Genomic DNA, 72,089 nt, shown 5'->3' on the forward strand with positions numbered 1-72,089 from the left:
GTCCTCGATGAGTGTTGATGGTGAGGAGATTTTTCGACTCGTCGGTGACTTCCAGCTGCAAATAGGCATCCGATAGATCTATGACACTGAAGACTTGACTGCCGGCCAGCTGCGCAAAAATTTCTTCTGGTACTGGCAATGGATAATGGTTGGCTTCTAATGCGTCGTTGAGTCCCGTCGAATAGTCAGCACAGATTCGTACTCTGCCGTCCGGTTTCTTCACTACTACAATCGGCGCTGCCCACTCCGAGAATTCTATGGGTGAGATGATTCCCAGATTCTGGAGACGGGTTAGTTCGGTGTCGACTAGTGGAATTGAATTGAATGGAACTGGACGTCGAGGACAGAATACCGGTTTGGGGTTTGGTTTCAGGTAAAGATGAACTTTAGAGCGATTGAAATGACCAAGGGTGCCGCTGAACAGTTGCTTGTGCTGGACCATCATCTGTTTGATTTCCTTGTCGATTCTTTCCGGTGAAAATATTGCGATTTGATTGCAGATCGATTTAAACGGAATAGACCATAGATCGAAAAGGTCTAGCCATTCAATGCCGATCAGGTTCAAACCGGAAACCGATGTCACGAAACACCTTGCTTGCTGGGTTTGGCCGTTGATTGTTACCTCGCAGTTGAATTCGCCAAGGAGGGTTAGCGGTTGACGAGATGCATTTGTGGCTTGACTCGAAGAAGGCTTCATGGTAGGCTTGCCGATTTGTTCCCACACTTTTGAGGAAATGATGGAAATATCACTGGCAGAATCAATCTGGAGTGACACTGGCTGTCCGTTGACAAGAACTGAAGCAAATTTCCTGCGGCTTGCACGATGTTCAACTTGGTTGATGATGAACACCCCTCTGGTTTCGGCGCTGGAACGCTTCTTCCTTCTGGAACGCTTCTTGCCATCGTTGTGTTGGACTGTGCTTGTGATGTTGGCGGTGCTTTTGTGATTACAAGAACGGTAACCTTCCTTGTGGCCGGTGCGGTTACAATTCTGGCAAAGATGGTTGTTGAATGGGCACACTTTCACAAAGTGCATTTGACCGCACTGCCAGCACGGTGACTTGGGAAGCTTCAGAGAATTTTGCTGCGATGCACTCGTTGCACTTTTCGTGTTTCTGACGGCGTGAACGGATGATTTGAAGCTTGATTGATGTTCAATCATCGACGTATCTTCCTTCAGATTGGCGAGGCGTTGAAACTCGTCAATAAGCGACTGAAGAGTGGCTGGGGCTTCGTTTGTTTCATTCTCCATTTTGGTCAGCAACCTGGCTCGTATATCAGCGTGTTTCGCCGATTTCAGACCGCTGACGAATACCAAACACTTGAAGTGGTCCAGAGTGAGGTTCTGGAACTCGAAATCCTCGCATGCACGGTTCACCTTTCCGCCGTAATCGATGATGTCATCCATATCGTTTTTGACAATCTGGAGACACTGGAAACGCTTTCGGAACTTGGAAACCTGACTGCCGAAAATTTTCTTCAAGGTTGATACCGTTTCTCGGAAATCGATGTCCTTGGGAAGTGCAGGCAGAATATAGTTGAGATAGCGGCTGTGGGATAGAGTATCCAACTTGCGGAGCAGCAATCGGACCTTCGCTGCATCGTCCAACTGCCGTGCGTCGTTCTCGAACAGATCTTGATACCGGGAAAACCACCGCTGGAACGTCAATCCGTTTTCCTGATCGTAAACGAATTCGGAAATGTTTGACGAAAGGGATTCCAGGATTTGTTCCGGATTCTGTTGCTGAGGCTGCTGCTGGTTTGTCAGACGTTCGAGCAACCGTAGGATTGCCAGCTGGATGTCGGCTTGGCCTTGGCTGGAACTGGCTGCTTGGCGTTAACTGGAACCGGTTTGACCATGGTTGGAATCTCCTCCCATTTCGAAAGACTATCTATAGATTCGTTCGAATCCTCGTCGCCAAAAATGTTACGTCTTAGAGAATACTTTTTGTTGATCTGATTTATTTAAAAACTAACATTGAACTGAATAAATTTTCACTCCATGTGCTTGAAGTTCAAATCATGGATTGCCTCGATACATTTGAGGTTTTTCGTGATTGCTTCGATGTATCACAAGTGAATTTAAATAAGAACGTTGTTTAAAAAAGTTTTGTATAGCTTTAATATGAAATTCTGCTAGATAATTATTTCACTCACGCAGGAAGGAGTTTTTATATTTAATCCATATTTTTCAAAATACGGGGTTTTTCTAGACGAATTGAATGTTATTGTCTAAAAGCCACTACAGAACAGGTTTAGTGCAAGGTGCAGATGCCAAGTCCGTCCAAAAGAGAGGGGAATACTGATGCTTTTTATAGAGGCGCAGAAAACTTTTTTTTTCTAAGCATTCATCTTTGTAAACTTGAGCATTTATTGGACCTTTTGTGGAGGAAATATTTGACCGCAGACAAATTGCTGGCCATACTAAACCTTCTGCCCAAAATTTTCCATCGCAATTGGGCAGTCGGCATCATCCACCTCCTCGTCCGTTGATTTTTTGTAGAATTGTGCCCCGAGAAGCGTTCGTGATTCCTGTTTAACGCAGGTTTCGTCGTCCATTAAGGTGCACCTGTTGCTGTTGTCCAGAATTTCCGTGTTATTATTTTTGATCGAGATCGTTGCTCTACTGATTTCTTAGGTACCTTCCGCTTCTTGAATGTCTTCAAGAAGTTCCTGGCTTTGATTCTCTGAATCATCCTAATGCTGGTATTGAACTTTCAGGTGATAGGTTATTACTTTGATTTTTATTTAACTTCTTCTTGACTTCGATCTCAGTAAAGAGACTCAGGATCTCAGGAACAAGAGACCCCTCGAGCTGGGTCTGAGGGTTTGCCTGCTACTGTGTAACTGTGAGGACGTCACGGACTTTCGAATGTTCACCTTACTAAGTTGGGCTATTGTCATTAATTGAAAACTATTTATTGAGGAAAATTATGATTTTATTAAAGAAAATGAAAAAAAGACCAAAACTATTTCAATTCATGTGCACTGACGGAAATCAATGCACCGGAACGATGTGTGAGAATGACCAGTCCGGTAGTAACGGTCAGACCTGGTCGCGTGGAGTTCTGCTTTGCTAGGCGCTTCTCTCATAAACGCAATCGACTGACCCGGGCTGGCCCGATTGGTCAAGCCGAGAGAGGCCCTCCTTGGGAATTAGGACCCTTTTCAGGTCCGAGGGAATCCTCCTTGATAATTAAGGCCCGCAGACCAGAGGATGTCGACTCTGGTCGGATACTCCGACAATTTTCCTAAGTCCCACATGTGTTTTGTGTACAGTGTATTAACAATTTTACAGTGTGTTGACGATTAACTAAAATTACAATTCCCAAACTAAATTAATAACAATTTTGACAATCTAACTAACAAATTTTAGCAATGTGAACGTTCACTCAATTATTTAAACGGCACCAACAAAAAAAACAAAGATTTCATAACGAACGGTTACAAGGTGGTAGGTCACTATCACACTATCGACCGTACCGTTTCGCAACAAAACTTTTCACTTCGACTTCACTGTCACTTCGACTTTGAACTTCCATAACTTTTTACTCTAATGATATTTTTTGATCAAATTTTCTGCGTTCAATAGATCAACAATCACACTATTATACCACACAATTTGAGCTTTCTGGAGTTTGTGTGGTCTGAGATACCGTAATTCTACGAAAATTTGACTTTTTGGACTTTTACTATTCAAACTGCAATATCTCAGAAACTATGCTACATTTTTTATTGAAATTTTGCAGAGGGATTGTTGAAATATGGAGCTAGCATGTCTGAAGTTTTTGAAAAGTTCTATTGATGGGAGCAAATGTTACGCGAGGTACAATTTTTCAGGCATGAACCTAAAAATACGATTTCTATAGAATTTTGGACGATTCATGAGAACAATATCGATTTATCCACAAATCAATCAAAAAATGTCTGGCAAAAGTAATGAAGGAAAGGAAAAATGGAATAAATGATCTATTTGTGTTTTGCAATCAGAATCTCGAGATATTGTTTTGATTTTTTGGGTTGGGTTGAAATACTGGTTGTGAAACATGAAATAGGATTTTCCTATGGAAACATTCGTCCAAAATTCTATAGAAATCGCATTTTCAGGTTCATGCCTGAAAAATTGTACCCCGCGTAACTTTTGATCCCATCAATAGAACTTTTCAAAAACTTCAGACATGCTACCTCCATATTTCAACAAACACTTCGCAAAATTTCAAAAACAAATGTAGCGTAATTTCTGAGATATTGCAGTTTGAATAGTAGAAGTCCAAAAAGTCCAATTTTCGTAGAATTACTGTATCTCAGATCACAAAAACTTCAGAAAGCTCTAATTTTGTGGTATAATAGTGTGATTGTTGATCTATTGAACGCAGAAAATTTGATCAAAAAATATCATTAAAGTAAAAAGTTATGGAAGTTCAAAGTCGAAGTGACAGTGCGCGTGCTTTCAATTTCTATACAATTATGAACGGTACTGTAGATGCTTTTCTGAGTTAAAGGGAGCTTATCTGAGCGATCACATATCTGCCGTGATATGACGAAGTGACGCATATCCATTTTTTCGATTTTGACTTTTTGACGCTATTTTGTGCGTTTTCCTATAAGCTTTCAAATACTTTCAACAAATCTAGAAAATACCAAACAGTTTTTGAGAAAATCAAGAAAAACGAATCGCCAAAACTGCGATTTATACGCCGAAGTGACGCATATCCATGTATTTTAGAAAGTGATACAGAACAATTTCAATAACCCGTATAATTTTCAAGCAACATTCCTCAGATTTGGAAGAAAATCATATTTTAACATGACAATATGTTAGAAATAAAATAGAGAAGACCCCTTTCCCCCCTTCCTCTGAAAAAAGGGGTCTGAAACAAAGAAGTTGTCGAGCTGTTTGGTAAATAAATTTTGAATGCAAATGTCAACATTTACATTAATTTAAAACTTGAGAAATTATTTAACATTTGTACAATAAACTTATTTTTCATAAATTTTACGTTGTTTTAATTACAAATAAATTTGTTAGTGTGATGAAATCAATAGTATTATTTATTTTTAAAGCTGTACATTCGAATTTTTAACGACCGGAAATTGTTTTTAATGAACGAGGAAATACATAAATTTAGAAGTTTCTCAGATCGCGTCACTAAAATTTCCATCCTTACTCGAATCCAGCGTACTGGCCTTTTTAACTAAAGAACGAAATTTGTTCCAATTGCACGACAAGACTAAGAATAAATGTCACTCCGACGGAGAATCGTCAACTCAAAACAAACGTTTATACTCCGAACTGACGCATATCCATTTGAAGTAATTGTACGAATTTTACGCAAAATTAAGATTTGTGTTCCAAAAGACTGCATTTGTCAACTATCTTTGCATAAATTCTACAGATCACATTTAATGAAAAGTCCCAGATAAACGAATAAAGAGGAAAAAGAGATAATCGCTTTTATTCGCTAAAACCAAAAATGGTTTATGCGTCACTTCGGCGTAACACGGCAGATATAATCATTTTGATGGGAATTCTCCTCCGGGGTCTTTAGTAGAAACAAACCGCCAATCTTGTCTGCTACAGCTGCTACACGGCCACCGCTTCGGATAACGCAGCCTCGTTGCTTCGTGAAAATGACTTCCGCCCCTTTCGTGATGAGTTTTCCGACTAAAATTAGGTTTGATTCCAAATCTTCGACGTAAAACACATCGGACAGGACCATTTCTTGAATCGCTCCAGCTTCGTCGTATGCTAGCAGATGACCGGTTCCGATACCCTTCACGGACGTCTCGCTACCATACCGGCCAATGTGATCGTCAAACTTGTACAGCTTTGCAATTCGGTGAAAAACTTTCGATTCGAGCACATGTGAGATGTGGCACCCGAATCTACTATCCAGGAACGCTTCTGTTCGGTTGCGTTGCGTGCAGTAGGTAAATGCGAATGGATTTGCTTTACTCACGTTGGCCGTCTTCCCTTTCGGCTTCGATTGCATTTTCGTCCCTCTTCTAGGGCGCTCTCTCAGGGCAGGTGATTCGGGGCAATTCCGCTTGAAATGACCTGGCTTCCCACAGGAGTTACAGCCCGCCTTTCTTCCGGTTTCGTTCCGGCCCGTTCTGAGAAGTGCTTCACTGGGACGTACCTTCTCTAACCGCTTCTGTGCCTCGTCGAGTAATTTTCGTTCGACCAAATACATCGTCAGCTCGTCGTCAGATCTGCTTTCAAGTGCGGTAATGAGCGCGTCGTAGGAGTCGGGCATGTTTTGCATCACCATGGAAACCTTAATTTTCTCGTCCATGGCTTGCCCGGCGTTTTCCAAACATAGGAACAACTCGTCCATGTGGAAAAGATTTTCCATGCTGTCATTTTCCTTGAACTCCAAACGGCAGATCTTCTTCAGGATTGAAACTTTCGAGGACATCATCTGCTTCTGCCTCGCAGGTCGCCTGTGAAGTTGTACAGTTCCGGATGAGGGGGTGTTGGCTATCGTCCACCAAAAAGGCTAAGGTGGCCCGTGCCCTCGCATCGCCTTTGTTCCAGACTTACGTAGCAGGTTCCGGTGCAACGCCGCTCACGAACTTCCAAAGGTTCTCTCGAATCAGGAGCATCTCGGTCTTGAACCTCCAGGACTTATATCCTCCGCTCCACAGCTTTTCAATGCTGAACCGACTTTCGTCCATCCTCAACCATCTTCTAGAAACTACTTGGAGGGAACTTGAAAAGTCGTAGGCCCATAACCTATTGGACTAGGCAGTAGATCGAGAAAAACCACTTGTTTCGATGATGGACAAAGTAAGACTAATGTTATTTTCTCTTCAACTTATTGACTAACTATTCCAAGGCTTGCTTGATCATCAGTCGCTTCGTTCTTCAAATTTTACGGTAGTTTTATACATTTAGGTATTTACTTCAAAAATCAACAGAAAAGTTAATCGATGGAGCCTTGAGTGTAAAATTGGACGCATTTTCGCTTGATGCCCTCCATCAAAGTCTTTACAGTGTCATCCGGAACCAGTTTCTCAGTTTTTTATTTCCATTTTCCTCACATGTCTTTTCGTCTTTGACTGTCTTATTGCTTTTCCGAAGTTCCCGCTTCATTATTGCCCAGTACTGCTCCACCGGGCGCAGCTCCGGACAGTTTGGCGAGTTCATGTCCTTTGAAAAAAAAAATGGACAGAAATGGCCTCACTCCACTCCACTGGCACCACTCCAGGACACTTTTAGATTAATGGCATGATGCCAAATATGGCCAAAATACCGGAGCTTCTTCGTGCTGCTGCAAGAACGGCAAAAGGTGCTTCTCGAGGCACACAGATTTTTACATCTCGCCATTTACTGTGTCCTTTGTCACGAAAGGCTCACTCCTCAGTCCCCGAGAGCAGATGGTCTGCCAAACGAGATATTTGGAAGCGAACATCGGCATTTTCTTCTTCATAAATATGTTGTCCACATCGAAAATGCTCTTGCCGGTGAAACACTCCAACCCCGGAATTTGCTTAAAATCGGCTTTTATATACGTTTCGTCGTCCATCACACAGCAGCTATATTTTATCAGCATCTTCTCGTAGAGCTTCCGTGTCCGAGTTTTAGCCGTCGCTTGTCGCCGCTCATCGCGGTTTGGGGAGTTCTGTAGTTGTATTTATGAGGTCTCTTCTTTGCATTCTGGAAGTAGCTCTGCGACATGCCCATCTTCTTAGCCATACTCTGGAGACGGTTGAATGGTGAATATTCAACATTTTTCCCAACTAACGGTGCCACAGATCAGGAAATTCCAGATTTTTTTTTAAAAAAAAGTTCGCTCGACTTGCGTTGGTTAACCTCCATTTTCGTTGAATCGAAAAACACGACTTCAAGTTTGACAGCATGTAAACAGTATACATCAATGAGAAAGTGTGCAAAATTTGGTTGATTTTTACCCAATGGTTAAAAAGTTATGCCATGTTGAATGTGTCGCAATAATTTCGTGTTCGCCCTTTAGGTAGAAACTGCGGTGAATCTGTGCACCCATGGTGGATAACCGACATACATACAACTATTACATAAAACGTAACCTGCTACACTTTTTAAAAAAATGTCATGGTCATAGAAATTCAAGTCCGAATATTAAACTTCGAATTACATATTAAACCCATTTCGGAGGTTCTGATACCATAATTCCAAAATTGTATTTAAATTTGTTTTTGAATTTCATATCAAATTTGAATCATGTTTTTCGAGATCATATGCATTTTCTAAATTTTTTTTTATAATAGTTTTCCGAATATGAAAAAAAAAGAAAAAAATTGTTTTATATTCAAATTCGAAGTTATTGGACTCAATTCTTACATAAAATTCAAAAATTTAAATCTTTGTAAGTTTATATTAAAATTCCGATTCACCATACAGATAAAAAAAAATAATTTAAGTAGTGAATTTAGATTAAACCTGAAATACAGAAATTTAAATATTAGATTAATGAATGAGAGCTCTATAATTTGGCTCATAAAATTTTGATCTGGAATAAGATTTGCAAATCATATTTTTTGTACATTTCAGAAATTGTATGGAAATTCAGATATAAATTTGAAGCGCAATTTTTGAATTTCGCTTACGAACAGTGTGCTACACTTCGAAGTATAACTCAAATGGACTGAATTTATCTGTTAAAGTTTAATAGACCAAATTGAACACAACATTTGCCTCTACTAAAAAAATGCTAAATTTGTTAAATTTTGTCCAGGGGTTTCTGAGATATAGAATGCGAATTTCGGTGTTTTTCGTCAGATATTCCTTCGCTGTCCTTAATGTGTTAAGATTGCTTGTCAATTCAATTTCCAGATTTCAATTTTATAAAAAATTGTTTTTAAATACAATTCACCTGAAAATAACAAATAAAAGGTAGAATTTAGATTTTTTTTTTGTTTTATCCACAAAAAAAATAATCCACAGGATTTTCATTTTGGAATAGATTCTTTATGAAAAAACAATTACTTTTCAAGAAACATCTTCACCTAGAAAATCTGCACAAAATTCTACATTTTAACAGTTTATTGTTTATTGTCATTAATAACACTTAACAAACAAACACAAAAAATTTGTCATTTTATGATTCAGAAACCAATAGCTAAAATTCTGCTAATTCAATATAGATATTTAAGTAACGGGAAGTTTTGTGTTACATTTAGTAAAATGAGGTTTGAATGAGGTGAAATTTGCATTATGAATTTTAATGGAGCATATTTGCGGCTAGTGAAAAAACAAAATATTGCGTATTTGTTTTGCAGTGTGTTATTATTGCAGTTATTTTAAATCCAAAGTTTATACTATCATCATTAATTTGGTTCAAATTTGCACCCAGAAATTTTGATCCGAAAATATGATAAATTTTATATCTTACTTCTTTTTAAAAAATTGTTTTATTTTCATCAAAGGTTAAAATCTTTGAATTTGAAAAATAGTTTGGAAGATTGGGCTTGTTTGATTTGAGTATAGAATAAGTTTTGTTTTAAGAAATGGAATACTCTCCTAAAATAGCTTATTCTATGCCCACAGCAACTAAGTTTGACCTACCAGACTCTTAAAAAAAATCAAAGATTTTAACCATCGATGAATACAAATTTAACTCGCATTTGAAGTTTAGGATCAATTTTCTAAAGTTACGATTTAATACGTAAACTTTTAATGTCAAAGTACTTAAAAATGAATAATCATATAGTAACAAAAATAATTTATTTTAATTTGTTGGGGTAAAAATCAGTCACCAAAACCTCCCCCCCATGAGTCGGTTCTTTCTACGGCCCTGTCTTAAAGCATGTCAAAAATCAGCGGATTGAATCTGGTATTTCAACTAAAATGTTTCTGGATGACAACAATGCAAACTCTGATTGCGGAATCAGTGATCTCTTTGCTTCTCTGATCTCTTTGCTTCTCTGATCTCTTTGCTTCCCTTGACAGAGCCACCTTCCCTTCACTTTGGAAGCTTACATGTTTCCGGTTCATGAAAAGGGAGATAGGACAGATGTCAACAACTATCAAAGAATATCCGCTTTATGTGCGATTTCCAAGCTATTCGAGTAAGTCATCATGGATCCGATTTGCTCTTACATTAAGCATAATTTTCTATCGATCAGCATCTAACTAACCTTTTGACCTTCTCTTGTGATCTGCACAAAAGTTTTGCTGCCAAGCCTCAAACTGACGTCAATAATACTGCTTTGTGAGTAGCTTTTGACAAGGTGAACCACGATATTGCCGTTGGAAAGCTTGGACGCTTAGGATTCTGCGGACCTTTGCTTGGCTGGTTCCACAGATACTTAACTGGGCGTAAATTGACAGTTCCCATGGAAGACTCTCTCCAGTCAGTTCTCTGCATCCTCCGGTGTGCCTCAAGGTAGTCACCTAGAACCGATTATCTTCTTAATCTATTTAAACGATGATTTAAAACAAGTGAGCGAAGAGATTGAACTGGTTTTGCAGGAAAGCTCAGTTTAAGATCATCAACATAACACAGTTTTGGGCCGAAGAAGAGTGAGAACTCTTCTTCGGCCCAAAACTGTGTTATGTTGATGATCTTAAACTGAGCTTTCCTACAAAACCAGTTCAATCTCTTCGCTCACTTGTGTGGCATCAACTGCCTGCCCTTGAATTGCAGTAAATATGCAGTCATCTATTTTTGTCAAAGACGATAGCCTTTTTCCACGGAGTAGTTCCTAGGAGATGAATCGATCACATCAATCATCTGGGCTAATGCCCGACCGTAATCTGGAGTTCAAAACATATACGAACCACGTCGTCGATAAAGGCCAAGGGCTTCAAAGACGCGTATTGCTAGGCATTTTTCCTTTTGGAATGTGAAATTTTGAGTCCTACAGAAATTTAGTCCTTGAGCTTTTCGAATACGCTTCTGGACTGTTTTTTCATCGTTGGTTTACTTTCCTCTAAACGGGACTCACAACCGCAATGAATAAAAACTTTTCGGTCGGTAAAAAAGGAAAGAAAATTTCGGTTTCAGGCTGCCAACGAAAAAAAAAAACGAACCAAAAGCACTTGCAATTTTATTCACCACAATCTGCTTCCACCACCACGGAAAAGGAAAATCCGGGAAAGGCAAGCAGTAGCAAAAACCACAGAGGGGAAAAAGCGGCGCTAAATTATGGAAAATCGGTTGAGCAAACGAGTGGGAGTGTTGTTTGTTGTTGATTCGGGGCCAAACCGAGAGACGGACGATGGACGGAGGAAAAACTAAATAACTTTGCTCCTGCTCCTGATGGCGAGGTAATGCTTTCCATTTTATTTCGAATTAAAGGCTGTTTAGGGGGTTTAACTTTTCGCTGCTGCTGCTGATATCGTTTCTTTTCTTTTTTGGTCGGTGTTAGAGCAGTAACTTTGCACAATTAGGAACGGAGCAGAATTTCCATTTGGGTTCTGGTCGCTGATCGGGTTGGAGGTTCCGCGCGAATTCGGATAACTGACAAACGAATTAGAAGCTGTGTTAGTGTGTGATCAAAACCTTTTTGGGAATATGTTATTAAATTGTTGTTAAAAAGTAAAATTCAAACAAGTGGAAAAGAGAATAAGAAGTGTGATAAATGAAAAAAATGTAAAAATTGAAGAAGTGAAAATATCCATCAACAATAAAAAGTGCAATATTTATGAGTTCACCAGCAAGTGCAAGCCAGGTCAAAATGGAATCTAGCAAATCGTTTTTCATACGGGATTTATTAGGAGATCTGATATCTGGACGGCATTCTAGTGGTAAGTATTTTTATTGTATGAATTGTAAGATTAATTTCCAATGTTGAATACAAAATTATTATTAGGCTCGATAAGATTTTTTCAAATAGACTAGACAAATGAACCACAGGACAGAGTTTCCCTTGAATTTTCTGAATTCTTAATTTTTTGAGTCATAACAATAAACTTATATCTAGTTTTTCACGATGCGTTCCACGGTTCCACAAGACGAAGATTTCGAAGAAATCCTCGATTTATAACAGCTGAGTGATCATGATCGTTGGTCAAAGACCTAGGGTCAACAAAAAAGAAAAACCGAACTGTTGGAAAGAAATTAGCGTCGGGAGATCATCATACTGAATACCGACCAATGTTTGTTATAATAACGTGTAATATTAGCTTGAGATCATCAAAATGTTGATGATACTAAAGCTTAGTTCTTTTAGAAATGGGACAGTTACGAATGCGTGTACCTCAAAAACCTTTCGTTTGATCTAAATACTTTCTATGAAGAAAATGAAGGTAATCTTATGATAATTCATGAAAAAATTTGAAAAAAAATATTTATCGTTTTTTTTGTAAGAATAAATTCTACTTTATTCTTGCTACCTCCCTTCGGCCAGCGCACACTTTTTTCGGTCATGATAATGATCAGTTTTTCAATCTAATACTTCGTCTAATCTGTATTTTAGGTGGCTACATCCCCCTCCTTCAATTTCTGATACTTTTCGGACCAAAACTTCTCTTTTAAAAGAAACTGAGGCCACTTTAGTGGATACAGCTGTTTCAAAATTAACAAATTTGATTATTTTTGAGCCACTTTTTGTGCGTTTTTAATGGAATTTCTGCTGGCAAAATCTGGCAATAACGAAGTAAAACCATGAGGAGATTAAACTTAAAGTATAATCGGTTAGTATAGATCGTAGGTTGCGAAGGTACATAAAAGATTACTTTTTTTAGGCTTTTGAAAAGAGTGAAAATCATAGTTTTCGTTTTGAAAATTGTTGTTTTTTTCCACAGGAGCAGAATTCTGGCAAATCATTATATTTTATACAAAATAACCAGCAAATACATACTTTAATATACTCGGGACCTTGCCACGAGAAGACGTGGTATAGGATTCTAACGCTGGAATTTGTTTAAAATAGGGTATTTCATAAGTTTTGTCGTTCATCAGAAATCGTCTGTCCCATAGCCTCGGAACCAGATATACAGCTTAAGAGCTGTGGATCTAGCGAAAAATTTTGTTTGAGGTTAGGTTTGAATGACTCATTAAGAGGCAACACTTTCAGCCTATCGGAGAAATTTTTTTTTTGGAAATTTCAGCGATCTACCCTTAGTTTTTCGCTTATTGAAAATTAAAAATGCTGGTATGAGACTTGACTTCCCTGATGACCCTTAGCCGAAGTTGCCGATCATATGCTTCACTCGAATGGTTGATTTGAACTTTGTGGACATTTTTGACAGTATTTCCATACTTTTCCACCACTCACACACAGTAGTTCTTCGAATAATCAACGGTTTTGTCGGCTATCAATTTGATAATGATGGATTTTGAATGAAATTGTGCAAAATTATTTTTTTCTTTTTCTCTTGCATCGTAAATATCTCAAAAAAGCGTAAATTTTAAATTTTGAAAAAAATAGGTCGGATAGTACTTTTTACAGGCAACAAAATGCTGTCAAAATTTTGAATGTCCGATTACTAGTAAACGAGTTATTAGCAAAAGAAAGTGTCCCATTTCTAAAAGAACTAAGCTTTAGATAAAAAATTTCAAAAAAAAATAGGATAGCAGATACTGAGGCCATCCCGGAATGAACTGAAATTTGGTGTCCGAAGGTTTTTCGGGTCAGAGATAGTTTGTATTAAACATTTTTTTTATTTCGTCTGTCGGCTTCGCTCTCTGCCCGAAGCACCACCCACCGTACCTACTCGCAGAGCAAACAAACGCGTTTTGCTGGACGCGCTGCTTGTAGTTCTATAAATTCAGGAATGATTTTACGTTTATAATTTTCATATTTTTGAGAAATCTCACAGCGTAAATTGTTGCACCTCACTAGAATGTAGATTAAATTCCCTTTTCAATGGATATAGTTTTGATTGCTTCAAACGGCGAGAAAGCACTGAAAATCCGGGAACAACCTGACGGAGGACCACAAAAACAGATGAAATTTCAATTGGTGAAAAAATCGCGCAAAGTAGCCAACTTTTAAAAATTCCAGTAAATTCAATTTTTGTTGCATCGAAAATCTAAAGACAGCAAAATGTTAGAATTTCAATAAAGTTTGTAGTCTTATTTTTTAAAACACTCCATCGCTCAAACAGTATTTACTAGCAATCGAATGAAAAGTAGGTTTTTTAGACCACTTTTTTGAACTTTTTGTGACCATTTCATTAAAAAAAATTTAAAAAAATATTTATTGTCTTCATGATGTAGGCTTTAACTTCAGCTTTCATATGCATAAGACAAATATTTTTTTTGGGCGTGTAATATATGAACTACAGCAGTTTTCGTGAGGCATGTTTTTCGGATTTTTTTTCTTTCATGCTGAATAACGAGAAAACTTGTAACTTTAGCTGTATATAATGTTTCAAACATATTTTACTGACATTACAAGGTTTCTTTTGATGTAAGTTTTGTTTAAATCGGTTCAACACGCCAAAAGTTATAACGATTTGAGCTTGTGGTGTCAAATTGACACCGCTAGTGCTGATTAGGGTAATGAAATCTAATGCGGATGAGGGTTAAATGAGGAAAAAGAAAATATAAAAATATGTATACATTGCAAAAAATGAACAATAATAATTGAAACAAAAATGATAATTAAAATAAACTAAAAATGACCTTAATGACAAAGTTGACTTAACACCCGAAAATTACAAAAATCGAAAAATTATATGAAAAATTGTTAAAAATATTTAAAAAATATAAATAATAAATATAAAAATTTAAAAAAAAAACAAAACGTAATTTTTGTAGCTTTTGAATGTTTTCTTTTTAATCATTTTTAACATAAATCTTATTTTTGTAATCATTATAATTTTTGTACATTTTTACATTTTCGTCTATGTCTTTATTGTTTTGTTTGTTATTTTAGTCATTTGAGTTGTATTTATTGAAGCACCCCAGTGGAAAACTAAGCATAAGATGCCGCATATAAATACAAATGGTTCAAATGTGGTTGAGAGCATGTTATGAATAATTTTTCTGTATAATTCCACCGGAATTCCGAAAAACAACTGAAACCTTAAAAGGTCACCATTTTTTTTTTTTAGAAAAAACTGGGTTTCAAGATCTTAACGTCTCATGCATACTTAAAATATTTGGCATCAAAGTTAAAATTTAGATTTTACCGATTTCCTTTGGTTCCCCCTATGATGACTTCTGAGTTTAACACTAGAAAGACCGCACCAGTCAAAATGACTGGTTTGACACTTTGTTTGTTGAATATCTTTTAAACACTCGTTTAAAAAATTATCAAAGAATTCGACTTCTCATGAATTTTGAATCTTTACAAAACTGTGTATTTTTTTTACTTCACTAGCTCTTTTAATAAGCGAGAAAAATTTCGCCATTTGGCACTTAGACCGTGACCAGTCAAAATGACTGGTAAATTTCACAACCCTATAACTCAAACAAGACAAATTTTTTGTCGCTTGCTTTTCATTTCATTTGCAATTTACATTCAAGACAGTGAGCCCTAGTTCATTTATGGTGGGCAGAAGTGTGTCATTCATTATAAAATTATTGATTTTCAATGCGAAGTCATGAAGATTTGTAGAAAAAGTTGTAGAAAAAGTGTAGAAAACAGCGGATTGACCGCTGTTTGGCGCTTCAAGCAATTGACTTCCAATTTTTTTGGACTGTTTTGTTGCTTAACTATAATAGAACTTTCTATCAGAATTGGGCGAAATTTCATCAAGATTTGTAAAAGTTATGTTAGATTTAATGCAGTCATTTTAGGTGATAGTATGAGTAAAATAATTATGAATTTTGTACTCATTTATTCAAATTTGAAGACATAAGCTATGAAACTGACAATTTAAATGATATTTCAAAATGGGTGTTATCCACCATGGGTGCACGGATTCACCGCAGTTTCTGCCTAAGTATGTGTTCACATGCATTCTTAGATCATTAGGTTCGACAAATCTCCAATGCAAGTTTACTTACAGGTATTCCGGCACTCGTGTATATACCTGGCTAGCTGGCAACTGATTGAACATTCTCATTATATGGTCAGTTATAAGAGGAAACACATCTTACCTGTCGGCAACTTATGGGGTTCGAACCCAAAAGTTTTCTTGCCGATACCGGGAATTGAACCCAGTACGCCTGGCATACCAAGACTAGACCACGTCGGCGTTAAGATATTTCAACATGGGTGCACGGAATGGCTGCAAAATCACCGTTGTAAATTATATGGAGTGAAACATTTTTCAACTTGCTTCAGAACATAGAAAAAACTATGCTTTAAAGCCTACAATATCAGGTATTATTTATAAGCAACATGTTGAAAAATTTCAGAGGGATGGGTGCTAGAAAATATCTACTGCGACAAAATTGAAGTGAAACCGTGCATCCATATTCAAAACTCATAACCATTTAACATGATTTTCTAATTAGATTGACATTTTGTTTTAATTTTTTGATAACTATTTGGAATATTCGTTTTGTGACATACACGCATCCGTCATCTATACCCAAATCAGGTGATTCCGTGCACCCATGGTGAAAAAATATTTCCATTTTATAACAAAAATATTATAGAACAAGTAACAAAATAAAAAGTTCAAAATAATATGTAATAAAAAAATTTCCCCTTTACCAGTCATTTTGACTGGACACGGTCCAAAAAGGTATATTCAATTTGCCGGTCCTTCTACACCCAAAATAATTTTAATTTTTTTTTTCTACTGGATTTTTCACGTAAATTTAGATTTTGTTGCATCCTATCGATTCTACGTTTTGTGTAACCACAGAGTAGCAAGGATGCCCTGGTAAAAGCTATTTTACTTTCACTAACTTACACATGAATTTCACGTAAATTCCAAGTGGATGATAGTGGTAATAAATTCTTATTCGAAAAGGGACTTCTTGTCAGTCAGCTTACTTGTTTTTTTTTTTTGCTGTCGTCGGAAGTCGACCAGTAGACCACACTTGTCATCTTGCGGGGCCCTAGCACAAGCAATGCTAATCCGAGCGTCGGCAGCGTGGAGGTAAGTGTATATTGATTTCCCCGTTGGAAATTAATTCATTCTGAGCTGAGATTTGTGTTTGTTTCCAGCTTAGGAGAAAGCTTCTGGAAGCTCCGCCGGGTAGAAAAGGAAGGATCGTGAAAAGGAGCCGTTGACATCGAGGCGACGATTCCAGTCAAGAAGATTTCGTAGGTGTTGGAGGTATATTTCAAGTGGCAATGGAATGGCGCACAAGGTACATTATTCATCAATTAGGTAGTTTCATTTTTATTTAAAAAAAAAATCCGTTTTCACAGGATTCCACATAGCAAGAGGTCCCGGAATAAAGTGACAGTGTACTTGAATGAACAGTGGCGGTAGTTTAAATAAATTATATTTGCGATAAAATTAAATTTATTTGTATTTTTTATTACCGAAAGTAGAGACGAAAAAATATTAATAGAAAAGATTCAAACATCATTTCAATACTAAACGCATTTCACGTAGCTTCCATCATCACATCGCGTTGAACTCACTTGAAATTCACGTAAGTTGTACGCGATATTCACCAAGCAAAAATTACAATTAGGGGAGCGTTTACTTTTTTTTCGTACAATTTACGTGAAAATCAATTGGATAAAAATTATGTAGTTTTTCACGTAGCCACGACGTGCGGATTATTTTGGGTGTAGTGTTAAAAACGTAACTTTGAATGCTCTTTGCACAGATAAAATTTTGGTTCAAGCAACAAGATGTGCACACATCAGCAATCCAGATTGCTGGAGACCAGCTTTTTAATTCAAAACAACCATCTGTATTTAGTATCAAATTTATATTTCAGTTCCAAATTGAATTTTGAATACTTCCATTTTTCAATTATGTATGTATTTATTTCCAAGAATTATTTTTTTAATTTTCCAACACCGGCTCTAGAGTGGCAGCATTGTGCCAAAGTGTTGATCAGCCGCCATCTGAGAAAAGAGTTCTGATTAGTATCTTTCATGAAATATTTACCTGTCCAACAAAAGCTCACCCTTGACGTGCTGTCTTGTTTCTAAAGTCTGCTTCATTTAATATTGGAACAAATTCTTTTGCTCATTGTGGCGCTCCTAGTGGACGGATATATATGTCATAACCAGGCTTGAAATTTTTCATTCATGTCTTATGAATGAGAAATTTTTAACGTAGTCACCATCATATTTTCCATAAATATGTCTTCGAGCATGTCATGACTGATATATCGAATGGTCATGACAGACGAAAGATAACTAAATCACGCGAGAAGAATAACTTTCGCATGTGAGAAAAACAGGCAGTGAATGAGTGATAGGCCATAGCTATTTAATTTAAAGACATTTTCGTATCTTTATTCTTCGAGTAGTTTTTTTTAGTATCTTGCATTTTTATTTATTTATTTATTCACAATTTACATGGCCGTCAATACACAAAGGCTATTCAGGCCAAAGGTTTTCGAAAGGTTTTTTATAAACTAGATTTGTTTAAACTGTTTTCTTTGTTTAAAAGAACGATCACAGACACTTTGTTTCCCTTTATCGGACTAATAAATCCAGTGAATTAGCAAAATGAATAAGTTTTTCTTCACAATTTCAAAGATAATGGATATGACTTACTTTGAATGAATGCAACACTACTTAACCTGATCTATAGTTGATAATTGGTGGGCTTACATTCTTCTTACAATAAACGTTAAAAATTAAGCAATTCTGATAATTTATTCAAATTTTTATTTTTCAAGATTGATGTGAAACACAATAAAGGGTTGAAGGGCTCGTGCTATTTATTCTGCTTTATATTGTGATACCTACATCTTGATCATTTTTCTGCCTGGCGCGTGAGGTAAAACAAGTCAAGTGACTAAAGTCCGTTGATAACAGTATATGTTCTATAGTCATACTAACGTTAACGTTGACTCAATTAAGATTTTCTTTTAAATATCACCTTAATCGAAAGGTTCGTGGCTTCTGAATTCTTGATGATTGATGTCCCAGCCATAAAGATCACCACAACACTAGATTGTTATAGTTATTAGGATTGGCGGCATGCAGATTAGTAGTTCCGTGGTTCTTTGAGATTAGGGTCAGATTTTTTTTTTAACGTAACACCAAGTGCGCTAAAATGTAGAACTTTTCTTAAATATAAAATTCAACAACAAAGTACCTGTAGGTTAAAAAAATACTCTCCTCCCTAACGGGTTTCGTTCTCCGATTGGACATCTGGAATTGCAACGAAATATTTGCAACTTTCTGAAATTTTGAATTAGTTCACCGTTGTGCTGCGTCACTAACGATTTCCCCTTCCTGAATAATAATCACAATAAACGGAACTCTCCGGCGATGATTCCCTACTCGAATGAACCGACTGCGACACCATCCGGGGCCCCACAATCCTCCAGGCGTATTTGCATATAAGGGTTCTGGAGGCTATGCTTCAACTAATTTTTCCAACTTCTTCAAGTGGAGATCGAAAACGAATGACCGATTGTGTGGAAAATAAACGATTGTAGAATTGCCTTGGTGATGGTTCTCATGACACGTCTACCAAAACCAGTCATGACTGATTTTTTTGTATTGGTCGCGAAAGCAGGCTTAGATGACTGATCACCATGTGGTGATATGTTCAACAGTCTACATGATTGAAAGGTGTATACGTGAATGATATCTGTATTTCGAATTTCCTTCAGAAACCAAGCAATCATTTCGTGTCTGTTTTCATCGCGATAGGTTTTTAAATTGGTGACAGACGAAAAATAAATCGACTCCTTGGTCGCAAAATTTAGTTCATGACTCTGACATAATCCCATCCCTGGTCATAACACCAAACGATAGCATTTTGTAAACAACCGCCATGGAAGCCGAACGGAGAGATCAAATTGTGCACAGTTTTCTTGAAAATCCATTGTTGTCGGCATCGAAGCTAGCTAAACAGCTTAAAATGCCCAGAAATACCGTATGGCGTGTTATCAAGCAGTACAAGGAAACATTGACGACGGCTCGGAAGCCGCATTCGAAGTGTCGGAGTGGAACTGTCGACCGGAAACTGCGTGGGAAAGTCATCAAGGCCGTCAAGAGAAATCCCAATCTTCCAGACCGCGATTTGGCCAATAAGTTCCAGGCCGCTCACAGTACGGTGCGACGAATTCGTCTCCGGGAAGGAATAAGGTCATATCGAGCCAGCAAACAGCCAAATCGGACGCTGAAGCAGAACAATGTGGCCAGAATCCGTGCTCGATAGCTGTACGACCAAGTGCTGACCAAGTTCGACGGATGTATTCTGATGGACGATGAAACCTACGTGAAGGCGGACTTTGGGCAAATCCCAGGTCAAAAATTTTATTTGGCGACGGCTCGGGGGGATGTACCTGCAAAATTTAAGTTCGTGTTTGCGGATAAATTCGCCCGCAAGTACATGATTTGGCAGGGGATATGCAGTTGTGGACAGAAAACCAAAGTCTTTCTCACTGACAAGACAATGACATCAGAAGTCTACAAAAAAGAGTGCCTACAGAAACGGATTCTGCCGTTTATTCGTGCCCACGACCGTTCAGTAATGTTTTGGCCGGACCTCGCAAGCTGCCATTACAGCAAAACGGTTATGGAATGGTACGCAACGAACGGGGTCAGCGTAATACCGAAGGACCTCAACCCCCCAAACTGCCCCCAGTTCCGGCCGATAGAGAAATACTGGGCAATCACGAAGCGGAAGGCTTAAGGCAAAGGGAAAACTTGTTAGGAACATGACTCAAATGAAGAACTGGTGGAATCAAATCGCCAAAACGGTGGACGAAAAGGGTGTGCGCCGCCTAATGTGCCGTATTACGGGAAAAGTACGAGAATTTCTTCGAAACAGCAATGAATAATTTTTTTAATTTTTTTTTATGAAAGAGTAAAGAAAATGCTACATTTATATGAAAAACAAATTATGAATTCGTTAATAAATGACTGAACTACACGCAATTGTTTGTGTTCCAATATTAAATGAAGCAGCTTTAGACTCCAAATTGACAACTTGATTGCTAATTTTCCAGCAAACTAGACCAATTGCTGAAAAGTTCAGCAATTTGAAAACCGATTACTTTTAGCTGACTTTTGAAAATGGAATGATTGATGAATGATGGAAATTGAAGATTGCTAAAGTCTCCTTAAACAAGAAGCGAATACCTAATTGTTTTGTGTACATTTAAAAAAAAAGAAAACATGATGTTCATATTCAATCATCTTTTATTCATTTGAAATCAAAATACAAATTGTTGGTTCACTTATAGCCTAACACTTATACATAATTAAAATAAAATCTAATTGAGATCGATGTCCAAAATGAAAAATTCATTTCGTACACCCTGAATCGGTACGCACTGTACCGCATCATCCAAAAATTGGAAATCCTCCCCAAACATGTGATTGACCTTCTGATACAAATTGTCCGCCTCGAGGAGAGCCCGAACACGTTTCGCAGCCAGCTTTTGACGATTCTCCGAACAGCTCAGCACCATTTCGTGATTATCATGAGGATCGACGATCTCCAACCGGAAGTACTGCATGTCCAGCCGATGTTCTTTGTTCTGCATGTAAAGGGCCAATGAGAGATTACCTTGAGCCACATCCGATCGGTTGTACGATTCGCCGAATTTGTGCCGGTAGATCGCCTGGGCATCGTTGTAAGACTTTGTGTATTGACTATTCAAGGACAGCATGCAGAATGAATAATCTTCGAGAATCTCTGCGTAGTATACACTTCCTTTTCCGAATCGCTTCTTACCCCAGGCGAGGGCCTGAGTAATTAGTAGCCGGGCTTGATGTGAACGCTTCCTGGCTATGCAACACTTGGCCATTTGACGGTATGTGTTGACGATCGTCGATGTTAGGCATTCTTGCTCGTTGATCAATTGCAATGCCATCAGCCCATGATCGTAACTCTGATCGAATTTACAGCATTCGAAATAGGCCACTGAAATCGCATGATGAAGTGCGGCTAGCATATTGATCGGAATACGGACGAACTGGATGAGGCGCATGACCTGCCGAATGCTCTCCAAAGCTGCTAGATGTCGACTGGAGAGGCTTTCCGATAGGATAAGGATACGCAGCGCTGGCAGCAAGATCGAAAGCTCATTCTGGCAGAGATCCCTCGCCAAACTAACCAGAATAATCGATTCTGCGTACCATCCACTTTCCATCAACATGGTCGCTAATCGCAGATTGGGACGGAGACTGTTGGCTCGAATCTCCACACGGTCTGCAATGGCTAACATGAAAGAATACCGGATTCGTTGCACCAAATTCCATACGAAGTTATGCTGATTTCTTTCCATCCACTGGAAATACCGCACCATCTTAACTCTTGCGTTGGGATATCGCTTCAATATCTTATCCACATTAGTAGGATTGCTGAGCACTTGACCCATTTTTTGCACCAAATTGATCCGATCAGTCATGTAGTCCAGGATGTTGACCATTTCCTTGAGAGGTAAAGCTCCGACGGCTTGTGGATCGTAGTGCGTTTCGACGAGTACTCTGCGCATTCTAGGCGTAATTTCACCAAATGTCAGCTCCTCTGAACTGATTGAACCGGAGCTAGTCGAGCGTTGGGACCAGGAAGAGCAACTCCAATACCCGGAACTACGACTGGAGCGAGATGAACGACCTGAATCCATTTTCCTCCGATGGTATTTCATAGGATCTTTACGTAGGACCTATATTAGACACTTGCACACTTGCTTGCTTGAGATGTTTTCGAATGATATCCCAACGCCTGGCTTCTCATGTTTTATTTCAAGCTCAGGTGCCAGATACGAACCAGGTGCCCTTAATACGTAGTTGCTTAATGCAAGTTGATATGTTACCTGGATTCAATTTCGACAGACTAGAAAAATCACCACAGGTACAACTTAACACTGAAACCCTATCGTCAATTTATGGGCCGCAGGTACTTCAATTTTGCAAACGTACCTCTCGTCTTCAAAAGAGTAAAATAAAGTTTTTTTGAACGGTTTATTGAGATTTTGTTAATTTTGTACTATTGTGAAATAGTAAGCATGTTTCTAGTGAAAAATCAATAGAGATTTTTAAAAACCTATGCTCTGCAATATCCATATTTTCAATGAATGTTTTAAGATTTATAAGTGGTATAAAGATTCAGAAGTAGTGGAACATTTTTTTAATGAACAAATATCTTCTCCAAATACCTCGGCCCGTGACTACATACATACCTTATGCGACAAAATAAAATACGCATTTGCTTTAAATTTTCAAATTCCTGTATTTTTTTCCACATGAGGAATATCAATTCAAAATATTCCTATGAATTGTAGTTATTTTTGATACACTAACGACTGGTGAAAAATTTTTGTCAAAGAATGTAATGTGTTTTTCACACTTGAACTTAATTGTAGTCAAAGTCAGTTTTCGCTTGGACAATATAAAGTACGCACTCTTAACCTTCTTTTGCGGGTAGGGTCTGTATGACCCGAACTGTACTTTCTCGAAGCGACATCTCAGGAACGGTTAAAGCTAGATACATGAAATTTTATGACTTTTCCTAGAACAAAGAGCTCTACAATTTTTCATTTTTAGATTTTCGAATATGGTTACCAGAGTTACTCAGCAAAAAAAAGGACAATTAGCCGGATAGGGTCAGATAGACCGGATTATTGTTTTGGTTATAAAATCAATTCTACTAAACTGATTTTTATAAACTGTAGGGGAGAATGAGGATACTTGATCCCTAGGGATACTTGATCCCTGGGGATACTTGATCCCTTAGCTATATCTCCAAACTGGAATGTCGTACAAAGATCAAATATTCTAGGAAAATGTGCCAAATGAAACAAAACAGCAATGGTTGAAGCTCAAAAAATTTTAACAAAATAAGTTTTCGGGTTATTGAACTTTGTTTGAAAAATTTAACAAAATGTGACTTGAATATCTTTTTTCATCATTTTAAAATGTTCCTAATATGGAAATATTATAACAAAAACATTTATTCCAATACATCAATCTTTCGAGTGTAAAATTAACTTCAAAATACAATATTTTCAAAGCGATTGAAAACTCCCAACTTTTTTCAGAAATAGTTTTCTAAAATGTTGATTTTGGGTTCAATTGATCCCTAATATATGGGTACAAATGATCCCGGTATATTCTTCTTCTCATTTGATCGTGGTCATTGCTGATTACGAGATTACTAAAATTTATCCAATAGCTAATATTCATCCATCAATTATCTGAAGAAAAGAGCTAAAATAATTGATTTTCTCTTGTTTATAAAAAATGCGCTCGTAAGTATGCAATGTCATAAGGGTTGAAAATAACCTATAGATTTTTTTCTGACAATTATAGATTGTGAAATGAGAACAAACATGACCAAAATAGTCAATTAACATTCTATCTTGGGGTTTTGTTCGATTTTTTCCATGGATTAGGGCTTCCTAAATAAAGGGTCAAGTCTCCCCTAACTTCAAAAATATCACAATTTTTTTACTCCCACGAAATTGCTTCTAGTTCATCTACGGGTTCAAGTATCGGTCTAATTTTGGGAGCATAGAAACTTGAAGTTACACGCTGTCAGAAAATGTAAAAGAGTGCGAGTCGCTAAATTTTTCCAAAAAGATATGGTGAAAATAAGAAAAGGGGATCAAGTATCCCCACTCTCCCCTACCGTTTTAAAGTCGTCTAAGTGTCTGCTAGATGCTCTTTGAAAATTTATGTTATTATTTTTGTGGTCTTCAGAAAACAACCTTGTAGCCAAAAAGTGTATAAAAAATGGGTGCTTTGTATCAAAGATATTAATGCATTATCTTAGAAGTCGTATTGAAAAACTTTTGATTGATATGAATTCAGATAGATTGAGAGCTCATATTGAAATAATAAAAGTGTTTGGTTTTACAGACCATAGCTGGTTATTTGATGAGTTCATTAAAAAAAAGTCACTGATTGTATAACAACTTATATTTTCATGAGAACCCGATCAGAAGAGAATAACAAAATTATATCAAGATGAGATATTTTGATAGTCAGTTTTTTCCTATCTAAATGAGATATAATTTAGTACTCGTAGGATGTTAAAATATCTCAAATTATATCAATAAGTCTATGCGATCATAGCTAAATTATATCAATTTTAAATATGCTCCTTTCAAGATTATATCTCGTTCAGATAGCATAGTTTGATATTGGGCAGAACAAAACCTATCAAAATTATAACTTATCAAGATATGAGTGCTTCGGGAAAATTTCTAGTGGAATGTCAATAAACCACATTATTTGCTAAACACCATGTTCAATTTATGGTTTCCCAAAAGCTGGATTCAATTTCGTGAATCTGTTGAGCGAAACTCATTAATGTACGGTTTGGGCCGTTGACTTCGATGTCCGTGTTTCATAAAAAGTTGCACGTATATCAAAATATGATATAATCATTGTATTTTAGGATAATCCAAAAAAAAATTTTGATCATAGAAATTGAGCTCAACCCCATTCAAGTCTGTCAGTCAGAATAAGATATAATTAAGATTGGAGAAACATAAAATCGAAAATTTGGAGTACTTAATTATAACTGAATGAGATGTAAATATCTTGGTGAGAAACGTTTGAGTTATTATTTTGATATGCTCTCCTGATCGGGAATCAAGGAATTTAGATAAAAAAGAAACTTGCGTTCTGTTCAATTACATTCAACTCCAACCGATATGAAATAATAATGAAGAGATTGATAGGGTGATCAATTATCATAGAATTTGAGGATAAATCTGAAGTATAACATTTAACATTAACATTTTTTAAGCTGATTTACCATGAAGCTTCTTTTCTTTATTTATGGTAACACCTAGAGAACGACTTATTTTAAACTAAATTAGTCTAAAACAGTGGTTTTCAAAGTGGTCCCTACCGCCCCAGAGGGACGTTGAGAACCAGCAAAGGGGCGGTAAAAGGGCTTAGAGTTGCCAATTTTTGTTGTATTTCGGATCAAATTTGTTCCAAATTACGCTTAAGGGGGGGGGGGGGGGGGGGGGGTGGTGAGCTCTAAAATACCGGAACAAGAATGCGGTTAGCTAAATAGTTTTGAAAACCACCGGTTTAAAACAACCATAAATTGATTTACTTGTTTTTTTTTTTAACGTTAGGAATGTATTGAGTTAGTTTGAGAATTGAATGATGTCAACTTTGTGAAACCATGAGAATTTAATGAATGTAAAAGACCAATTTGAAAATTAGGAAATGTTAGATAATTTCCTCTTCTTCCTTGAATGTTAAGATGCTTAAAAACTTAACGAAATTTAGTATAAGGTTAACTTTGTAGAAATGAAACTCATAAATTGATCCAACACTGAGTATCAGAAGTTAGAAACAGATATTTGATATTGTTATTGTTGTTTTTGTTTTCATAACATCTTCGAATACAAGAAGCTTGGAAAACCAAAATTTTAGTCTCGAGAAAAATATGATCCAAGATCCAGCATAAAGGGAATGGAAAATAATTAAGATATGAAATTTTTTGATTTTTTTTTCTGATTTTGAATTCAAGATCACATCAAAAAAATTCCATAACGCTTTGATTTGAAGTTGATCGGAGTTAAAATTCGATGAATATATTTAATGTTCTAATTTTCTTTGTTCAGTGCATTAAGCATTCTTGATAAATATGATAAAGAATAAATTGCAATAAAAAAGATGATCATAAAATCAGAGTAGATCACCTAATTCAGAGTTCATATCAATTGCATAATAGATAACAAAAAACAGAATGGGATAATTTGCTCAAAAAATTAAAAAATATAAATTTACAGCACACAAAAATCTCGAAATTTAATACCATGAATGGGAAGTGTCGTTTGCAAACACTGCAAATAGTGATGTGCGATTTCTGCAAATTTGGTCTACGCTGAAGAATACTTCTAACATGATTTTGGCGAAAAAATAAATCCAATTGAACAAAACTGCTTAAAATGACGACACATTTCAACAAAACATTCTTTGGGCCCTTTTCTTGGGTTTAATTGAAAATGAACATACCGGTGTCTAAGATCCTCTGTAAATAAAGAAAATAATGTAAAACGGAAGAAAAATTACTTTTAATTATTCCCAGAAGATGTTTGCTTTCAACTTTCGCTGGAAATCATTCTTCATCGATAATTTTTGCCCCTGGAGGTAGGCACTACCATTAACATTTCTTTGGATATTTAATTGGGTGACGAAAAAAGGCTAATATGAGGGAGCCTAACCCTGAGAAATTCGAAAGTGATTCCAACTCGGCTCAGTCTAATGTACAGGGTCCGGCAATTGAACTGCTACATTACTTCAACAGTAATTATTCCCTTGCCCACGAAACGTCGCTTTGTTTACAGTAGGTCTTAGCTATCATTGGATGTAAGTGTTACTTTTGTAATCAGGTGCCATCCGGAAAAATAGATCTCGAACAGAAACGTAGCGCTGTGGTTTTCTTGTTCCTAGCTGGCAAACGGCAGAAGGACATATGTAGTTCGTTAGCTGTCCGATATAAGTGTGTGCAGAAGTTTTGTATACCGTACAGTTAAAAGATCCCTGGAGACCCGAAGTGCCAAAAACGGTATGGTGGAGGACGCCAACCTGTGGGGCTGGGTCATTCGGCCGAAAGTCATGAGGCCGAAAGCCATTCGGCCGAAGGTCATTCAGCTGATGGACATTAGGCCGAATGGGCTATCTGGCCGAACAGGCCACTAGGCCGAATGGGTTATTCGGCCGACGGTTATCCAGCCGAATGCTGTTAGGCCGAAAGGACGCAAGTCCGAAAGGATATTCGGCCGAATGATCACTAGGCCGAAAGGTCATGAGGCCGAATGGTAATTAGGCCGAATGGTCATTTGATGGTCGTAAGGCCGAATGGTCTTAAGGCCGAATGGTCGTAAGGCCGAATGGTCGTAAGGCCGAATGGTCGCAAGGCCGAATGGTCGTAAGGCCGAAAGGTCGTAAGGCCGAATGGATGCTAGGCCGAATGGTCGCAAGGACAAATGGATGCTAGGCCGAAAGGTCGTAAGGCCGAATGGTCGTTGGCCGAATGGTCGTAAGGCTGAATGATCGTCATGGATGGTTGCTAGGTCAATAAGAAATCTTTCACACTTGTCTGCACGCTAGGCCGAAAGGTCGTTTGGCTGAATGGCTGTTAGGCCGAATAGTCGTTTGGCCGAATTGCTGTTAGGCCGAATGTTCATGAGGCCGAATGTTCATTAGGTCGAATGGTTAGAAGGCCGAATGGTTAGAAGGCCGAATGGTTTTTAGACAGAATGGTCGTAACGTTGAATGAACGACAGGCCGAATGGTCGCAAAGCCTAACGGACAAATCCGGCTTTTCATCCATTAGGCCTGATGACCATTCGGCTTGATGACGATTTGGCTTAACGACCATTCGTCCTAACTACTGATAAGCCTAACATGCAAGAAAGAGATAATATGTCTTATAGGCCTAGCATAAATTCGGCCCAACGACCATTCAGCCTAACCACCAACCGCCTAGTTGCTATTCGGCCTTACGACCTTATAGCATCCATTCGGCCTAACGACCATTCGGCCCAACGACCTTTCGGCCTAGCATCCATTCACCCTTACAACCGTTTGGCCCGACGACCATTCCACCTAATGATCATTCGGCCTAACGATCTTTCGGCCTTACGATCTTTCGGCCTTATGATCTTTCCGCTTTACGACCTTTCGACCTTGCGACCATTCGGCCTTACGACCATTCGTCTTTACGACCATTCGGCCTTACGACCATTCGGCCTTACGACCATTCGGCCTTACGACCATTCGGCCTTGCGACCATTCGGCCTTACGACCATTCGGCCTTACGACCATTCGGCAAAATGACCTTTCGGCCTAACGACCATTCGGCCTAGTGACCATTCGGCCTAATGACCATTCGGCCCAACATCCATTCGGCCGAATAATATTCGGCCAAATAACCTTCGGCCTAATGTCGCATTCGGCCTATTGTCCTATTCGGCCGAACATCCGTCGGCTTTTTAACCCATTCAGCCTAGCGACCTTCGACCTAACATCTTTCGGCCTATCGGCCTTCGGCCGAATGTCCGGCCCCCCTACTGTGGTGACACCTGCCATTGCGAAGATCGTCAAGAAGCGCCTTAAGAGAAATCTTCGTCGTAGTGCCACTAAATTGGCAGAGGATCTCAACATATCGGATTGAAGTCTCCGTCGGATCCTGAAAGATAAACTTCAGACCAAGCCCTACAAGATCCAAAAGGTTCAAGACCTTACGGTGTAGCAGAAACAAGAACGGCTAAAAAGAGCGAAGGTGCTGCTGAAGAGGGCCGCGGAAGGAAGGTTGAAGAATATCGTTTTTACCGAAGAGAAACTCTTCACCATACAGCAGTTCGTGAATAAGCAGAACGACAGAGTTTGGTTGCCAGACAGATCACAAAGCCATGCCGACTTGCTGACGGCCACCTGGCGATTGAAACCAGCATCGGTGATGGTTTGGGTCGGAATCATCCGTGATGGCCGGACTCCGCTGGTTTTTGTCCCCGAAGGAGTGAAAATCAACCAAAATACATATCGGGAACTAGTTCTACAGAATGTCGTCGAACCGTGGGGACGTCGAAATTTTGGTTCCAGGGATTGGGTTTTCCAACAGGACTCGGCGCCGACTCACAAAGCGAAAGATCGGTGGCCTTAAAGTTTTTTAACAACACGTGTTGTAGTTTCGCATGCTGTGATGCAAAAAAAAGGAATATTTCTATGACATACGGCTGAAATAGAAACAGTGCTGTAAAACAAATTAAAGTCAATAAATAGTAAATGTTACTTAACTAATTGTTTATTATATTGGTATCATCTGACAAAGGTGGGTGTCTGAATGAATAAAACTTAAATCTAGGTTTACATAAATCGTTTTCTAGTTTCTTAGTCGTTCACTCATGCTATGCTCAATCCGTTGTTTGAAAGTTGCAATGGACACATTAAAATCGAATAGGGTATAATTACGGAGGAAGCATATTTTTGCGGCACGAAGGGGGTCGTTACTGCCATAGCGCGTACTTCGTGGTTCCAATGAGAGCCAGTCTCGATTACGAAGGGTTCGTTCTGGAGCATAAATGTTACAACGGGAAAGCAGCCAACAGCAGTCAATTTCATTTCTCAAGATCTTTGCCACGAACAGTGATCGACCAATGGAATGACGATCCGCCAGCGTATGGAGTCCAAGCAGAGCACATCGTTGTGGATAAGGCGGTAGATTTAACGGGTTTTCCCAAGGTAGTTCACGGAGAGCATACCGCACAAATCGCCGTTGAATTGCTTCGAAACGCGCAACCCACAAAGCCTCAAACGGCCACCATACCAGATTCGCAGATTCCAATATTGATCGAACCAGGCAGCAATATAAAGCTCGTAGGCAGACGGGATCGGTGAATTCTGTACTCAGGCGTATAATGAATCCCAGCATCCTGTTGGCCTTCTCGAGTACCACAGAGTAATGGGGCTTAAAAGTCATATGACGGTCCAATAAAACTCCAAGATCCTTTATCTGATCCACACGTTGCAGTGACTCACCCAGTATGCTGTATTCATATATGAATTGATGTTTCCTCCGACCGAATGTAATAACACAACACTTAGCAACGCTTAAAACCAGTAAATTATCAGCACACCAGTTCACAACCATGTCCAGGAAGCCTTGTAACTCGTAACAATCAGCTAAACTGTTTATGACCAAAAATATTTTTAGGTCATCCGCATACAGGAGAACTCCACAGCCAATCAGAAGCAAATTAATGTCATTACAGAACATTGTAAACAACAGAGGGCCCAAGTTGCTACCTTGTGGAACCCCAGACTTTGGAATAAAATCAGGAGATTCTGCAGAACCAATTCTGACAGCTAAACGGCGATTCGTAAGATAACTTTTTATCCAAGCACATAGTCGTTCAGAACATCCCAAACGTTGCAATTTTTTCAGGAGAATATCGTGATTCACTGAATCGAATGCAGCCGAAATATCAGTATAAATTGCATCCATTTGCTTTCCGCCATCCATTTGTGATATGCAATATGATGTAAAAACTGTCAAATTCGTGGTTACCGATCGTTTAGGGAAAAATCCGTGTTGATTTTCAGAGATCCAGTTCCGACAAGCTGAGAAAATTACATCGTTTACGATCCTCTCTAATACCTTCGAGCAGGCAGCTAGTGATGTGACACCACGGTAGTTGAGAATATTTTGCTTATCACCTTTTTTATAGACTGGGCTCATAAACGATCTTTTCCAGAGGTCGGGGAATTTTTGCTGTTCTAGGGACCGGTTAAAGATGTGAGTAAGTGGTTTCACTAAAAGAGTACGACACTTCTTAAGAACGCACGCCGGAATTCCATCCTGTCCGGCTGATGTAGTATACTTCAGTTTACCAATGGCTTCAAGAACCATTTCCTCGCTTATAGAAAAAACATCCAGATTCAACACATCTATGGGTAACCGGGTGACGGCTGCGAAAATTTGATCAGCAGTTGGCGATAGATCAGAGAAAACACTGGAGAAGTGCATCGCGAAGAGGTTACATTTTTCGGCAGAAGACGTTGCAATTCTATCATTTAGTTGGAGTACCGCAGGCAGACCGGATTCCTTCCGTTTTGAGTTGACAAATTTCCAGAACTTTTTCGGATTGCGGCGAAGCTCCCTTTGCGTACGAGCAACATAGCGTCGATAGCAAAAAACGGTTGAAACTGCGATGTTTTCGTGTAGCAATGTTCAATTTCATTTTAGTGAAAGGGCACCTGGAGCTAGTGAACTTTCTAAGTAATTTAGAACGTAACTGTTTTAACCGCTTCAGGCGTCCATTACTCCAGGGAGGTCGAAGCGGAGGTCGCACCAAGGGTACTGAGTTGTTAAAAACATCATCCAAAATTGAGCTAAATACTCTCACGGCAATATCAACGTCCGTACAATTGAGGAAATCCGTCCAATTGATTTCAGAAAGGACTCGATTCATCGTGTCAAAATCTGCGCGATTGAAGTTGCGAGCTGAAGTATCGAACGCCTCATCAAAAACGATAGGGTTTGGAAAAGAGATATCAAAATTGAACGGAGGATGGTACGTGTCAATCGGAACAACGGCATCGATGGCCTCAGTGACCGAACTTATTGAGATAGAATCGTCCGTAAAAACCAAGTCCAGCGTTCGGTTTTGAGAATTGCGTAGAGAGTTTCTTTGATCCATTCTGTAGTATCGTACCACTGACGACAACCCTGTAGATATCACCCCCATGAATACGACCCTGTGAATAATAATATCCATGCCTCTGTGTGTGCAGCGAGTAGTGAGTAACTGCAGCCGAGGCACCGGGGAGACAGTCTTATTCTGTACGAGCAACGAGTAGGGTGCGGCCTTTTCTGGATACTACATTGACGACGAGGATGAAAATGGCGACTTATTTGGGGTGAGTTGAATAGCAAACATTGTTGAAGGAAATAGAGAGAAAAATTGTGTTTTGAAATGGATCAGTCGCTTAAATGCGGGAAATGTGAAGTCTGATTCCATTCTGCGTGAAAGCAGGGAAGTATTTAGTAATAGAACAGTCGCTTAAATGCGGACGAAAAGTTGGGTCTGTTCTATTCTGCTGCAGAGCAGGAAAAATGGCTTGCTTAAATGCGGAAAGAAATGACATCGCTTAAATGCGGAAAGAAATGTCATCGCTTAAATGCGGATTGGAAACAAAATTGAAGCCTTTGAAGGAGAAGTTGAGAAACGCGAATCGCTTAAATGCGGATGGCCTATAGGCTTGCTCGATTGTTGAGCGAGAGAAAGACAAGACTCTTCGTAAGGCAGAGTGGCCTGTGTGGAGTGTGTGCTGTTAGAAGAAACAGGAAGGTAGCGATGGGCAGTATGTCCCTCAGTAGAGTATGCTGGCTCAAGGCTGTCTGTTGAATGAGAATGAGAGAAAAGATATATATATGCAATGATTGCTAGATGATGTTGACTGAAGGAAAAAAAAAACCTCCAAGAGACGGAGAATTGCCAATGTGGGTGTGAATATGGAAACATGTTGTTCTGAGATTTGGATGGGTTGCTTAGATGGAAATTATGATTTGCCATGCGGTCAATGCTGATGACGTTGATATCGAGCGGCACTAGGCGAGAGGTGACCGATGCGTCTGCATAACGGCGGTGTTTACAGCGGAACATGAAAAAAAGGTTTTGTTGTTGTATTGCCGTACACTTTGAAAACGATGCGTTTGTTTGGTCTGGCTAAACCATGTTAGTACTAGAAGGAGTAGACAAAGTGTTGTTCAACTGTTGTCATGTTGGTCGATACTTTTGCAAGAAGAGCCAGATGATGCTTAGTGAATTGAATTAAACTAAGGATTTAATTTTAATAGATGATGGTAGATTGTTTTGATTTGCAGTGTGGCACGTTGGCAATGTCTTGATTCATTTTGGTCTGTTGTGTAACGTTGAACAAGATGTTCACGTAGTAGTTATAGAGTAGTCTATAGGTGTGAACATTTCGGAAAAAGTGTCGCAGGGAAGCAGCCAATAGAGCGTGGCGCATAATCGACGGCAAATAATTCACACTCATAAACACTGTATTTGTTGACATAACTCTTGAAGCTCGAACAAAATACTTGGTGATTAATTACGGCAAAGGTAGAATACATTCTAAGAATGGAGGTGCAATTATTTCAGCGATGGTGGATTATGGTTCAAAACATAATTGCTTAGAGAGACTAGAAATATGTAGAATCCCCTAAGGATGTTGTTTATTAATAGAGAATGTTTCACGGATGTGAGCAAAACAACTAAGCTAAGGTAATGCTGTAAATGGGAGCGAATCTGGAATATTTATATTGGAATTGGCAATTTTGAAGATCAAATGCCTTACATGGTCCACAATGGAAGCACGATACGTTTGTACGGTTCAGGGAGTTTTTTTTCCAAAAAAAAAAAAAAATTGAAAAGGACCTGTATAAACAAAAGACAGTCCAATTAATGATGCTGCATATATGGACGTTGGTAGATCGAGAGGTTCTTGTTCAATATGAGAGACTGTTGAAGAGAATATGGATTACTTACTGGCGACTTACCGTGAACTCGGTGATGTGAACTTTTTAATGGAATTTGACCGAATACAAATAATTTATAGACGATTCGTAATTCACAGAGCCTACTTCCAAAGAGAGGTTTGTTCCTCCTATATGTAGAATAAGTATTGTACAAATTGTGAGAATCCGTACTGTATGAAACCATGGAAACCGACAGCGATCGATAGTCTGAAGGGTTGAATGATAATAAAGCTTGTGCCATCGACTATTTTGATATTTGATTGAGAAGGTTTGATGCAAATCACTGCTCGAGGTGATAGTTTGGTAGAAAATAAAAATTGATACGCTAATACACAAAAGGGGTATGACTAAGAAGTGACTGTGGAGCTCTTCCATTTTTTTTTTTGGTGTGGGTGCTAATTTGAATTGATCACTGTTTGAGGTGTCATCCGGATGAAGTAGAAAAATGCATGGCTCGGGGAATAAAGATGCAGTTTCTGATCGAAGCTGAGTTGTGATCCACTTGCACTATCAAATCTTGTTCTTAAGATCTCAAAAAGGCATATGTCTAAGGACTCAAGAATAACGGTCATGAAGCAGGTCTCATGTGCGCCCTAAAATAGGACACCTGTCGACAAACATGTCGAGGATGCCTGTAGAAGCAGTCGGAACTGATGAGCTTAGAAGTGTCTAGTTTGCAATAGCAGAAAAAGTGGAGAGTTAAATTACGCTTGACGGTTCAGACCTCTGCATCTGATGAATAAATAAGTGTTTGAAATAGAACTATTCGGTGAGAATTGTTCGGTGAGAAGCCGGACACGACGCGTTGTATTTACTTTATCGACGGTCTTTGACCCTACAACCTTTTCAATTCACGCTTTGCTGGAAGTCCTACTTAAAAGTAAAAGTAAAAGTTAATGCAAAGTAGAAAGTGGTTGAAAGTAGCACAAAGTACTGGAGTAGAAAACCGCAAGAAGAAAAAGCTTCAAATAGGAAATTCTAAGCTAGAGTTTATATATAATCAGAAGGAAATTTAGAATTCTAAAATTTTGACGAAGATATAGAGATAATGTGTGTGTGCAGTTTCGTCATGAAAAGTTGGAAGTGAGAAGATTGCAAGTTGCAGATAAAGAATATGGATAGTTTGAGGTTGTAATTCGGAAATTGATTTTAAAACTCAGAAGAAAAATGAGGTGGGATATTGGAAAAAAAAAATATGTTGATGTTGTTAATGTGAGTTGAAAGCAGAAAAAAAATAAAAAGGTAAAATATAAAAAAAAACATTTGAGTAGAAGTTAAAAAAAAGGGAGTATCCAGTTAAAAGTTCAACGATCTGAGCTTCTGTTCGAGATGTCATCAGTAAACAATCGCCAGTTGCAACAAGAATTTATCACTGGGAAACTAAGAATTTGATAGAGCGCCATCAAGTCAACTACGATCATAAAGTGAATCATTGTTCTGAAAACAATTTAAAAAGGGAAAGTAGATGTAGTATCGTACCACTGACGACAACCCTGTAGATATCACCCCCATGAATACGACCCTGTGAATAATAATATCCATGCCTCTGTGTGTGCAGCGAGTAGTGAGTAACTGCAGCCGAGGCACCGGGGAGACAGTCTTATTCTGTACGAGCAACGAGTAGGGTGCGGCCTTTTCTGGATACTACACATTCCATTCAGTTGCATTCCATCTAAAAGTGATGCACTAGCCGATGTTAATACTGAAGTAGAGTCTATCACCAAACTGTTACTGTCACCACGAATCCACGTCAATTGCGGTTGGTTGAAGTCACCAAGAAGAATAACGCTGCACGAAGGATGTTGCAATCTAACTTCAGATAAGCCATCAACATGCTGATCGATAATTGATCCATCTTGACTTTTTTCCGGTGGAATATATGCTGTACCAATTAAAAACGGAATGGAATCACTAACCCCATGATATGGGAATAAACGGTCGAATTAAATAACACGCGAAATGTAAATAAAAACAAAACAGTAAAAATCCACAAGACTTGGCATTTCTGGATCGATAGGTCTACAGCCAAAAGAAAGAGAGAGAAAAAAAAAGTGCTGTAAAAAAATACAACGCCCAAAGATCTTGAAAACATTTTTGCATGGTAAAATTTTCAAAATGTCAAAATTCCATTTCACAACACCAGTGAACTTGCTCTAAGGGTATATACACCCAAAATTCAGCCTCTGTGCCAATGGCGTGTAGTCAATTACATAGCATCATTGGTACAAAAAGATAACGCGATCGGTGCTGATTCGATTTGCTCCCACCGGCATTAATCTCCCAAGTTAACCGAATTGCGTATGTCTGAAAGAAACAAAATAAAAACGCTTTCAAGTCCCTCCCTATCGAATCACAAGACGAAGAAGGATGGAAATAAATACCGGCCAACACCAGGCAGCCAGCGAACCGAGCACTGTGCGTGTGAATGTAGCAAAAGCAACAACAAAAACATCCTTCTAATTCAATCCCTTCAATCCACCGGCAAACAACCACGGACGAGCTGTGCGTGTGTATGCAGTAAAAGCAACAAAAAAAAACATTCCTTCAATTCAATTCGCCGGCAAACAACCACGGCTAAGCTGTGCGTGTGTATGTAGCAAAAGCAACAAGAATATATTCCTTCAATTCACCGGCAAACAAGCACCGGCCAAGCTGCCCGGCTTTAGCAGCTGTGTATATGTAGCGTGTGTATGTAATAGCAGGCAGTAAGCAAAGCACAGTTCTCATTCAATGGGTTTCCCGTTTCCTTCACTCCCGTTCCCTTTCCCGTTTCCATCGCAAGACAAATGAATACCTTGAAAGGAGGCCAAATGCCGGGAAGCCACTGTCGTGCGTTTCTTTTGTGATTGATCGGTGACAGAATGCCTATGACAAATATCCCTCTTCCTGCATGAAGCTCAAATAGTACACTGGTTAAGATGTCGGTCTGACAAGATCATAAGGTTGGTGATTTGAGTTCGATTCTCCCTACAGGCGCTGAGGGTTTATATTTTTATTTTCTTGTTTCTGGGATGAATTATCCAATAGGAACGAAATCCCATAAAATGTTTTTCTTGTTTCGCTTGAATGTAGTGGTCATGCATCATTTTAGTTGGGAGCCGAGTCCTTATGCCAGTTACGGTTTTTCAAACATATCATCTTCGGCACAGTGCACATTTCAGCGCATTATCGGCACAGAGATGTGCTAAATAGGCATTGGATTTTTGCAACCTCTTCTATGGGTGTACGGACGATAGTATTGGCGAAAAATTGGCTTTAGCCATAACCTCAAATTTTGATTTGCTGGCGGTCTTACTAGTGATGCTAGGTGCGTTACTAAAATCAGTATTCGCTTGTTTTAAACTATTATAATATTCCTGAATTGATTTTTTTTAAACTATCAACAGCTAAACGTTTGAATTCATTACGGGCACGGGGCGTCCCTAAATAGATGGAGATAAGCCATCTTTTGCTAATGAATTTTCAAGGTGAATTCAAAACATCTGAAATATATTTTTATATACTGCATGGTAGATCAAAAAAGAGTTGTTTCTAACTACTAAACGAATGAAAAATCATTCACTGTTACAAACAAGTAAATTAATGAAGCCCGTCTATGTTGACTTTGAAAATAATAGCCTACTTGCTCTGATTATTTTAAACTTATCCGCATAATTTGGTAGGCATAATTTGCTACATCATTTAAGTGTGCGATACAGTAAGTTGTTGTTTCGTTCAAATAAATGATGCATTTAATTTCACCTTCGAATAGAAATCTCATGTTCATGAAAAGGTTTTTCAATAACAATGCAATAAAAATATCTAATCATTTTCCAAATATCAATGCACTTGGCACCCCAGAACAAATCGCGTTTATCGTGCGCTCTTCTCAAAAATCGATTCTGTTCTCCCATGGTTTGAAGTTAGAGCAGAGGCCTCCTGCTAAGGTGGTGTTCGTGTAGAACTCTTAATATATCCTAATATGCGGAACTAGAAAAGGCAGTTAAACGAGCTTGTAGACGAGACAAGAGAGTCTGGACTAACTCCCTTGTCAAAGATGGAAAAAAGCCGCCACCATAAGTCGCATTAATGGCGTCAACTTGGCCAGCGAGCTCACTGGCTGAAATAGAGGCGGCAATAAAAACATGAAACCCAATACAGCTTTCCCTGACATCTGGGATACTGCAACATTCCAGGTCGACTAGATGAAAGGTATACTCGTGAAGGTCTCGAAGAAAGGACTGAGTGCGGTAACAGGCGTAGCATAACGTTGATCTGTACAAGTGTACAACCCTCAAAGATCTCTACAAGGACCTGCACAGGATCCAGCTCCGTCGATAACAAGTTGGATTCCGGACGATCATGTAGGTTTAATGGAATTTAGATTAAAATTCTATTTAATAGAAAAAATCATTTAAATAATGAAAAAAAAACACGAAACATTTGAGCTTCCCTTAGAAGACGAGGAGTCCCAGAGAAGCTAGTCCATTTCATCGAAGCACAGTAAATACGAGGCATTTTCGTGCCAAGTCTTGCACGACGATGTATCTTATCACCACTACTCTTTCTCATCGTAATGGATAAAATCTGGATCGATTGACTGTAAACAATACCGAGGATTCGACGAATTTTTCGACAATGGAGCAGCTCAATGACCTCGACCTGGCTGACGATATCGTTTTGCTCGCCCAAAGACAACCGGATATGAAGAGCTAACTCGACGACCTTACCGAAAACTCCAAGGCAACAGGTTTAAAAATCAATGTCGGACAGACCAAGTCGTTGGAAATCAACACAAAAATCCTTCCAATTTCGTGATAGCTGGACAACAAGTTGACAAAGTGGAGGCCTTCCAGTATCTTGGTAGCCAGATAACCCTGACGGTCAGCCTGACGGTGAAGAAAAGAAAGTCATTGAAATCCGGATCAGAAAAGCCCGGGTGGCGTTTGCGAGTTTCCAAAACATCTGGCGGTCACGCCAGATCTCTCTGCGAATCTTCAACTCAAACGTCAAATCTGTGTTGTTGTACAGGTGTGAAACTTGGTGCACATGTGCGAAATACCATCCGCGCTTGGTGACCTGGTAGCTGGATCTCGAACGTGGAACTACATCGCCGGTGTCATCAAAAGGCGCTTGAAACCGAGATTCAGAAACGTAGGTGCATGGAGATGGATTGGGTTCACGCTGCTAAGGGATGAGAACGAGATTCACAAGGAGGCGCTTGACTGGAATCCAAATCGAAGAAGAGGCAGGCTTAAAAGCGGCGAAACCCTTGGCTGGCAATAAGTGAAGACGCTGTCTCCGGATCGCCAGCAGTGGAGATCTTTTATTTCGGCCCTATGCGTCGGAAGATCGACATTACATCACTAATCAGCTTCACTAAACATTTTAACTTATTATTATTATTTTTTTTTTTTTGGTTGGATTTTAACTTCTTCAAGTGATTCATCCCTGAACATTTTAACAACTTTCATTAATGCTTTCAATAGTTATTCACAAAACAAAGAGTTTCTGAATATTTGATACTATATCTTTTCAAGGGAGAGCAAAACTAAATTCCACAAAAGCCCTTAGATAAAGCAAAACGTGACTTCCGTTGAATTCGCCAATAAAACTTTTCCCTCTTACGTTGCAAATGAGGCTAATCCATAATCGAATCACTAACAGGGGCGGTGCTTAAAGCATTCTTCAACAAGGTATGGAACGGAACGAAAAAAAAACAGGGAACTAAAGGGAAATTGCAGTTTACCTTTTACCCCCAATCTCATCACAGACGAAATCCTTATCGTTCGAATGAAAAAAAAAACTACAGCATCAATACGAGGGCATGCGTGCTCCGGAATCTCGTGGCAGATTTTCTCAACGATTCCAAAACCTGTACCTACCTCCTACCGGGAAAGGGAAACGGAAGCCACGTGCCCAATTCAATTGGATCCCATTGAATTCGACTCTCAGGGCAGACGGAAGGAAAAAATACGAATATCCTGATGCACAACATCCTCTTGTGTGGAAATCATCATCGAATGGAATTGAATCATCGACGCCTTTCGTTGGATAATAAGCATCGTACGGTAGTGTCTCGATGCTGCTTATGGTTTGTTGAATGGTTGAACCTTTTTTTTATTGAGGTTGGAATCACTCAGATTGAACCACTGTCAGTTATACATTTTTCGTTCTCGAGTACCTTTCATTGAAATCCATTCAACGATGAAAAGCCAAAAATAAATAATTCAATAACTCAGTGAAGAGATAAGATTATTATCTTATCTGTGTATCATAATACTTTTAAAATTTAGTATCTATGTTCTGAACACAATTTATTTAATCCATGACAAATATTTAAGTCCGTTCATTTCATATGAAAATGAAAATTAATAACGTACAATTAGAGGTGCATTTTATTTTTATAACGTTTTGAATAAATGTCAACTAAGCATGGTTTCATTAAACACTATTCAAACATTCGTCAACAAACAGCCTAGGTCAGCCCTCTTTTCAAAGGGAATAAAACGTGGTTAATTGGACGCAATTTGTTTTTCCTCATACAGTTAAGCAACGTTTACGAAGCACAATCCTAGCATTTAGGCACCACGTGTGCTCCTTCATTAGACGGCTCAAAAGAGTGATTCAATTTTGCTAAAAGATTAAAAGAATCCAGCCAGAGTCATAGAAGTGCTAGGACAAGCGTTGTGTGCTGTTGGTTGGAATAAAAACGGACTAATTATCACCGGCAGCGATTGTTGCGATGGTTTACTTTTAATGTTTCTTGGAGGCCAAAAGCCCACTTGAGGTTGAAAATTGAGGATAAACGTGACATGACATCAAATCTTACAAAAGAGGGGTTTTATCATTTTATTTTCTGCGACATTCATTCCACCTTACAAGCAAAAAATTCGTAAACAAACTTTCAAAAACTAAAAAAATGTGCTGCTGAAGGAGGAAATTTCAGAAATCCAGAGTTTTCCAAGACAGTAACCCGAATTCTATATTTTGATTTTAGGGCTTGTGATATAGCTCAGTTGGCAAGTCTGTTATCTCCTGAGCCGATGTCCGCGAGTTCGAGCCCAAGAGTAAACATCGAACACAGTTGTACCGGATAGTTTTTCAATAACGATCCGCCAACTGCAACGTTGATAAAGTCGCGAATGCCATAAAGATGGTAAAACGACTATAATCGAAACAAAAAAATATATATTTTGATTTTCATTATTGTAATTGTTATGCTATCATTTACCTATCTTTCAGAATCACAATACTCAACCGGCGGCAAAGGTGGAATAACATCGGAAACGGACGATGATGATGACAGTGATATCGATATCGATATCGAGGATCGTTCTTCGCCAGATTCGGTCATAACTTCCGGTGGATATCATTCACATCAACATCACCCCCACCATCAGCATCACCCACAGCTTTCGTCCGCCGGTGGGACACTGCTAACTGTACAGAATCTCGTTAATCGAGGAGATAACAGCAACGGGTTAATAGTGAAAGCTGGCCGAAAGCCCCGACGGAGAAGGACGGCTTTCACTCACGCTCAGCTGGCGTATTTGGAGCGGAAGTTTAGGTAAAGCGTTAGTTCTTTTTATCTTTTTTACAAAAGTTTATGGTTTTACAACCTATTTTGAAATAGTTGCGCAAAATATCCGACCAAACAAATTATATAATCGATAATGTTTTTACAAAGTAAAGCTAATGATTATAATTTTAATGGCATGTGCGGCGAAATGAAAACTAGAGAGAATTTATTTTATAGAATTTGAAAGAAAGATGGATAGACAGGCATTAGTGCGCCAATAGGAGAAAGCTTGATAGGTGTTGAAATTCATGGGAGCTTTTCATCAACATGCCCTCTAGCCTAAAATTTCAACACCTATCAAGCTTTCTCCTATTGGCGCACTAATGCCTGTCTATCCACCTTTCTTTCAAATTCTATAAAATAAATTCTCTCTAGTTTTCATTTCGCCACACATGCCATTAAAATTATAATCATACAAATTACGGCGATTAAAACCATATAACAAAGTAAAGCTAAGCAAATTTAACGTAGTGGCTCCAGAGATAAGACGAAATTGGGTGGGTGAAAATTGTTGAAATATTTAGTAGAACCAGCGAGTATCTTATGTTTTATATGTGCTAAATATGTGCTTATGTGCTAAATTACAACGTCGAATTTCCTTCATTGGTCCTACGAAGTTCAACAGCCAAAGTTTTTTTTTGTTTAGATTTTGGTTGTTTTAACATCTTTATGTCATTTGCGACTTATATCAACGATGCAGTTGGCGGACAGTCATTGAAAAACTTATCCGGTACAACTGTGATCGGTGTTTACTCTTGGGCTCGAACTCACGGACATCGGCTCAGGCAGCAACTGACTTGCCAACTGAGCTTTATCACAAGCCCTCTTCCCGAAGATATAAAACAGTTCCAATAGAAACATTTTCAAGATGAAACTAATACAATACTTCAAAGTAAACCTAGGCCAATAACCAACCACTAATTTAGCAATTTTTTATTTTAATAATTTCTTAGCAATAAATTTAGTACTACTAATTTAGTTTCAGTTCATTTAGAAGGTTTGAGTTCAAATGAGAGAAACCAGTGCTCAGAGAGAGTAAAAATGTGCTAATTGTGGCAAATTGTTGCAATTCGTGAAGCAGTTGTGAAATTTTGATCATTACCACTCCAAATGCAAAGAAATCTCTCTTGATTTCAATCCCTTGGTTTGGAAAGATCTAAACTGAATAACTTTCATGTAATGATTTAAATTTGCTAAACAAATATATATTTCTACAGAACGATATATCTTAATACACAGATCAACCTCGGAAAAACTTGGCTCTCGTGAAAAAGATACATGAAAAATCCCAGTTACATGATTCAATAAACAGTATTATTGTGTTTGATTCAGTGATACACTTATAAAATGGACAATATTGAATTCTACAGAAACATATGATATTGAAAGATCACGAAGACCAAAATTTGCAAAACTACGTCCGAAGTATACGTGTTCACCACATGTAGACTTCGGACCAACCAGATTTCATTGTATAGGTTAAGGTAGTGCCACCTCTATCCCGGTACTACTTCTCCTAAATAATGAAATGTTGCGGGGTAAAGTATGGTGTACGTTAATAAGTTTTCCTCGCAAAAATGCTCTTTCGCTCTTTTCAACATCTGTAAAATTTTCTTCTCACTTTTCTATCCATCTTCATCAATTTCATTTCTGATATTCTTTCTCCAAGAATATACATTTCACCGATATGCCGAAAAATAATTTACCAAAACTACGTCAAAATTTAACGATGTTATTCTATGAGTTAACATAAGAACTTGAGCGTCATTAAGAGTTGACCGAGTGAGCTCAAAATTGGCATGAAGCTTTCTGCTAGAATAATTTGATCACTTAAGGTTTGAAATCGGAGACATACCTCCTTTTTTGGACCACCCTACTGTAGGTGCTACTCTCGTAGAAAAGATAGAAACTCATTAGAGCCCATTCTTTGGAATTTTTTTCGACTTTTTTTTAAATCTTCTGATGTTGTTTTTAAACTAACTTTAAACTCTTTAGAACATAAATTATGACTCTTTCAAGACTCTCTAGAGCCCCACAACTCTATCAATACTCTTCTGAAAATTCAAAGACTTTTTTTTTACCAGTCTAAAAGTGAAGAACTTTAGAATCAAAAAACAAAATTTGAAAATTTAAGTTCACAAAGTTTGAAAACTTTGTGTCATTTAAAACTTTTCATCGAAATTGAGAATAGAAAAATTTAGAACTTTTAGATAGATATCTCATAACAACTAACAAATGTGGCTCTTTCGAACATACAAATTTTTAAAGAATTGTAATTTTCGGACTCAAAAGTTTTCCCACCACTGGCCTTATTTTTTTAGATGTAAAATAGTCAAGTTGTAGCTCTATATATTTTTCGTTTTTTGTAGGAAAAATTTTCAGTCATGATATTGATCTGTTTTTCAAACTTATACTTCGTCTAATCTGTATTTTAGGTGGCTGCATCCTCCTCCTTCAATTTCTGCTACTTTTCGGTTCAATATTTTTCTTTAAAAAGAAACTGAGGGCAATTTAGTGGATACAGCGGTTTTGAAATTAACAAAACAACAAAATAAAACTATCATTAGATTGAACTAACCTTACATTATGGCTGACATACGAAACGGATTCTTTTTGCATATTGAAACTAACTATGGTCACTACATATCTAGCAAGTTTAAAAATTACGCATCAATAAACACGAAGCTTTCTAACATGAATATTAGAAAAGCTTTTCTGATAGAGTGCAGAAAGTTTGGAATCTTTCCACCACACATTGTAAACTCTCTAAAATGTGTCTACCCATTGCTAGAAGAAAGAAGTCCCTTCAGCAACAAACTCCAACGTGTCACAGAAAAATTCAAAAACTCGTTGCTCAATGTCATTGAACTTAATGTGTAATTAGTATTAGATTAGAGTATTAGGTTAGTATAGATAGAAGGTTGCAAAGGGTACATACAAGATTACTCTTTTTAGGCTTTAAAAAACAGCAAAAATTAAAGTTTTCGTTTTGAAAATTTGTTGTTTTTTTCACAGGAGCAGAATCTTGGCAAATCATCATATTTTATACAAAACAACCAGCAAATACATACTTTAATATGCTAGGGACCTTGGGTTTTTCATAAGTTTTGTCATGCATCAGAAATCATCTGTCTCATTGTCTCATAGCGTCAGTACCGACTATACAGCTTACGAGCTCTGGAACTAGCAAAAAATTTGTTTTTTGAGGTTAGGTTTGAATAACTCATTACTACTTCTAGCTTACACTTTTAGCTTATTAAAGAATTTTTTTTTGACATTTCAGCAATTTACACTTAGTTTTTCGTTTCTAAAAGAACTAAGCTTTAGATTCTACGGCAGAAAATGCTCACCGTGCCCCGATCAATGGTGCTCTGTTCGCCCCGAGTCAACAAGTTAAAGTAAAAATGCGTTTTAAAGTTGTTTTTTTTTTCAATATTTCTGTAAAGCTGATAAGGATATTTCTTTTTTGCTGAAAAATTGTAACTATAGGAACTACAAAACTGTTCCCCGTGAAAATTTATTTGAAAAAATACGTATTTCCTTAGAAAAGAGGGGTGCCCAGTTCGCCCTGGGTGCTCGTTATGCCATTGTCTCCCCTATGTTTAATAGAACAATAACAATGATAGAACATAATAAATGACTTATTATTTTTTCCTTTAGAATAACTTTTTGACGATGAATGTTTAATAAAAATTTCATATTATATTGAAAGCAAAAATTCAACCCTTTCATTTCAGGTGTCAAAAATATCTGTCCGTAGCCGACCGAAGTGATGTGGCTGATGCGCTAAATTTATCCGAGACGCAAGTAAAAACGTGGTATCAAAATCGAAGGTACTTGGCCAGAACCTTATTTCAATTTAATTTTCAGTCTGTTGAAGTAAATTTTTGAACATCTAGACCTTAAGAAATAATTTAAAAAATCTCTCGTCCGCAGGACCAAATGGAAACGCCAAAACCAGCTCCGCTTAGAACAGCTAAGGCACCAAGCAAGCCTAGAGAAGGAGCTAATCAACAGTCAGGAGCAAGGATCCCCACCGAATGGGATCCAATGCTGTCCAACAACCGGATCGCTAACGGCATCCTTCAGTCAAAATCCGTGCAATTTTCTCACTTCGGCAGCGGCGGCTGCAATTTTCCGAAACGTATCCTACGCCCACGGTTGTCCTCTGTAATTTCAAAACACCCCTTCAATTCATCCCATCCTATTCACCCCAATAATCGAGACAAATCAGAAAAATAAAACATAATGTTTACAGATGACTGATCCCGACCCAACCCCTGCTCATGGCCATGGAACAAACAAACGGTGGGACATGATGAAGTGATGAGTGTTTTGTGTCCCAATTATGGACTTTTTGAATCCAGAAATTGATTGTATTGTAAACGATGTGTGCAGGTAGGGGGATATCACATCACAACTTGTAAATAGCTTAAGGTGTTTGTTACGAAACCGGGATTACACAGAAAAGAGTCGCATAATGAATGTGTAGCTAATAATATGTAGACCGATATGATTATGATGTTAGAAGAAGAGGAAGGAAAGAAGAATAAGAATATAAAAAGCTAAAATCACACAAAAAAGAGATTCCTATGTTCATTTCGAAATCCCAGAACGGTTTCTCGCTCGAGGGCTATTTTTTGAATGACTAAATTACACCCCCGCGTCGCGACGTCAGAAAGCAGTGGTAGCAGCGTGGCTCAGCAAATCAAAACTCCGATGACAAATTATAGGGAGATAACTTTGAACTGCAATGCCAGAAGCGTAGAAATTTGAGGGGGGCCACCACCTTTTTCTCTAATCCGTGGGAACGGTTATGGAAAACATTAGAGCAGATAGGGGAAAGGTTTCCTAAATGGGCCTATCGGATTAAATGACCCTACGGCTGTTTGATGAAATGGCTGACTAGACAGCTTATCTGACCAATGCATTTTGAGGGTGATACGCTTAGAACATAAGGCAAGAAAGAATTTTATGAATTTACAAACTCAAAAAAATTTAAAAAATCGTACAAGGTTTTGAAACATTTTGATGTAATATTTCGACTTTTAAAAATTATACGTAAAGAAGCTCAAAACAAAAACAAGAATGGTTTTTGTTTCTTACTCAAATGAACTTAAGAAATAAAACATATTTCAGCTTTTCTGGAGGTTGAAAAATGATTATATAGTGGAATAATAGAGTGTTTTTGTATGCCCCCATCATGTTTGTAAAATGCCTCCTCCTAAAATAACAGGTTAAATAGAATAAATAAATGATTTTTATCATTGAAACTTCAAATCTAAGCTCAGAATAACATCTTAAGAGAGAACTGACGATCTAAAAACAGATTTGATAAAGTTTTTCTCATGGATGAACTGCCTCCATAGTATGGAAATCCTAACTTTTGTTTTATTCCATAAAATTATAATATACATAGATTTTTATGGAGCTTCAGCTTTGTCGTACATAAATTATTACTTTCTAGCAGTTTCAATGAAATTATACGGAAATATTGCCCAAAAAACAGAAATTTTGTTGAAAACATAAATAGGCGCATTTAGCCCACACGGTTTGAGATTCGGCATTTTAGACAACACTTATAAAAAAATCGTTTTCTTGGAAACAGAAGAAAATTTTAACATAAAAATTACTCCACTGCACTGTATAGAAAACAGATGCCTGCACACGTGTATACAGTTTTTGTACACATATTCGATGTGATATTTGATTAAATCAGTGTTCTGCTTAATAGGCGCATATAGCCCGCTCCTCCCCTATACCTTTTTGTGTTTTATGAATTTGGTTTTGGAATACGTAGCTCTAAACAATGTTATTTATTTATCATCATTACGAAAACGACGAATTTGGCAAGATGTCAAATCCGGCCAAAACAGTACAGAACAACCGTGTTTCTTCAGGAAAGGCAGCAGAAGTTTATTCAAACACTCTTTCACATAAATTTCTTGGTTGACGGTCCCGGAAGCTATGAAAATGCTGCTTTTCAAGCTACAAGTACAGATGGCTTGCCAAACCAGATATTTCTTCGCGAACTTTGACAGTTTCATGTGCTTGAAAATATCTGCTACCTTTCCCCTTCCTTTTGCCGTATAAAACTCCTGTCCCGGAAGCTGCTTGTAGTCGGCTTTGACGTAGGTTTCGTCGTCCATTACCACGCAGTCCAACTTCGTCAGCATCGTCGTGTACAGCCTCCAGGATCGCGCTTTGGCCGTCGTATTTTTGTTTATAATCGCGATTTGGAGCCACTACCTTCTCGTAAGTCGATAGTTTCGGTTTTCGATTTCCCCCCGATCCAGACTTCCTGGCTGTCGACAAACGTTCCCCAAACACTTTAATTACATTTGTAACGGTTGATACGCTGCTCTTCTTCCTTGGACGGCATTTTGACAACTGAAAAGTGAATAGTCCTATTTGCCGCTGATAGTGTTGGTGATATTATGCTGGTTGTTTCACCAACACTTTTTAGTTTTGGGACAATCAACCTCAAAACGGGCATGTTTGTCGACCGGCTGTCCTTTTTTGTACCGAGAGTTTTGGAGGTTAATTGTCCCGTCTCATCTGTACACGCACAGCAAGTGTGCGTAAGAAATGTCAAAAACAACTCTATTTCAAAATCAAAATAGGAGCAACATTCTTCTCACACACACCTTCAAAATGAGGGGTGTTCAAGTTTTTTAAATGCAAAATTGAAAGAAATACGTTAAGTTTATATTGACCAAATTTTGATCGTAGCACCCTTTTGTCATAAAAAAAAAGTTAAGCTAAGAAGATGAAAGTCGGTATCGTTGCTTCGATTATATTCATATAGGCAAATGTTATGGCGACATTAAAAATTTAGAATGTTACAGAATCATAATCGTAACATTCATTGGAATCTTCATGAAATGTTATTAAAATGAATGACACGACAGCTAAAACGTTTCTAACGGTTCTAAACGGTTGAATGATAGCGAAGAAGATCTGTGTTTGGCTCTTCAGGTGTTCATACATCTTCACAGGATGATCTCTTAAAATCATCCAAAGAATCTATGAATGAAAGTGAGGAATATTCACAAGGATGGATTCATAACTTCACAACATAATCCGGAATGTGCCTCCAGGTGTGGTATGGATTCCAGCTTTTCGATAGTCGAATTCTCACTTGACCTCCATTCTCGCATCAATTCAGCTCCGGGAATTGATACAATAAAATTTAACTTGTTGAAAAACCTTCCGGATGTCGCAAAATACCACTTATTAAATTTATTCGATCAATTCTTGGAGCACAAAACTGTTCCCCAAGAGTGGAGACAAGTGAGAGTCATTGCTATCAAAAAGCCCGGAAAACCATCGTCTGATCCCAATTCGTACCGTCCAATAGCGATGTTGTCTTGTATACGCAAATTGATGGAGAAAATGATCTTGTTCCGTTTGGATACATGGGTAGAAACAAATGGTCTCCTGTCAGATACTCAATTTGGGTTTCGAAGGGGCAAAGGGACAAACGATTGCTTTGCTGTCTTCAGACGTACAACTGGCGTACGAAAAACGTGAGAACATGGCTTCAGTGTTTCTAGACATAAAGGGAGCTTTTGATGCAGTCTCAATAGAGGTTTTTGTCAGACAAGTTGCACTCCCGGGATCTGCCTCCTCTTTTGAACAACATCTTATACAGCTTGCCTTCGAGAAACATTGGAACTTTGCTCATGGAGATATTGCAGTTAGAAGAACCTCTTACATGGGCCTCCCGCAGGGTTCATGTTTGAGTCCACTTTTGTACAACTTTTACGTAAGTGAAATCGACAGGCTCCACTCTAAGACAACTTGCAGATGACGGCGTGGTGTCTGTCACAGGATCTACTGAGTCTCATCTGCACAGACCTTTACAAGATACTTTAGACAGATTGTCTTCCTGGGCTTTAGGATTCAGTTTTCCCCTCAGAAAACGGAGATGGTTGTTTTCTCTAAGAAACATAGACCTGCTCAACTTAAGCTTCAACGCCTAGGCGACCACTCAATCGAGGTGTATCAAGTATCTTGGGGTTTGGTGTACCTGGAGAGCTCACATTGAGTATCTGAAATGAAAATATCAACAAGAATCAATCATTCAGAAGATCTTTTAAAATTGTATCGAACTACGATTCTCTCAGTGATGGAATATGGTAGCTTCTGTTTCCAGTCAGCTGCCAAAACTCACCTCATCAAACTCGAGCGTATCCAATACCGTTGTCTTCGCATCGCTTTATGCTGTATACCCCTAACGCACAACATCAAATCCGTGGAATCCAGGACACGCACCGTCCACTTTTGATTCCACAAATTTTCAAAGCTAAATTTAGACACGTTGATGCTGAAAAATGTTCCTTACGATATTAGGTAATGAGAGGGCAGATTCTCTTGCAAAGGTAGGTGCGATGGAAGGCAACATTTACCAGCGTGAAATCGTCTTCAACGAATTCTACTTCTTGGCTCGGAGAAGCTCTATTGTCAACTGGCAGCGCAAATGGGACGAGGGTGTGCTGGGTCGGTGGCTCCACTCGATTATCCCAAGGGTAAGCCTTAAGCCCTGGTTTAATGGATAGGACCTGAGTCGAGATTTTATTCGTATATTTTCCCGTATCATGTCCAATCATAATTCCTTGAACGCGGTACTCTATCGTATAAATATTGCTGGCAACAATTTGTATGGCTGTGGCCAAGGTTACCACGACATCGAACATATCGTATGATCATATGAGGCCCACCTGGCCGCTAGAGCAAGTTGAATAGTCTCCCTTAGGGCCCGAGGAAAACCACCTTGTACCACAGTAAGAGATGTACTAGCTGCGATAGACATTGATTACATGTTCGAGATATTGGAAGGTCCTTAAGCCGGAACCATTAGAAATTCGTAGATCTGGAGCCGTGGAAGATTTTTTAATCGCAGCCATTAGAAGTCGTCGGACTAGAGCCGTTGAAAAATCGTCGAATCTGGAAACTATTGAAAGATCGTCTAGTCTGAGACATTTTGTGGTCGGAACGGAACGAAGCGAGATTGCGAGATCTTCGGACCGGAACTCCATGGAAGGTCGTTGGACTGATGCCATGCAAGATATTCGGGCTGAAACCATTGAAAGGTAATCGGATAGGAACGACTGACAGGTCGTTGAGACCGTACGGTAGCCACTAGAAAGTCGTAGACTCAGCGCTCAATGATAATCGTCAAACCAAAACCATTAACAGAGCGTCGGGCCGGTAGTCACTGAGAGGTCGTCGGGCCGGAAACCAGATGAAAGGTTGTCGAGCCGGAGGAATGGTGTGGAGCGAATCAAAGAAGGCTGTCATCGAGCGAACCAAAGGAAAGTCGTTGAATGAAAATCGAATTAAGGTCGTCGAGATGAAGGCTATGATGCTAAATATTGAAATACCCACGTTAGAAAGTTCAGTTGATACAACCAAAAAGTACACGAGTTCTCTCACAATCGCTATTCAAAGTGCTTAGTAGAAATAGGGAGAAAATATCCGGTTTGACTGTTCAATTTGAGGAATTGATTATCGTGTACAACAATGGTTTTTAAAGTGGTCCCTATTGCACCCTGCAGGCGTTGAAAGCTTGCAACCTTTCATTTTTTTACAATTTCTAACAATTTGTTCAAAAATACTCTTAGGGAGGGAGAGCGATAATAACTAAAAAATGTTGGAAAACATCTGGTCTGCAAGAAGTTAGCCTGAGCATTTAAACACTACTACATTAGAAAAAGTCGATTTGGTGTCATTTTTTAATTTCTCGAACCCTGAGGTCTAAAAAGCTTCATTTTTGTTTAAAACTCATCCATGATTTTTTGCAGAATTTTGAAGTAAAGTTTACGTTTACATGAGTAAATTTGAAATTTTAGGTTTGTATGGGAAAATTGAATATTTTGTACTGAAAAATCAACATCATTTTTGTTTCTTCTGTGAAACCGAGCCTGCTAATAGTTTTCGTGCCAATTCAAAAATAATCGAAAGTAAATTTTCCGCAAAACAACTTTGTCGAAGATCGTAACTTCGTATCTTATTAGGAAAAAAAAAGATACTAGCGGTTGTTTCACAAGGGTAGGTATGTCTTTTGACATTGATAAACAATCAATTCAATGGACACCTCTGCTGGGTGCCTAGCCAGGTATTGCATGACTATTTTACATGCCATACTTAAAATTTCCTTTTAAATAATTTATAAATTGGCACTATGAGCAGGCTCGGTTTCACAGAAGAAACAAAAATTATGTCCACTTGCATTTTTAGTGATGGAGCTGAAACAGTAAGGGCTGTCCCAACGGTAGATGCAAAACACGGTTTTCGACCACGCTAAAACAGTCCGGCTGGCACCGGTGGCGTAAATTGCTGTTTTATCACAGTTATCGATCTCAAAATTCTCAACAGTTATACGCCTTTGTTCCAAATTTATGCAAATTTGGAACAGGATTTCAAAATATACGACAGATCGATTTAGTTCACGGTGAGAAAATTTTAGCCAACAATGATTTTTTTCACACATGTTTGGGTAACATTGGGTGTGATAATAGTTTCTTTTTGAGATATTATTTGAATGTTTTTTTCGCTTCAACCAGCCTATACGTAACATAAATTTAGAATAGATGTTAATAAAAACCATATCAAGTATAAATAATAGATGTCACATTATTCTCGATTTAATATAATTAAATAAAAAGCTTTTCATGTGAGCTCGACGAATTATTGAATCCAGTCGGCGTTCTAAAATTTAAAAAAAATAAAGGAAAGGAAAAATTCAATACTTTTTCGATGAGGTAAAATAAATGTTTATTGTTTGTTCTATAATTTTCGTTTTATTTGAGATATTGAGAGATTTTCAGTTTCGTATAGATTGCTCGGAGTTTTCGTCAATATCAGCATATTTTTCTGTATCCATTCATAAATTTACAAAGTGAAACAAGTTTTTGTCAAACAAAAATGTCGACAAATTAAAGGAAAATTTCTTTTGACTTTGGGATAAACATTTCTCACTTCCATTGATTCAAAGCAATTTGATTGAATTAATTGAAGAATTGTTTCAATTGACCTTTTTTCCTCGTTGAGTAGTTATTTTTGCTTTTAAATTAATGAAATCCTGGTAGAATAGATGAAATCATTGTTCTGTCAAAAAGAATGTTCGTAGAATTAATTTTTAGACAATTAACCGTGAAACTCAAAACTTATGCAATTTTTCTAATAAAATGGGTTTTTTCTTCTCAATTATTAAGTGTCTGCAATGAAAGTGTTTCCGTTTTGAATTTGCTCCTACACCGGTGGGGAGTGGGTGTTTTAGCCGATTCTAGAATTTCAAATTGTGCTAAAACTGGTATACTTAAAACCAATATTTACGCCTGAACCGTTGCAGGTGCTCTAACATATTTGTACCTACAGCACATAATTTTTTTTTCGTCAAAAATAACTAAGGTATGCCTGAGTGTTGAAGAAATAAATTGATTTAAACAGGTATATTTCTGTTCAGTGAACTTTCTGAACTTACCATTTTTTTATTGCAAATTTCATCTCAGTAAACTTGCTCATGCTCCTACACATTCCTACGCTTCTGCTAATCATCAAAGATGACATCGCACAGATCAAGCTAATGACAAACATTAGCCAGAAAATCACCTACAAAACACTTCTCCCTGCTCTTTGAAGTAGATTACAAGATTGTTATTCCGGCCAAACGGCATTCAGCAACCCCATTCCATCCTCCCGGCCCATGTTGCAATTTAGTTGCCAATTGCCGCACATCCTGCCCTAATGAATTCATCCGCCTAAGGTTTCGTAGTGGTTTTCCGCTGTGCGGTTTGCAGCCCTCCCGCATAATGTTAAGTGCTTCCAAAAAAGCAACAATTTCAACTTTTCCCAGTTTTGATTCATCCAATCATACCGACATTTGTTTACTACAATAAGACAAACAAACCAAAGCAACAAAAAACCAACAAATCTATGAATAAATTTAACGATTCATCACAAAACGGGACGGCAACGGCTGGGTAAATTATTTTCTCATCACTTCCCCTCCAGTTTAAATTGTCTTGGTGCCTTCAAATTACCCCCCGGGGCTGCAGGAAAATGCTCGGTATTTTGTATTATCCCATTCAGGCATCGTCGTCAATTGATCCGAGGCGCGTGCTACCGCACTTGACCGAGCCGTTGTTATCCTTCCTATTGGTGGTAGACACACCTTGAGGGAAGCGCCCGGGAGACTGATAGGGCGTTTTATTGAAAGCCTGCTGCCGTACATTCGAGCGTGATGACTCGTTAAAGAAAACTTTGTGAACAATGCGTACTTGGAATTGTTTTGAGGGCATGTCAAGTAGAGCGCGTTAAGTATGACTTTATGATCATTGGAAGAATGCCGGAATAGTAACGTTCGGGAAAAAACAGATTGTACTCCGGGAAATCATCTTTTGTCTATTGGGGAAAAAAACAATCCACATTCAATTGTCTACCGTTGTCTGATAGATTTAAGAAATATTTCTGAGTAGGTATCTATCTATCTATTTTGTACGTCTATTTACAGGGCTGGTAGCGAGTCACTTTTTAGTGACTTGGTCACTTTTTTTGGGTCAGTCACTAAAAAGTCACTTTTTTCATCATTTGGTCACTAAAGTCACTATTTTCCAAAAAATGGTCACTTTTATCACCAAAAGTCACTTTTTCACCGAAAATAAACCAATGAAAGAGTAATATGAATTGCGCGTGTTAATATTGACGGTAGTAACGGTAAATTACTTGATCAGTCATTCAGAAATTTTTTTCGGCGGATTTCGGCGGAATTTCGGCATGAATCACCCTTGGCTTGAGACATTTCGATCTACGACATTATTTGACGTTCATGAATTGAAACTAACTTTGATTGTTGATTTTGATTTTTAGTTCAATCAACCTTTTGTATTGGAACTCAAAACTTGATATACAAAAACCCTATCTCGTCTTTAGAATGGGTTTTTATTAAGAAGTGTAACTAAGATTGAGATTGAAACGCACAATTTTTTATTAAAAAAATCTTTAACGTCATAACAAATGTAATGTTGATATGAAATATTCTTAAAAAAAATAATTTCATACTAAATTTTATTTCGTGTTTTTTGTTCTTCTAAATACTTAAAAAAAAAGGTTTTTAAAATTTACATAAGGCCACAAAATTTACATTTTTCTAAGGTGCAATGAATTTAAACGGTAATTTCAACTAATTTGGGTTCCCCGAGTCTAAATATGTATGCAATATTTCTATCAGCTTTTGTTATTGAAATGACTTTTGAAAATAATTAAAAATCTTTGGAAGTTTCTGCACTTTTTTTTACAAAACTCAAATTAAAAACATATTATTTAAAAATAAAAGTTTTATATGAATTGATGAGCTTTAAATAGAATCAAGTTTTTTTTACACTTTCTGCTGAGATGTCAAAAATACTTGTAATGAAATTTTTCCATAATCAGTTATCTATCAATGTTTGATTTTACTAGTCATAAACTCTTTATGATCAAAACTAAATGGGTTCGGCCGAATTTGACAAAATTTCTAGTTTAGGACACTATTTACCAAATCAATAATTTAAAAAAATAAGCACCAAAATGGTTATAGTGAAACATGTTTATTGAAAAAAATTCTTCCTGAAATGTTTTCAAAAACTAATCTTTTTTATTTCCATATTGTTTTTTTAATTTTCAAATAATAATTCAAAATGTCGAATTTTTTTTAATCAAACTTTTTAAATTTTTAAGACATATTTTTAACAATTGTTTCCTTGTTTTTAAATTCATCAACCATAAGCCTTGAACTCCAAATTTTTAATAATAAAACATAATTTCAACCTTCTGTTCTTTCAGGACCCAATATTTTAATCAAAAGAAACAAAATACTCAGAGCTTGTAATTTAAAGCTTAAAAACCTGCGATTGAAAATTTAAAAACTTTCTATTAATATTTTTTTTATATGAAATCATGTTTTTAGGATCGATCATGATTTTTAAATTAATCTAAAAAGTTTGAAAAATTGTTCTAAGTAGCGATTTAAAAATAAATTTTAATACGCAGTGTTAACTAACTTTGTATTTGATTTGTGCTTTCAATATTAATAACAAAAGTTTTGAACTCATTATTTTTAATTTTTCATCAGTTCACGTAATTACTTATTTTCTAACATTTCTTTGTCAGTGTAGTTGAACATGAAGTTATTTTTTAAGCTTCAAAAATGAAATTTTATAACTGTAGGATTTTACTTTATTAAAGGTTTTATGTCTGGCTTATATAACTGGCACTTTTAAAATAATTATATGTAAATATATTCTTCTTTTTATCAAATGAAATTAAACCATCGAACATTGAATAAATTCTGTTCAAAATTCATTTCTAATTCAGTAATCGGTAATTCACATTTTAAATCGTGATTAAATATTTTCTGTTCAAATTAAAAAATTACAGCGGAATTTCTCACTAAACTTCCAGTTGAAAATGAGGAAAAGAATTCCAAATTTAGATGAATAAAAATTAACAATTATTATCATTTTCCTAACATCTATTCATGGTAAGTTTTGTACAAGATTGGACATTTATTTTCGAATTCAGATTTTTTTAATTTTAAATTTGCTAAGAAATTCTTTTGAAACTAATTTATTTCTTACTTTCCTGACTTACCGAAAATTTGAAACATTCATTGTAATATGTTTCCAAAATTTTGTTTATCATTCATTTTTTTAGTTTGTGTGTTGAACATGAGTGACAAACGGTGTAAGAAAACCATTTCCTTTTCAATTTTTTATTTTTGGTATTGTTATAATTTTTATCTAAATTTGAATTTCGAAACCGAAACCACTCCACCCCCCCCCCCCCCCCCCCATGGACGGGTCCTTCGCACGGGCCTGATTTGTACACATTTTTTGTACTTCAAAGTTACATTTTTCGTTCTATATAGTCACAATTTGGTCACTTTTTTCGGTCCTTAAAGTCACTATTTGGTCACTTTTTTTCAAGTTTTGGTCACTAAAGTCACTACTTTTTCATTGTCAAACCGCTACCAGCCCTGTATTTAAAGAAAAGCAATGGGTTAGCATTACGTAAAAAGAGTAGGTAGTAATTGAATGTTCACATGTGCAAATTTAGGTAACAATCTTTCAAACGGTTTTAGAGATAGCGTCCAATGAAGCAGTTTTTCAATATTAATTTTTGAGCACCCCGTGCGCAATTTATTTATTTTTTTTTTTCATCTACAATGTATGCCATAAAACACTCTTTTTCAAAATTAAGGCTAATTTGGATAACGTTTTCTGTTTCCTGAAGCCCGACCTTTAAAATTGCTTAAAATTTTTGATTTGGTATACGTTATGACATTGCCCTCCTTTGGCACAAAATCAACATACAATTTGACTTTTTATCACTCCACCACATTTTTTGCGTAATGGCACGGTTCCAGATCCAGCCGATAAAGTTTATAAACTTAGTAAGACTTATTTAAGCGCTATTCAAGGAAAACGGTCGCTTTTAAGGCAGTCTTCTTTGTAGCCATTCATTATGTCAATCATTATGAAACGCCAACTAAATTGCAGATTCAACAGATCATCAGCCTCTTTGAGAACTAAACATCAATTTTTTTTTAATTTTTTTTAATTTTTTCTCCGTGTCTATCTCCGGGCGAGTCTTGTCAATTAAATACTTTTGGCTGTAAACCTGCCAGGTGCCCGCTAAAGATTTCGTTTTGCTGTCTAAAAAATCTTTTTTTACCACTTTCCCTATTGACATTTTCGAATTGCGCTTGATAAAACCTCTCACATTCTTTATCTCCATGGAATCAATCATATTCCCTGTTATTCAAATTTTAGCTCACTGTTCGATCCTTTAAGACTCCTTAAACTTTTTATAATATGAAATTTTGTCGAATAGTTGATTTCCAGCTATTTTAGGTCTCCCTATGCGACTTTCCTGGATTTTTCTCTACCCTGCCCTAAAAATTTTGTCAATGATCTCCTGCATTGGAAGCTACCTCAAAAACCACTTGAAAGATTGTCACCAAAATTTTAACACGTATACTATTCTTTACTAGGTAGCTTCGCTGAAAATTTTATCAATGTTCATTCATGCATTCAAAAGTTTTTTTTTTTAAATTGTAGCGGCCCACCACACTCCCCCACACCAAAAGGCTCAATTGAGCCCCCTGGTAATGGACGCTACTGTTCTCAGCATGTCTGGCAGCAAAATGATAATAAGAGTAAACGCGAGCAAATTTTAATCATGCTGAGAACACAAATATTTATAATGTCGTGCGAGGAAATGTATTATTTAACTAAATTGACTACAATATGAAATCTCAATGGAAAATAATTTCCTTTGAAGAGATTCATTATTCGATATTTACTAATATACTATTTATTTATTGCTAATTTTATTATGTTATGTTCAATAATTTTATAAGATAAAATACAAACTACAAGATTTTTAAGAAAAATAATATTAGATATTAACGCTACAAAAGTACAAAAGGTAAACAAAACAAAGACTGGTTGATGATCGACTGTTTTAATGGTTCAATTTTTCTTTCAAAAGCTGTATCACTTTGGTTTTGAACATGGAACGATTGGTTATGTTTTTAATATCCGTTGGTAAGGTGTTGTATTTAGTAGGTCCAATAAATGAAATTCTTTTTTGCCCTAATGATGTTGTGGATCGGCTTCGTTGCAAGAAATCTGACTGGCGAGTGTTATGAGTTCGCAATCCCGTAGTAAAATGGATGTTTTGAATATTTTCAATTGAGTGTAGATTATCATAGACATATACAACAGTTTGCAAATCACAGAGTTCAGATATTGGAAGAACGTTATGCGTTCTTAAAAAGTAAAGCTGAAGGGTAGGGAATAACAAAGGGAGCTTTAAGATGTTTTTCAAGCATCTATTCTGGAGCGTTTGAAGTTTCTGTAAGTGGGACAAGGAGGCTCTTCCCCATATCATAATAAGGTAGTTCAATTGAGAGTGGATAAACGCAAAATAAAATTTAAAGAGAACATGTTGTGGAACAAAATTTCTCAGTTTCCAAAGAACACCGCAAAGAGGAGTAATTTTTTTTTCCAAGTGTTCAATGTGACGATTCCATGAGAGAGTTTCATCTAAGTAAATTCCCAAGTATTTAAAATAACTAACTCTCTCAATAGTATTTCCATTCATAGCTGGGTCATTAGTACGAAGTAGCTTTTTATGCGAAGAACGAAACAACATGTATTTTGTTTTAGTATAATTTAGTGAAAGTAGGTTTGAATTGAAATATTTTGAAAGCAGTTTTAGGTCGTCTTCAATGTGCTGAATTATAATATCAGGTGAAGTTTCAGAATAAAAAATTGCTGTATCATCGGCAAATAAACGTGCTGTGCCTTTAAGTTGAAGGTTACATAAATCATTGACATATAAAAGGAAAAGTAATGGCCCGATATTACTCCCTTGTGGTACACCGATATCAATATTTCTTAATTCGCTTCTTGTGTTTTCAATAGCCACAAACTGCTTGCGACCTTCTAAGTAGCTACGAAGGATATTATTTGCTGTTCCTCTTATCCCGTATTTATACAGTTTGGACAATAATATGTCATGATTTAGAGCAGTGGTTTTCAAAGTGGTCCCTACCGCCCCCTTGGGGGCGTTGAGAGCTTCTAGGGGGGCGGTGAACTCAACTTTAAAATTTGGGGGGCGTTGGGAGGGCTCAGGTGGGCGGTGGGATCCTTTTTAAATTCACATTTTCACAAATTACGGAACAACTTAGAATTGAAATGACAACTAGTACGTTTAATGCCCAACAATGAAACGACTTTGATGAACTCCGAAAACCAAATTATAGCCAGGTTGAGGACAAATATCTGCAAACTCACAGAGTTTTTAAGGGGGGAGTAGGGTCTAACGGGTAAAAAAACACCATTTTCACGAATTTTGTTTAGAGCTATCGTTCAAACAAATGTTTTCAAATTTTTTGCATTATACAAAGCATTGTTAAAAGAACATTTAGTATTTTTTTCGTAGAAAATTATTGAAAAATGAGCCGGTGACGGAGCACTTTCGAGGATGCCTTTAAGAAAACAGGATTTGCGGTGGACACTGTATCTCAGCACAGAATCATCTGAAGTCAAAAAATCAGAGAAAAATATTTTTAATAGATGTTTTTTCTGAACCCCAACGATTTTATTTAACTTAAAAAAAATTATGAAATTTTTGTGGCTGTTTGAAGTGAAAACTACGATTTTTCACGAAAAATCCGCCTTTTTTTATCTGTAAAATCTCCCCAAAGTAAAAAAAAAAAATCGTTGGAGTTTGGTATTTTATATGTAGAAAATATGTTCCAAATTTGAAAAGAATCGGTGAAGTAGTTTTCAAATGACGATGTCCACTGACTTTTAAAATGTGCTTTCGAGAAAAACGCGTTTGAAGTTTCTGCTCTCTCTCTATTGCAGTATTAGATAAGAGGAGATAAAGGCCTATAATTTCTACAGTTTTGCTTCGATTGACTTGAAAATTTGACACAACATTCTTGAAATGTTTTACAATAAGAAAATAAAAAAATAAAAAAAATCTATTTTTTGAAAGTGTTAGACCCTTAAGTACGTTTTTGTCTCTGTAAGTCATAATCATAGATAGATTATTTTTTAATTGTGAAAGATTTCGTATACGGTCTGTATATTGATCTGGTTTTGTAAGTTTATTTTGGGTTGTTTAAGTATTTGTCCTGAAAAAATAAAAAAAAAATATTTCAGTCTTGGTGATCAATTTTATTTTGTGTTTTGTCTTGCTATAATTGATGGTTGGCTTTTCGGTCTTCTCAAGTCAATTATAACAGATTTTAAATGTGCTACATTTAACGTTTCAAATTATACCACAGTAAAATTTCAAAAGCTTATGGTTTTGCAACGATGCCAATTAGCTTCGTTTCTAAAGATTTTTCAAAAAGTCGCTCAGGGGGGGCGTTGAGCTCAAAAATTAAGCGAAAGGGGGCGGTGAGGGAAAAAAGTTTGAAAACCACTGATTTAGAGTATCGAAGGCTTTTTTGAGATCCAAAAATAGTGCCCCAACAATATTTTTTGACTCTATTTTACATATGATGGAGTCAACTAATTCTGAGATGGCAATTTGAGTGCTCGAACCTGATCTAAATCCATATTGCAGTTTATAAAGTATATTGTTCTGATTTATAAAGTCTACAATTCTATTAACAAGAAGCTTCTCGAACACTTTACTAAAAACGCTTAAAGTCGAGATAGGGCGATAGTTATTGACGTCAAGCAAATCGCCAGCCTTAAAAACAGGGATGACTTTCGCAATTTTTAGACAGTTCGGGAAAACTCCTGACTCCAAAATTTTATTAAAGTATTGTGTAAGTATGTGCGAGAATGTTTCGTGGTTATTTTTCAAGACATTAACAGGGAAACCATCTGGTCCATGACCCTTTTTATTTTTAAGTGAAAAAATTACAAGTCGAACCTCGTTTACACTAGCGGGCCGTAAGAATATTGTATTTTCTACCTGTTCGATTTGAGTCAAATGATCATTTTCAGTATTTACTGGAATCTTTTCAGCCAGGTTCTTTCCAATTGTGGAAAAGTGTTTGTTAAATTTCTCACAAATCTGTGTACTATTGGTTATAACACCTCTTTCATCTGAAAGGTTAATTGAGGAAGTCGTTTTAGATTTACCTAAGAGCGTATTAATGTTTCTCCAGAGCTTTGAATGTGGTGAATTATTTAATAAGCGCTCGTAATAGAGCCTTTTACATTCTTGTTTTTTTGAACTCAATTTTTTATTTATGTGAATTAGCATCTCTTTTAAATTGATATCATTTGGATGCTTTTTCGATCGTTTTAAATAATTCTCTTTTATTTTGATGAGTGTCCAGAGGTCAAATGTCATCCACGGACAGCAATTTCCTTTAAGTTTTACCCTTTTATTAAGTGTTCGAGAAGAAATTTTCACAAAGCGATTGTAAGTTGATGTGATTTCTTGTAGGCCTTCATCAACATTTTCTGGTAGTTGAATACTGTTTAAATAATTCACAAATAAGCTGTTTAGTTTAGCGTTATCAACTATCTCTTTCCTAAGAATTGTTACATTTTTATCACATAATAAATTGAATGATGTGAGTATTTGTAAATGGTCACTAACATCAGAAAAGATTGTATCATTTTTCAATCGATCTAAGTCAATTTGCTTCGATATAACGTGATCTAGAATATTCTGAGTTGTTGGCCTAGTAGGAAAGGTGTTTGTACAAGCGTATCCAAAAGATTCTAAGATAGATCTATATTTTGCTACGGTATTCAGGTTAATCAAATTCACAGGAACGTTTAGGTCACCGACAATGAAGCAGGAGTGATTATCAGCAACAGACGTTAGAAGAGATTCAATTTGATCACAAAACATGTTAAACGGGAATGAAGGGGGTCTATATACGCCATGAACACAAATTACTTGACCACTTGTACAAATTTCGACACTAATTCGGTGAAAGCCATCAAAAGTTATATTTTCAGTAGTTTTAAATTTCAAATTTGTCTTTATATACATAGCTAGGCCTCCATATGGTTGGTCGCGGCAAGAGAAAATCGATGTATATCCCGGAATGTTGTAAATACAACAGTTATCTTTACCAAGCCAGGTTTCACAAACAACAATAACATCGATACAAACATTAAAATGATCAATGGTCAGTAATATGCAATCAAATTTATCTAAATTATTCATACTACGTACGTTCCATTGCAAAATTCTAAAGGATCTTGAATCATTATTAAAAGTACTTAAATTAAAATCTTCTACATTTTCATGGTATCTATTCATTAAACTATCCATTGAATAAAATATATTTCAGTTTTAAACATTTGTAGATCTAAGATCTTATTTTGATCGTGGATCAGCATTGTTCCTTTTTCGTTTGGGTGAAGGACTTTCATTTGGAATCGTGGATGTGTTATTTCTTTGCTGAGTGACATGCATGCTCATGAAGCGATTCATTTCAAATTTAGTTTTGATTATATCAGGTTTTGAATTATCTGTTTGTTTGACCAAAATGGCACCATTTCTTCCGGGCCAAATGTATTTGGCTCCAATTAAGTCTTGATATTCGCGCAATTCAGTTAAAATTTCCATGGATAAGGGCGTCAATTCATCCCTTATTGTGACGTTTAGTGGTTTACCATCAACTACTAATGAAGGATCTATTGAAGAAGAGGCAAGTTTCCCAAAAATTCTTTTTTTACTGAAAATTTCTTCTTTTATTACTGTATCTTTTAATAGAACTTTAATTGGTGGAGACTTTTCATTGGGTTTATTGGATGATATTAATCTAACAGCGTTTAAAATGGATTCAGTTTTAAGGTCGTAGCCAAAAGTGCCACATGTTTTGCGTACAAGTTCTTGTGTATTTTCTCTATTATTGTATGGCAATCCGAAGATCAAGAGGTTTTTTGAAACAGCCTCCCGGTTAAATCGGTCGAGGTTTATTTCCAATTTATGGACCTGATTGGTAAGATTTGAATGCTTAGATTTGAGATCAGTTACTTCTTTTTCAAGAGCATCGTTTCGGAATTTTATGTCTTTGAAATCAGTCTGAATTTCATCGAATTTCGTGGACAAAAATTCCTGCGAAGCCTCTATCGCAGTAGTAACTGATCTCATATCCGTTTTGATTGAGGTCAATTCATGTGAAACCACATTATGTACGGTCGTTTCAATTTTAGTATGGATATTTTCGATAATTGTTTCATGATCTTTCCGTAAACTTATTATTTTGGCGTAAATACATGCACAGTTGGCATCGCAAAAGTATTGCTGCGCTTTCATTTTGCGAGCTGCACTTCCAATCAGATTTTTGCAGCGAAGATGAACGCTCTTGAAACAATATGCACAAGTAAGTATTTTATCAAGATTATTTTCAACATTATTACATTCAATACAAATAACTTCATCATCACATTCCATGTTCGCCATCGCCATAATACAACAATTAAAAGCTAAAAAGGAACTAACTCTTTTGATGAAACGCACAACTAAAGCTAGAAATTATTAAAGTTAAGAAATAAAAGACTTATAAGTTTATTTTAACAAACGCACAAACTAAGATTATTTAAGAAAACAATACAAATAAATATTTCAAAGAAAAAGTGTTATGAAAAGAGAAAAAAAAATTAAATTAAAAAAAAAATCATAAGCTATCTTAAATTATTTGTATGTACGGAGATGAGAAATATTTAATTAAAAAGCGTTTTTCAAAAGGGTTCAATGTCAAAATCGCAAAACAAATAAAATTTTAAGGACAAAGACAAACCTAAATTATGTGTGTGTACGGAGATGAAGATAATTCAATTTAAAAGCGTTGAAATAAAAGAAAATTGATTACATATTAAACGCACAATAAAAAAAAAAAATCTAATAAAATCGAAAGTTAAAATCATTGCTTTCCAAAAAGAACAATTTTCAAGTTTATGTTGCACTGTGTACGACTATCAAGAATACAAGTGACGAGTCACCATGAAAACCAGCAAACGCTAGTTCCAACAATGTGTGCTACTAACGGAAGCAACAATACTTTCGTACCTACTCATGTGCGCTGGCTGCGTTTGCCTAATCTTCACCGCTAGCGATCGAGATTCACTAACAAGCTAGCAAGTGCAAGAAACACAACCCTTTGAAGTGCGCTAATAACAGAGACACACACTTTCGCACTACTTGCAAGTGCCCCGAGGTTGGCCAAATACTACACCGCTCAGCGACGAGATTTACTAACAGCTGAGCAAATGATAGAACCACAAGAAGTTGAACAGCGGCAGTTTTTTTTCACTCAGATAGACCGACAAACGGTGGACGCATGCAGATATGGTTGAGATATATGCTTGGTCAACGATTTGCTGCTGTGCAATATACTCTTGAGAATGTTAGTTGTGAAAAGTAATAAGAAAGAAAAGTTCACTTTACTCACCAACCTAGAGAAGTGACTTTCAATACACAGCTCACCACACGAACGCTTGGGGTATGTTTTTTTTTTATGTATTTTAGCACAGAGGAAAATTCAATTTTAACACATTTAGGACAATCCAAAGTAGAAAATCATAGTACGGTTTTGCACACTGAACACTAAATAACGCCACTTAAACTCATCACGGATTAAAAAATACGTATTACTACTATAAATTTCAATAAAACTGCGGGACAATAAAACGAGACGGTCGATCAAAAACCAGCGCTGCCAGAAAAGAGGGAAAGTTAATTAACAAAACAAAGTGTTGCATTTTTTTCGAATACACTCCTATCAATTCATTGTTCAGGATCATTTTAAAACCCAAAATTTCACTGGTCCCACTCCCAAATATTGATCCTATTATCGATCTAACGTGCAAAATTTTACTTTGATTCGACAAGTCTAAGGCAACCCTCAAACGCCTTGATATTGAAAAATAAATGGAAAAAGGTAAAAATACGGTATACCGTGGTTTAATTAAAGGTAATTTTTCGATTGCTTTGATTCAGTAGAATTATTCAATCAAGTAGGCTCCCAACACATAGGTATTAGAGTAAAAAACATTAAAAAACCATTCAGAAATAGTTAAAAAAAAATGGTTCCAAATACATTAAAGTGATTTTAGTACAAATTTTCACTTAGTTCTTGGAAACTTCGTAATAAATCAGTCAATTAATTAAACCTTACTGCAGCACACACTTTTACGATTGATACAAGACGGATAGAAAAGGAGCCGCTTTTTTATGGCTAGTATTTAAAAAATTGATAGTTAAGTTGTTGTTTATTCTAAATTCAAGGTTTTTTGGCGAGAAATCATCAAAAATCCGAAATTTAAAATCGGTGCTCGTTAAAATAGAAAATTGGGTGCATGCCTCCTCTTCATTATTCTTTCAACATTACTAATTTGTAACAAGGTAGTGCCGGGAACAAAAACTAATTCCAAATGCATTTTACGTCTGGGTGGTCGAGTGGTTAGCGTTGTAAAATGGTAATCGCTGGTTCACTGATGGCATGGGTTCGATTCCCATCTCGGTATTGGGTGTTAAATGTTAATCTTAAGTTGTCCACGTCATTCAATCTGTGAAGCCTAAATCAGCTAAAACGGTGTATGTCTTTTTTAAAATTGTGTTATAATGCCTCTTTTTGATAATGCTATGATGTTAATTGCTCCTTTGAAGATTGTATAACTTTTATTTTCCTATTTTATTATTGAATGCTGTGTCATCTCAAATCTCATACGTGCAAAAATGAAATGAAATTAGCTTTAAAAAGATCTAGCTGGTAGTATTTTTTTTAAATAAGAAGCTCAAACAGAACTGACTTGAACATTTTCATGGTAGGTTTTGAACTCATTTTGAAGTTTTGTAAATTATAGTTGAGAAAATGCACCATATTTTCGAATTTCGATAGTCTATTTAATAAAAAAAAAACTTGAAAATATAACTTTTTTAATACCGATATTGGAGAACAAGAATCCTCCTCGATTAAGATGCCTTCAAAGTGGAAAATTTACAGCAGATTCTTCGGATTATCATCTGAAAAGGCAAGTTTCGTATAGTAAATTAACAAATGTTTCATGATTGTGAGACGTCACAATAGCAGGGCTGCCTTGGCACTACCTTCTTTAAATATTCCTTGCTTTCACTCAAAACAGCTCTCTCTGACTGACAGCGTTTCCAATTTTCGTTCGCTCATCTTCTTGTTCCGTTTGGTAGAATGTCACAGTCACTTCGAGCCGAGCCCATGACTGTGAACTTCGATGAAAAGGAAAACTCAGGCACCAAGACTTTTCGGAGGGCCGAGAAGAGGTCTGCGATAAAGACCGTGCTGGAAGACCTTCGTCACATTATCGGTGTTTGTCGAAGTTGGTGGCTTGTAACTAATTCATTCGAGTGCATCCAAATAAAAAAATCTTTGGGGACCCTTGAACTCACTGCTTTTGCATCACTGCTTTTTTTATGAACGCACCCTGAAAGCCCATGAAAAAAAACTCCCAAATCAGACCTTGAGTGTCAATTTGACCGCTTGAAACCGCTATATCTCTCTTGTTTCTCAACCTATTTTTACAAAACTTATAGTTACTTATAGTATATTTTTCAGACAATATTCACATACAACACAGTCAGTTTTCCGTTGTTCAAAGTCAAAGAAGAAAAATTACAAAAAACATGCAAAAGTTTGTTTACATCCTTTAAAAGTGTTGTGCGATCAAATTGTTTGGATTAGTTTTTTCATCTTCACTATGGTTTGTATTGATCATGAACTAGAAAGAAATTCTGCACAATTTGGGGCACTGAAAAGGGTATTACCTACAACCACATCGCAAAACGGTTCAAAATACACCACACAAGCATGAAAAATATCATCGAAAAATATGGCAACAAATCGTACTTGAAGGATCTGCCTAGATCCGGAAAAAACCTGGTTCCAGTCAGCCCCAGTTGAATGCTTAGGTAGTCACTCATATCAAAAGTAACCGATCGGTATCAACGCGTGATCTGACTAGTTCAAAACCAGCATTGGGATGATTCAGAGAATCAAGGCCAGGAACTCCTTGAAGACGAAGTTAATCGTAAATAGTAAAGTAAGAGGAATCAGTAAAGCTACAATCTCGAGCTAAAATAAGGGCACGGAAACTTTACGAACGGACTCTGGACAATAGCAACAGTTCCATTTTGATGGACGACGAAACCTACGTCAAACAAGATTCAGGAACACTCCCCGGGCCACAATTCTACACGAAATCGCGGACGAGGATGCCGATTGCACGATTGCGATGAGAAAATTTGGGCAGAAGGTTCTAGTATGGCAAGCTATTGGTAGCTGTGGTTTTGTCAAGTATTTCCTCCACAAAAGGTACAACAAATGCTCAAGTTTACAAAGATAATGCTTGACATAATGATTACTGCCCCTCTATAAAAAGCATCAGTATTCTCCTCTCTTCTGGCCGGATTTGGCATTTGCACATTATGCCAAGCCTGTACTGCAGTGGCTTTCAGACAATAACATCCAATTCGTCGAGAAAACCATCAATCCACCAAATTGTCCAGATCTCCGATCGATTGAACGAAACTGGGCGATTGCGAAGTGGATCTTTAGGAAGGAGGAAGGAGGCAGCATCCAGAAAACACACAAAGGCTCCTGTGCAGAATCTTATGGAAGGCAGTTCATCAAAAGTGCGATCATTCTTTAGAACAGGGGTGAGCAACGCGCGGCCCGCGGGCCGCATGTGGCCCGCAAGACCTTCTTGTGCGGCCCGCGAAGCTTTTTTCAAGTTTTTATGCCTTAACTTTTTCCTACAATGGTCTGTTGGGAAAATTTGTATGACTTGATCAAATATGCACTTATCTGCATTTGACCCACAATCATTCAGATTGTTCACTTTTTTCTGGCATTTCAAGCATTTATTATTTTCTGTTCAAAGAATGAATGCAATATTCTATATTTCCATAATGTTATATTGGAGTTTTTTTTTCTTTACTCAGGATGCATTTTTCCTAATTATTCAACACATAACGCTTTGAAAAACAAAATCCATTAAAGTGAGTCGAAAAAGCAGCAAAATATCGAAAGCTCACATGATCAAAGGAATTTCGAAGTCCGTTAGTGCAGTCATTATTTTCGTTCCAAGCGTAAATAATAATAACTTTCGGATGTGGTGAAAAGATGCGACGTGTACGATAGTCCAAACTTTATTAAAACTCCTCTTCTCAACGTGCTTGGCAGAAGGCTCAAAAATTTATACAAGCAAAGTGTGGTACAAAGGCTATTGTTCAAATAATCATTTTGATGATCGAAGACCGCCAAATCTTCTCCTTCTCTAGGATGATGATTGTAGCTGACGATTCGATGATGTAAGCAACTAGGGTGGCTACATAAAGTTGTATGATAAAAATTACGCTTAGCAGAAATTTTTCTTAAATTATTCTATCAAATTCGGCAAAAAGGATTGCTCTGTAACTGGAAAGAAATTAAAATTAAAACTAGAGATGTACCGAATAGTGGTATTCGGCGAACGGCCGAATACGGAATATTGACCTTTTCAACTATTCGGCCAAACGAATATACGGCCGAATATTCGGTCGAATATTCTGTTGAGCATTCAATAGAAATACTTCTATTTCTATTAATATTTCTAATAGAAATCTTCTATTTCTGCCATTCACACGTCCCTCATGTTTTTAAGTCGATTATATCCTACCAGATGTATCAGATCTTTTTTAAGTAGAGGTCTCTGTGATTTTCAAAATGGCACCATTAGATGAAAGGACGTCAGATGACTTGTCGCTTCTAGGACGTTTATCAAAAAAAGAGATTAGATTCCATTGAAATCTGGGACAAAACTTGTAAAAACAGGTGTTAAGCTATTTGAAGTTACTTTTTTTATATCGAATTGGATGAATGTCTAATTTTTGCTAGATGTCATCAAATTAGTTGCCAAAAAGAACGATGATCTTTAACTTAAAGCATGCAACACGACACGGCCGGGTCAAAACGATTTTTTGAAAAACTTGTAAAAAAAACGGAAAATTTGAACAGAAACTAGGCATTATTCCTAAATAATAATAGAAAAAAGAAATAAAATTACTTGAAATTTGCAGTTGTCATCGAATTACAACAGTAGTGTTCAAATCGTTTACAACGATTAAATTTACTCTAAAACATCGTTTATTAACAGAAAATTTAAAAACTTTCAAAGAAAAATTTAATTTTTTTTTATTTTATTTAGCAAAAAATCTGAATAAACCCAGGTAAAATCCGAAAAGTTTAAAAAAATACGTTATCTTCCCGGTCAGCTTTAACTTTTCTCGATTTCTTTGTTTGGTTTGTGAACAAGCCTGTATAAATATAAAAAAAAGTATAAGGCTATTTACATTGAATAGTATATGGACACATCTGAAAAGTTTTTGATGATTTTGAAGGTTTTTCAACATTACTTTTGGATATTTCATAAATTATCGAATATCAGTTGAAAAATTTGAGAAGTATGTGTTTTGTATAAATTGTAAAAAATAAATATTCGGCCTGGCTCAACTATTCGGTGAGCCGAATATTCGGCTTAACAGTTTTTTCGCAATATTCGGCGCCGAATATTCGGCCGACCGAATATTCGGTACATCTCTAATTAAAACCTTGAGTTTTTTTTTGATTTCTGAATATTGAAGGAAAATTTCGAAGGTTTAATAATAAAGTTTGGGTGAACGATTTTAGATTTTTTATCAATATGAATCAGCCGGCATCAAAGTTGCCGACAAAAATTATTAGTTCTTGATAAAACCAATAGATATCTGAAATTCTGTGATTCGACCTAAAAGGCCTTTGATGATTAGCTGTGATGTTGTTTTTTCAGAAATTTGATAGAAAACTAACAACAAACATCGATAAATTGAGTAACGTCACTTATGATTCACATTCCATAGCATTCGCATAGCTCTAGAAATCCTACCCCAATGATATCTAAATAAGGTTAACAATTATAAAAATCTGGATAAAAAATTTTGAATCAAGAAGGTAGTTTTGAAGATAGTTGCTTAAAATATTTAAAAATGAACATTTTTTTGTGATTTCGACGACCTTGCTCAACATCCCAATGAAATGATCCAATGCAGAACATCAATTTAAAAATCTAGTTCTCAACGGAAAAAAAAATCTAGGTTTTAAGGACACGTTTGAATTGTGGAAAAAAAAATCACAGAAAGTCAAGTAGCGATTCAACGACCAATGCTTCAAATATATATTTTTCACACTCTTACTTATCACTGTGGTAAGTTCCTGAAGATTTTTGAATGAAAGTGATGAAAAATAGTACCATCGATTTCAACAAGAATGTTGTAAGAATGAATGTTCGCCAAAAAGTATTATTAAAAAATTGAGAGAATTAAAAAATGACAAAGATTTAGTGATGTACCTTTTCAATATCGAGTATTTATAAAGTCGTGTTGAATTTCTGTGTTTAAACATGTGAATTCGTTTTATCTTTCCTTTTTCAGATTTGATTTCGCCAAATATTTGTAGTTAAAAAAATGACTTGAAGCTCTGCTAATTATAAAAAAAAATGTTATTTTAAGTGCGGCCCGCCGATAAGATTTCAAATTTGAATTGGCCCGTGGGTTTCAAAAGGTTGCTCACCCCTGCTTTAGAACATCATTTTTTACTTGTGTTAACCATGATATTGGTTTTAATCATATTGATCTTCAATTAAACGAATAGAAAAAAATAAAACAATAAACTTGTTTCATTTTTATTCCCAGAAAGATGTTGCCGTAGAGTTTTCGATACAGTCTTTAGTTATCGTTTATCCCCGTAAAATTTGCAGTCCGAAACGATATTTTCAATATTTTGTTATACTCTCGAAGTAAACTTCACTACATAACTACAGGTCGAATCTACTCAATTCACTGGTAGAAATTTCGAGGTATGGTATTTTAGATAATTTCCTGAAAATCGGACTTCACCAAAAACCTGCCTTCCAATCCAACCAGTTTTGATAGTCAGCTTGGGAAAAATTAATCCATTAAGAAATCAAAGCATTTCATTTTGTTGTCTGATTGCTTTAAAAAACTATTTCAATCATATCTTGCAAATTCTTGAAATTGTTGGATGAACTTTCTCTTACAGCTACTCTCATTCCAAATTGAAAGCTTGAATGTTTTATCATGATAAGTAATTTAATAGATTTGATTATGTATGTACCTACTATTTTTTTTAAACGTAGCCAACCTAAAATTAAATTAATTTTTAAAATGTGAAGTTATACATTGTAATAACAACATATTGTATAAAAAAAATTTGATCCTGCTCCATCTAAAAACAAACCACAAACATACAAAACCAACAGTTTACCACTCGTGAAAGATGGAACTCCTCCAATTATTTCGCATTCGCACCGCCTAAGCAACGGAGTTGTTGTTTCCGACAGCCATTTCTAAGATAATTATATGCACAAGCATGAAAAGACTCTCGCTGCTGGGGACCAGTTCCTTTTTGTAATTATTTCCGGTGATGGCCCCATCCATAACTGCATACTTCTATTATGTTAGTACCTTGTCCCTAGTTTAATTTATGCGAGTGTTTTGCATTTCTTTTGCATACAAAACAAAATAAGGATGGCGACATCATTTTTTAGCGCTCCTTGACAAATGGGGTTTTAAAATTATAAAAAAAAAAAAAGATGGATCACAGGTTTTATGTTACTGCAATCTAGGAAACCCTGCCAAACGGCATTCTTTTGTGCTCTTTTCATTTAAACACCCTTTTTTAATGAGACATGGTACAAAAATGTCAAATATTTTTCCATAAAATTAAAATTTACACTCACCACGCGCCACCAGTCATTCAGTATTGAAAACATGCCCAATAGAGATCCGGAAATTAACCGGTGCTAACCAGGGAAAATGACGTGCGATTCCATCTTGAGAGCTGTCAGCACGGCACCGATGAGATGCAGGGATCCGGTTACCAGTATGTCACACTCGGCCAAATCACGCTGGCTGTCGATTTGACGGAATACACTTTCGAGCGTCCCGTGGATGGAGGCTTCACCACCGGACGCCAAACCCTGCCAGGTTTTCAGGTTTTGTTCACATCGCTTTAGCTGTTCGTCG

The 72,089-nt window shown here is 36.9% G+C and overlaps 3 protein-coding genes across 3 annotated transcripts in view; 1 reads left to right on the forward strand and 2 right to left on the reverse strand.

Annotated features, from left to right (window-relative positions):
- Positions 1–6,678, reverse strand: part of LOC129742903 (uncharacterized protein K02A2.6-like) — a 9,087-nt gene extending 2,409 nt beyond the window's left edge. The window contains exons 1-3 of the mRNA XM_055734845.1: positions 6,545–6,678; positions 5,561–6,444; positions 1–1,827 (exon numbers count right to left, since the gene is read on the reverse strand). The exon at positions 1–1,827 is cut by the window's left edge and continues 189 nt beyond it. Coding sequence (XP_055590820.1) covers positions 1–1,827; positions 5,561–6,444; positions 6,545–6,678 — 2,845 coding nt within the window. The remainder of the gene's footprint in view (positions 1,828–5,560; positions 6,445–6,544) is intronic.
- Positions 6,679–11,150: 4,472 nt separating this feature from the next.
- On the forward strand, positions 11,151–46,050 carry LOC129745828 (barH-like 2 homeobox protein). The gene is made up of 5 exons (XM_055739183.1): positions 11,151–11,251; positions 11,353–11,731; positions 41,174–41,498; positions 45,248–45,343; positions 45,447–46,050. The coding sequence occupies exons 2-5, from the start codon at positions 11,629–11,631 to the stop codon at positions 45,682–45,684; spliced, it is 762 nt and encodes a 253-aa protein (XP_055595158.1). The 5' UTR covers positions 11,151–11,251; positions 11,353–11,628; the 3' UTR covers positions 45,685–46,050.
- A 25,709-nt stretch (positions 46,051–71,759) lies between these two features.
- LOC129745344 (folylpolyglutamate synthase, mitochondrial) overlaps positions 71,760–72,089 on the reverse strand; it is a 105,259-nt gene continuing 104,929 nt past the window's right edge. The window contains exon 5 of the mRNA XM_055738361.1: positions 71,760–72,089. This exon is cut by the window's right edge and continues 25 nt beyond it. Coding sequence (XP_055594336.1) covers positions 71,867–72,089 — 223 coding nt within the window. The 3' untranslated portion in view covers positions 71,760–71,866.

This window comes from Uranotaenia lowii, chromosome 2 (assembly GCF_029784155.1).
Source record: "Uranotaenia lowii strain MFRU-FL chromosome 2, ASM2978415v1, whole genome shotgun sequence".
NCBI classification, from domain to species: domain Eukaryota; kingdom Metazoa; phylum Arthropoda; class Insecta; order Diptera; family Culicidae; genus Uranotaenia; species Uranotaenia lowii.

Coding starts and splice junctions, on each gene's coding strand:
- LOC129745828 (XM_055739183.1), top strand. CDS start 11,629: ATGAGTTCACCAGCAAGTGCAAGCCAGGTCAAAATGGAATCTAGCAAA. Junction 11,732..41,173: donor ATCTGGACGGCATTCTAGTG/GTAAGTATTTTT, acceptor CCTATCTTTCAG/AATCACAATACTCAACCGGC. Junction 41,499..45,247: donor TATTTGGAGCGGAAGTTTAG/GTAAAGCGTTAG, acceptor CTTTCATTTCAG/GTGTCAAAAATATCTGTCCG.